This window comes from Leucoraja erinacea, chromosome 7 (genome assembly GCF_028641065.1).
Source record: "Leucoraja erinacea ecotype New England chromosome 7, Leri_hhj_1, whole genome shotgun sequence".
In the NCBI taxonomy this organism is placed as follows: domain Eukaryota; kingdom Metazoa; phylum Chordata; class Chondrichthyes; order Rajiformes; family Rajidae; genus Leucoraja; species Leucoraja erinaceus.
In genome coordinates this window covers 70,664,850-70,736,938 of record NC_073383.1, presented here as the reverse complement: position 1 = coordinate 70,736,938, position 72,089 = coordinate 70,664,850, and the positions used below count along the sequence as shown (strand labels likewise).

At 45.2% G+C, this 72,089-nt stretch overlaps 1 protein-coding gene across 3 annotated transcripts; it reads left to right on the top strand.

The window, feature by feature from the left end:
• Positions 1-14,517: 14,517 nt before the first annotated feature.
• LOC129699105 (ras-related protein M-Ras) lies at positions 14,518-70,216 on the top strand. Of its 3 annotated transcripts, none has more exons than XM_055638762.1 (6): positions 14,518-14,793; positions 33,865-34,070; positions 53,860-54,013; positions 60,385-60,484; positions 62,608-62,687; positions 66,897-70,216. In XM_055638762.1, exons 2-6 carry the CDS (start codon positions 33,878-33,880, stop codon positions 66,994-66,996), a joined length of 627 nt encoding a protein of 208 aa, XP_055494737.1. In that variant the 5' UTR covers positions 14,518-14,793; positions 33,865-33,877; the 3' UTR covers positions 66,997-70,216. The 3 variants fall into 3 exon arrangements, with proteins under 3 accessions (XP_055494737.1, XP_055494739.1, XP_055494738.1); XM_055638764.1 differs by lacking the exon at positions 14,518-14,793 and adding an exon at positions 15,984-16,107; XM_055638763.1 differs by lacking the exon at positions 14,518-14,793 and adding an exon at positions 15,994-16,145.
• Positions 70,217-72,089: the final 1,873 nt, after the last annotated feature.

Below are 72,089 nucleotides of genomic sequence, written 5' to 3'. Positions count from 1 at the left end.
AGCTATATTTTGTGTCGCAAGAATGACTTGATGACGAACCAAATTTAAAGTACAGCATGTTTTGTCACAGTTCTACGACTGTACATCACAGGCTATTGTCATCTGCTGTTTGAACTAAGTTTGATTTAATAACCATGCAGAAAATTAATCCTCTAATACATGCAAGTTTCTGAATAAAGTAATAAACTAGCTGTTCCTAGTGATATTCATAGTCATACAGCATGGAACCGAGCCCTGTGATCCAACTCGTCCAAACCAGCCAATATGTCCCAGCTACACTAGTCCCACTTGCCCACGTTTGGACCATATCTCTTCAAGCCTGTCCTATGCATGTAACTGTCTAACTATTTCTCAAACTTTGGGATAGCCCCTGCCTCAACTACCTCCACTGGCAGCTTGCTCCATATGCCCACATCCTTTTGTGTGAAAAAGTAACCCCTCAGATTCCTAATAAATATTTTCACCTTCACCTTAAACCTACGTTCTCTGGTCCTCGATTTTACCTACTCTAATATAGTGCCATGGTACAGTAAAAATGGACCCAATCTGAGCTGTGGAGTTTCTCATTATCAATATGAAAATATTTGTAAAGACAAAGTCCACACTCGCACGGTTCTGAATTCCCTCTGGTAACATGCTGGGCCAAACCACCCCAATCCTCACCAGCCAAGCTCTTTGTTCGCAATGGAACCGTCTGCAACATTAATCCCTCACAGGAAGGCCAGAACAGACCTGCCCACGAAAATGCTGTAAACTCTTTGACAAACATATAAGACGCAACATAGTTATGTGGAAAAGTTCTAAATGACCATGAATGTTTCAGTAAAAATACTATAACCTTCGAAAAACTAATAAAATTGTGAAAAGATCAAAAATTGTTTTAAAAAAAATTAAAAAATGTAAATGGTTGCAAAGAAATAAATTGACTCGAGCAATTCAAGACTGTAAATGAGCTAAGAAATTAAAAAAAATCTAAATGCTGGAAATGCAGAATCATCAGGCATCATCCATGGGAATAAATACAGTTAATGTTTTCATTCAATTACTTTTCATCGGAATCATGGTTGCTACCTTGGACAATCTTGTGTAAAACAAGAAAAATTGCACTGCTGCCACTGTATGTACATGTATATATTTTACTGTTCCATTATTCTATGTTCGCACTTTTGGGCAAGATGCTGAGTAATGTAATTTCATGATACGGCAAAACCACACCTCAGTACAAAAATGGGAACATTGGTAATATAGGCCTAACAACAGGTCATGTGGCAATTGTGCTTTATTATCAATGTACCAACGTACAATTAACTTTTTTTTGTGTGTGCAGTTCATTAAAGTATTGCCATACCCAAGCACAATCCCCAAATAGCAAAGTGTATGGAAATAGTCCACTGAGACCGCATGCAAGAGCGGCCAACTTTTGGTGTCATCTTCAAAGGCCATTCCGGTCCGCTCGCTTGGTCTCCTGGAGGGGGCACCTGGTCCAGGCGAGCCCCAGGCTGCTGCAGGGCCTCCAGTGATCACCTCCATCCGGAAGGTCCAGCGACCAGTCATTCCTCCCCTCGTCCGGGCTGCCTTCAGCCCTTGTGCCCCGGGGTCACCTCCTGCATTCGATCTTGAGGTAAGCCTCTCTAACCGGCCCTTGCATCCATCGTCGCTGGCTCTCTCCATCCTCCACTCTGGGTCCTCCGGTCCTCGTGAGACGAGCAGGGGCCAAGCTCGACGGCTTCCCTTTACAAGCAGCGGCCCACCGGTCCTTCCCATTGGAAGGTGCAATAGTGTAAACTCTGAGGTCTCCCACACATTTTACCAGTTCTGTAGATTCACAGTCAACCTCTAAATGGATAAAACAACTTCAAGAAGTTGTAACACAAATAAATAAATGGAGACCTTAACAGCCTTCAAAATGATTTTTGAAGATTATACGATCACTCATTTCTTCAAATATCAAGATGTTTTAAATGAAAAATAATGTCTGACCAACTGCATGAGGTAAAATGAAGCAACCAGATATACATTGTTTTTGAAAGACAAAATGCTCAGAGAATCTCCCTTTGGAATATTTTCTAAACAAGCCTTGCAGATTGATCAGTAAACCATTGTTTTCTTTTCCCCCAGGATTTTAATGATTTTCCCATCCTAAATGATGCCCTTCCATTTGTCATTTCCATCAATAATTTCAGTTGAATGAAGGATATACAAATTGTCAACCAATCACAGTAATTTGTATTTAAATCTATTTCGTCTTTAATGCCAGTCAAGCACTGCAAACTTTTGATGTACTGCAAAGGGACACAAAAGGTTGGAGAATCTCAGCGGGTCAGGCAGCATCTCTGGAGAAAAGGAATGGGTGATGTTTCTGGTCAAGACCCTTCTTCAGACTGCATTCTTATAGGAAGGAGAAAAACACAAAGTGCTGGTGTAACTCAGCGGGTCTAGATCGGGCAATGCTTTGGGTCGAGACATTTCTTCAGTCATTTGTCCTCAGTCTGAAAAAGGATCCTGACCCAAACTGTGCTCTGCCCATTTCCTCCACATATGCTGCCTGACCCGCTGAATTCTTCCAGCACCTTGTATTTCGCTCAAGATTCCTGCATCTGCCGTCTCTTGTGTCTCCAACCTTATAGGCGGGCGACTGACTTGCTTCGGATTTCTTCCCACCATCTATGGCAGCTGGCTGCTCGTGGCTATCACTGAAGCAGCAAACAGGAGAGTTACCAATGCAATGCATGATATTGGTAACATACATCATGCTAAGTATATGATATTACCAGTTATATTATCAATACAAATTAAAGTTAGTTTGTGAAAAATATTACATTATTATTTCTTACATTTTATATATAACATTGACCGTAAGTAGTAATAGCCTTTTTGATTTTCAGGACTTAAGGCCACTTCAAGTTGTAAGGGTTTAATGTGATTATAAAGTCATAAGGTCATAAGTGATAGGAGCAGAATTAGACCATTTAGTCCATCAAGTCTACTCCGCCATTCAATCTTGGCTGATCTATCTCTCTCTTCTAATCCCATTCTCCTGCCTTCTCCCCATAACCCCTAATCAAGAATCCATCTATCTCTGCTTTAAAAATATCGATTGACTTGGCCTCCACAGCCTTCTGTGGCAAAGAATTCCACAGATTCACCACCTTCTGACTAAAGAAATTCCTTCTTATCTCCTTCCTAAAGGAACGCCCTTTAATTTGGAGGCTATGTCCTCTAGTCCTAGATTCTCCCACTAAGGGAAACTTTCTCACTACATATACTATATTCAAGTCTTTCACTAATTGGTACGTTTCAATGAGGGTCCCCCTCATCCTTCTAAACTCCAGCGAGTACATGCCCAGTGCCGTCAAACGCTCATCGTAAGTTAACCCACTCATTCCTGGGGTAACTCCTGTAAACCTCCTCTCCAAGTCCGATTCATTAAGACTTTCCAATGCAGAAATGTACCAACATTTGTCTTAACTGTCTCGCAGCCACCCATCCCCACTGAAATGATCAGAAATGATGTTCCTACTCTAGGTCCAACCTGGTGTATATCGATCAATTCGTTTTCATATGCAAGAAAGAATCGCAGGAACTCCTGCATTCGGCAGTAGCTACTGCAGAGCATGGAGTGAAAATGCTGGCTCACAACTTTCTGGAAGTTCAGAAGTTCTGTGTTCACTGCTGCAAGCGTGTACCTACTGGCATCTTGGCAGGGATATGACAGCAATTCGCCCCAACATCAGGCCAATATGCAATTCAAATTAGATCATTTTTCAAGCTTGCAAAAGACATTGTATCATCGCCGATCAACTGGACTCTTGACAACTTGCGTTCATTTTCCAGACACACTTTATTTACCTGTGCACAAGGGAGCAGCACTGTCCCAGTTACCAGACTACATGGAAATTCTACTCGGAACGGTCATCTTTTATACAGATTTTGACCTTTGAAATGGTACGCGCATTCTCAATTCTTATCACCAATCACAATATATTCTTGAAAACTTCTTCCTCGTGTCCGGCCATCTTCTATATCACGTCTTTCTGGTCGGTCAGTGACGATTGACGGTCGGTGGTTGCAGAATTGGCTGCTTCAGTCAGTCACTGTGGTACAGTTTCTGTCGTCAGCATTGCCCGGCATGCGCCAATGGGCGGCTTCTGCTTGCATCCCAACACTGATATCTAATAAAACTACATGCTATTCAATCCTTTCTTTGTATTTTATTTTATTAAGGGTGACCATCACAAACCTTGTGCTCTCGGTTATAGCTAGCTGCATGTCAAATGATGCCTAACAACGACCTTGTGCTGTACGTCAAAGAATGTCCAAAGGTCCACGTGCTGTACAGTTAACTTAACCTTTGTCATACTGCAGTTTCCTCAATTGGTTTGGCCCCGTTTGGAGTACTAGGCTTGTGTTCACTGGAGTTTAGAAGGATGAGGGGGATATCCTGAATTTGAATTTTGAATTTTGAATTTGAATTTGAATTTGAATTTGAATTTGAATTTTGAATTTGAATTTTGAATTCCTTTATTGTCATTCAGACCCTACGGTCTGAACGAAATTTCGTGCCTGCAGTCATACATACAATAATACAATAATAAACAACAATAAACCCAAATTAACATCCACCACAGTGAGTCCTCCAAACACCTCCTCACTGTGGTGGAGGCAAAAATCTTAGGGCTGCAGTCTCTTCCCTCCTCTTCTCCCTCTGCGCTGAGGCGATTCCCCACCGGGCGATGGTACAAACAAGACAATTTTATATGTCTTATAGAAACATATAAAATTATAAAAGGACTGGACAAGCTAGATGCAGTAAAAATGTATCCAATGTTGGGCGAGTCCAGAACCAGGGGCCAGAGTCATAGAATAAAGGGAAGGTCATTTAAGACTGAGATGAGAAAAAACTTTTTCACCCAGAGAGTTGTGAATTTATGGAATTCCCTGCCACACAGGGCAGTGGAGGCCAAATCACTGGATGGATTTAAGAGAGAGTTAGATGGAGCTCTAGGGGCTAGTGGAGTCAAGGGATATGGAGAGAAGGCAGGCACGGGTTATTGATAGGGGACGATCAGCCATGATCACAATGAATGGCGGTGCAGGGCCGAAGGGCCGAATGGCCTCCTCCTGCACCTATTTTCTATGTTTCTATGTTATTGTCTTCAGTTTTGATCACAGTACTCTTGGACAGATGTCATAAAGCTGGAATGAGTGCAGAAAAGATAAACAAGGAGGTTGCCAGAACTTGAGGCCCTGAGCTTAGGGAGAGATTGAGCAGGCTAGGACTTTATTCCTTGGAGCTCGGGAAGCTGAGGGGTGATCTTATAGAGGTGTATAAAATCATGAGAGGAATAGATTGGGTGAGTGCACAGAGTATTTTACCCATGGTGGTTCCAGCACAGAGGAACTAGATTTAAGGTGAGAGGGGATATATTTTCACTCAGAGAGTGGTGGATATATGCAATAAGCTACCTTTGGAGGTTTTTGAGGCAAGTGCAATAACAATATTTAAAAGACCATTGGACAGATACATGGATAGGAAAGGTTTAGAAAGGTATGGGCCAAATGTGGGCAAACAGCACCAGCTTAGATTGGGCATCTTGGTCGGCATAGGCAAGTTGGGCTGAAAGGCCTGTGTCCATTCTCTATGACTCTGTGACTTCTCATTCCCAGCAAGAATATGTGCAGCTTAACACTACCACTGTAATCCCTCCTCTCCATGCCCCATATCACTGGAAGAAACCATCAAAACTTTACACTTACCCAGCATCTTTGATATGGCGAAAGCGTTCCACGAGACTTCACAAGGACGTAATCAAAGAGAAGATCATCATTGAGCCACAAACTGAGATATTAGTACAGGTTGTACAGGAGGAGCCTCGTCACAGAAATGTGTGCATCAGGTGTCAAAGGAGATAAGTATAAAACACAAACATTTTATGCGGCAATCGCAGAGCCTCTGGACATGGGGAGTCTGAGGCATGGCCACCAATGTTGGAATAATTAAACGCTTACACACTCGAGAGGCCAGAATTGAAGGAATGCCAAGTGGAAGGGATTAGCAAGACAGGGAGGGGTCGTTCGACCATGAAAGGATTCGAAGTACAGGATGAGAATTTTAATACAGATCAACTGCTTAAACTGGAGTCAGTGTAGCCCTTCGAGCCTGCACCGCCATTCAATATGATCATGGCTGATCATCCAACTCGGTATCCTGTACCTGCCTTCTCTCCATACCCCCTGATCCCTTTAGCCACAAGGGCCACATCTAACGCCCTCTTAAATATAGCCAATGAACTGGCCTCAACTACCTTCTGTGGCAGAGAATTCCAGAGATTCACCACTCTCTGTGTGAAAAATGTTTTTCTCATCTCGGTCCAAGATTTCCCCCTTATCCTTAAACTGTGACCCCCTGTTCTGGACTTCCCCAAAATCGGGAACAATCTTCCTGCATCTAGCCTGTCCAACCCCTTAAGAATTTTGTAAGTTTCTATAAGATCCCCCCTCAATCTTCTAAATTCTGGCGAGAATTTCTAAATACCACCAAGAAACAAGGGCAGCAGACACACTGACACACTCCTATCTGCAAGATCCCCTCCAACATGTACATGTCCTGAATTGGACCATGTTACCATTCTTTCATTGCTGAGTTGAAATTCTGAAAATTAAGTTTAGGTTTATTATTGTCACGTACTGAGGTACAGTGAAAAGCATTATTTTGCATGTTACCCAAACAGATCTGATATACCATACATACATACATACATACATACATACAATCAAGTCAAACTCAAGTAAAATGGATAGAGCAAAGGGTAAGATACAGAGTGCAGAATATAGTTCTCAGCATTATAGCACATCAGTTCCATAGTCCAATGTCTTCAAAAGGGGAGAGGTGAATTGGGGTAGAGTGCCCCAGCTTATGGAATGACCACTCAGAAGAGAGTAACAAACAGAGAGTAAGAAGCTGTTGCTGAGTCTGGTGTGCACTTTCAAGCTTCTGTCCCTTCTGCAGAACAGGAGCACGGAGACGAAGGAATGTTAAATCAGATTATGCACACAGTTGTGTGTTGGAAGGAACTACAGATGCTGGTTTACACCGAAGATAGACACAAAATACAGGAGTAACTCAGTGGGTCAGTCAGGCAGTATATCTGGAAAAAAGGAATAGGTGATGTTTCAGGTCGAGATCCTTCTTTAGACTTTCCAGTCTGAAGAAGGGTCTCGAGCCGATCGTCACCTATTCCTTTTCTCCATAGATGCTGTCTGACCCACTGAGTTACTCCTGCATTTTGTGTCTATCTTCTTGAGTTTGTAAGATGAGGATCAACATTCTCCCTGCACAATGAATACCAAGCGCAAAAATCCATGACCTGGTAACCATTTCAATATCTACATCTGTTTTCTCAGTTTCTTTAGAATATTATTACTTTGTCAAATCTTCCTATTGTTGAGTGCCACCTCAAAAGAGAATTATTTGAGTCAAGTTTCTTAACATGGGAACAATCATATTTCATGTCGACATTAACTGCCTATTAATAGAAGACCATTCTGTTGGCTGTAATGTAACAAATTGCCATGTGGTGCGTGCCGTATAAGGGAGAATACTTTAAACGTTTGACGTTACAAACCAACTGATTTCACACGACAATATCTGTTGGTTCTGAATTATGTCAGTGTGGGAGGTTACACTGTGAGGAACAATGATTTATTATTCTCGACCCTTTTTTCAAATTGCATCTATAATCTTCACTTACCTCAACTCCACTCCCACCCTGCACCTCCAATCTCCTCCATTCCTTCTTCCGAGATACCTGTCCTCCATCAATTCTGCTCTCTTCCCTAGCGAAGAACTGAAGACAGACACAAAAAGCTGGAGTAACTCAGTGGGTCAGGCAGCATCTCTGGAGGAAAGGAATAGGTGACGTTTTGGGTCGAGTCTCAAAGGACAGAAGAAGGGTCCCGACCTGAAATATTGCCTATCCAATTCCCTCCAAAGATGTTGCCTGACCTGTTGAGTTCCTCCAGCACTTTGAGTTTTTCTCTTTCCTGTAAGGATGCAGTCTGAAGACCCAATCGTCACCCAGTCCTTTTTCCCCAGTGTTGCCGCCTGGCCCGCTGAGTTATTCCAGGTTTTTGCATCTGACTTCTGCTCTTTTGATCATTCCCGAGTCGAGTTGTTCCTCTATTGGACATTGGTCCTCCAGCATGCTGCTGCTGAGCTCAGAAATTCCCTTTGTAAACCATACCAACTATTTACTTATTTTCCCTCCTTTAAAGCACTCCTTAAAACCTACCCTGCGTCAGTACAGTGATGCAGCTGGCAGAGCCACTACCTCACAGTGCCAGGCCTGAATGCTGTCTGTGCGGAGTTCTCCTTGTGACCGTGTGGGTTTCCACTGTGTGTTCCGCTTTCCTCCCACATCCCAAAGACGTGCGGCTTTGTCGGTTAAATGGCCTCCGTAAATTGCCCCTAGTGTGTAGGGAGTGGATGAGAAAGTGGGATGACGTAGAACTAGTGTGAACGGGTGATCGGTGGTCAGCGTGGACTCTGTGGGCTGAAGGGCCTGTTCCCATGCTGTACCTCTAAACTAAGCTGAACTAAAACCTAGAAAGGAAGAAGGGTCTCGACCCGAAACGTCACCCATTCCTTCTCACCAGAGATGCTGCCTGTCCCGCTGAGTTACTCCAGCATTTTGTGTCTATCTTTTCTTAAAGCAAAACCTAGCTATATGACCAGGTGTTTACGAAAGAATTCCAGATGCTGGTAAAATCGAAGGTAGACACAAAATGCTGGAGAAACAGCGGGTGAGGCAGCATCTATGGAGAGAAGGAATTGGCGACGTTTCGGGTTGAGAACCTTCCCTAGACTCACCATATGACCAGGTCTTGGTCATATGGATAGGTTTTAGTTTACAAATAATTATGTCAGTATTCTATTGAGTTTGTAAAGACCAGCAGGGGACAGTATCATTTCAAGATGCTAAATAGGTTAAGAGGACTTGCTTAACCAATGAGCAACTATTTTCCGCTGTTTGGTTTCAAGAAGAATCTACAATGATCTTAGAATTTAAACCAAGTCATTCGGGAACAAGGAGCAAGTAATTCTGCAAATCCTTTACCTCAAAATCCGGTGGATGCTATGGCAACAAGAGATCAATGCACTTAAATAGATACAATTAAAGAAAACAAGGAAATAGAGGATCAGACCCAAGGGGCCAAATACTGTTCCAAAAGGACATAAGAAGAAAATTATTTCCTGAGCGGAAATTTCTTCATCAAAATTCTTCATCAAAGTGCGGCACGGTGGCGCAGCGGTAGAGTTACTGCCTTACAGCGCCAGAGACCCGGGTTTGAACCCGACTACGGGTGCTTGTATGTACGGAATTTGTGCATTCTCCCCATGACCTGCGTGATCTTCAGAATCATCCCACACTCCAAAGACGTACAGGTTTGTAGGTTAATTGGCTTGGTTATGAATGTGAAATTATTCCCAGTGTGTGCAGGATAGTGTTAATGTGCTGGGATCGCTGGTCGGTGCGCACTCGTTGGACCGAAGGGCCTGTTTCCGCGCCGTATCTCTAAACTAAATTAAACTAAACAAACCTGCCCATATCCATACGTTTAGGAACACATAAAGATTCAAAATCTATTCATTAATAAACAAGAGATGTTGGAAGCTCAGTCAGCATCTGTTGAAGACCCTTCAACTAAGGAGTTCTTCAAGCTAAAATCCTACTTTTGCGTCATGATGGCATAGAGGTAGAGTTGCTGCCTTCATCAGCAATAGAGTACAACTGTCCTTTCCTCTCCATAGGGTCGTCTACTTGTGGGTCTGCAGATGTCTGTAGAGGCTGATCCGCGATCCACACACCTTGGTGAAACGTGGGCAGTGGACACTGGCGGTGATTGGCAGTTGTCGAGTCCCCTTCTCTCTCTTGTTACGGTGCTGTCGCTTTGTCTCTGAGACACAGCATAGCTCCATTTCATGATGTAGCTCCTTCACCCACCACTCCACCTCCAGGTCCCTCAGATCAGCCGACTTGGGGCTGCTGAATATCCCGCGGTCTTGGCATAAGCTTAGGGGCAACCGCGCCTTTGCGGTTGCAGCACCTAGACTGTGCAACAGCATCCCCTTTCCCATCAGAACTGCCCTCTCCATCGACTTAAAGGTCAAGACTAAAAACTTATCTATACTCCCAATCCTTTCCTGACGTCCACTGAGCGAGGGCTACATGTATATATGTATGTACTTTGTTTGTTTATACTATTCTTATAACAAATGTAAAGCACTTTGGCCAACGAGAGTTGTATTTTAAATGTGCTATATAAATAAATGTGACTTGACTTGACTTGTGACTTCATGCACAGATTTCCTCCAGGAGCGCCTGTCCAGTGCAATGTGCTCCTAGTTGCTCGATGTGGTGGAATTACTTCAGACTGTTCTTGATGTTGTCCTTGAAGTGTTTCTTTGGCCTGTCGGAGGCTCGCCGATCTTCCTTCAATTGAGAGTACAGGATCTGTTTAGGGAGACGTGTGTTGGACACGGGGATGACATGGCCAGTCCATCGAAGTTGGTGCTGCATTATTGTGGTGGTGATGATGGCCATGTTGGCTTCCTCCAAAACACTGATGTTGGTGCGTTTGTCCTCCCAGCTGATCCTCAGAATCTTTCGTAAGGATCTTTGATGGTATTGTTCCAGGGCTCTCAGGTGCCTGCTGTAGGTGGTCCATGACTCGGCTCCATACAACAGGGTGGAGAGGACAACGTATATCTGTACACCAGCAGGTTTGCTTGAGCCTTTAGGACTCAATCTTCAAACTCTTTTCCTGAGTCTGGCGTAGGCAATGGTTGACCTCAGTGTCAGCTTTTGAGGAAAGAATGCTGCCACGGTTGGGGAAGTGGTCAACGTTTTCAAGAGTGGTGTCGTCCACTTTCATAGTGGGCTGGGTAGATGGCTGGTTGGGTGGAGGTTGATGTAGGACCTGGGTATTCTTGATATTTAAGGCTAGGCCCATGGCTCTGTATGCCTTGGCAAAGGCATTCAGGATGCCCTGGAGGTCTTCTGCAGAGTGTTGCAATGGCGCAGTCGTCCGCGTACTGAAGCTCCATGATGGCGGTGTTACTGACTTTGCTCTTGGCCTTCAACCTATTAATGGTTGAAGAGCCCACCGTCAGTTCTGTAGAGGATTGGGATCCCCTGTGGCAGCTCTTCACCAATGAAGTGAAGCATGGCAGCAATGAAGACGACAAGCAGGGTGGGCGCGATGATGCATCCCTGTTTGACACCCGTTTCCACAGTGCCGCAGAGCACCAGAGGCCAGGGTTCGATCCTGACTACGGGTGCTGTCTGCACAGAGATTACACGTTCTCCCTGGGTTTTCTCCGGGTGATCTGGTTTCCTCCCACACTCTAAAGACGTGCAGGTTCGTAGGTTAATTGTCTTCTGGAAAAGTGTGCAGGACAGAACTAGTGTACGTGTGCTTGCTAGTCGGCACGGACTCGGCGGGCCAAGGGCCTGTTTCCACACTGTTTCTCTAAACTCTAAAGATGCTGGCTGACCCATACAGTGTGTCCAGCATGTTCTGATTATGTTTAAGATTTACAGCATCAGCATTTTTTTGAGATGCAACCTTTTCTCTGATGCAGTACACACAGTGCCCGCCTAAAATATTCCTGGGTGGAGCACCTCTTGAATTGATGATATCTTTACCCACCAGTAGATATGGAAAGTTCAACTGCTCCTCCTCTCCTTGACCTCCTCCATTCATTTGTTTCCACCATTGTGATTAATAATGTAATCTAAACAAATAAGTTACAATTATCAGGATGCATCACAGCTTGGTTTGGGAACAGCTCCATCCAAGACCACAAGAAATTGCAGCAAATTGTGGACGCAGCCCAGACCATCACACAAACCAACCTCCCTTCTATTGACTTAATTTGTACCTCACGCTGCCTCGGTAAGGTCAGCATTATAATCAAGGACGGGTCGCATCCTGGCCACTCCCTCTTCTCCCCTCTCCCATCGGGCAAAAGGTATAGAAGTGTGAAAACACACACCTCCAGATTCAGGGACAGTTTCTTCCCAGCTGTTATCAGGCAACTGAATCATCCTGTCTCAACTAGAGAGCAGTGCTGAACTACTATCTGTCACATTTCTGTCACATTTTCCCACAGCACAATAGTAAGTCATCAAGTGATATCACATGAGTTGGAAAGCTGATTGTAGTGTCCGCAAGAAATGTATGTTATTTCTTGTGATCCTCAGGCTATCCTTGATCAGACTTTGCTAGCTTTAAGGGCCTGTCCCACCAGCATGCGACTGTATGCGGCGAGCGCGACCAAACGTGGTCGCCTGAGCCATACGGCCTCGCGGGGCCGGTCCCACTTCGATCGCCGGAACCGTACGGAGTTGTGCGGGGCTGGTCCCGACATCGCGCGGGGCTCCGAAAAACTGACACTGTCCAAAAATTCCGCGTGGCTGGTCCCGACATCATACCCCCCGCAACCGCCTTGAGACCGTACGCAGCGCCTCGACCGGTGTACACACCGTCTCGACGCCGTACGCCTAGTGCATGGCATTGCGCGATTACCTCACCGCCCGGCGTGCCGTTGCGTGATGACGTAACCGCCCGACGCCGTGCGACGTCCAAATTCAGTCGGCCCGCCTCCTGCCCAGCTGATTGGTGAGTATGATGTCGGGACCAGCCCCGCACAACTCCAGACGGCTCCGCGGTTGGAAGTGGGACCGGCCCCGCGAGGCCGTACGCCTCAAGCCACCACGTTTGGTTGCGCTAATAAACGTTATGCCCTTATCATGCATCTGTACACTGTAAATGGCTCGATTGTAATCCTGTATTGTCTTTCCGCTGACTGGATAGCACGCAACAAAGACTTTTCACTGTACCTCAGTACACGTGACAATAAACTGAACTGAACTAAAAAAAAATAGTAAGATATAAAATAAAGGTATTATTAAGCTTTAAGATAGACCAAACAAATAGAGGCAGTCACCATGACCGAATCAAACCAAAAGGATCTTCCAGCTGGATTCAGAATGATTTAATTATGCGTTTGCCTTGTCGAAAGAGTGTGTAATCAATTTCTGGAATAACATACATTTCTTGCGGACACTACAATCAGCTTTCCAACTCATGTGATATCACTTGATGACTTCCTATTGTGCTGTGAGCAAATGTGACAGAAATAGAGATGTCTTTACCTAAAAATCACCACAAATTGCCGCATCATCTGCACCACTCATCATCACCCTCGCAATAGGGGTCACAGTTTAAGAATAAGGCCATTCGGGACTGAGATGAGGAAAAACTTTTTCCCCCAAAGAGTTGTGAATCTGGGGAATTCTCTGCCACAGAAGGCAGTGGAGGCCAATTCACTGGATGTTTTCAAGAGAGTTCGATTTAGCCCTTAGAGCTAAAGGAATCAAGGGACACGGGGAGAAAGCAGGAACTGGGTACTGATTTTAGATAATCAGCCCTGATCATATTAAATGGCGGTGCTGGTTCCAGGGGTCGAATGGCCTAATCCTGCAATTTTTTTTCAATGTTTATGTTTCTAATAACAATTTCAAGAAATTGCATATTTTTGGAATCAAAAATGTGAAGCTAACTTGCTGTGGAAAATAAAGTGTGTTGTTTCACAACCTAATGCGAAAGTTATGTTCCTACAATGCATTTTTTGGAGGCCCACAAAGGGAGACAATCGAAACTATGGAATATCATTCTTCCTGCTACCAAATCCTTCTTTCAGGAATAAAAATGTAGTAATGTACATTTCAATAATATCAATAATGTAGTACTGCTTTTGCTATCTACAAGTGGTAGATAGATCTGCTACCTCACAGCACCAGAGACCACGGTTCGATCCTAATCTAGGGTGCTGTCTGTCTGGAGTTTGCAATTTCTTCTTTTGAGCACGTGGGTTTCCTCAGGGAGCTCTGGTTTCCTCCCACATCCCAAAGTCCTGCTGGAGAGAGGGAGGGAGGGAGAGGAAGGGAGGGAAAGGGAGAGGGAAAGGGAGAGGAGCGAGGGAGAGAGAGGAAGGGAGGGAGGGGGAGAGGGGTAAGGGAGAGGAGCGAGGGAGGGGGAGGGAGAGGAAGGGAGGGGGGGGGAGAGGGAAGGGGAGAGGAGTAAGGGAGAGGAGCGAGGGAGGGGGAGGGGGAGGAGAGGAAGGGAGGGGGGGGAGAGGGTAGGGGAGAGGAGCGAGGGAGGGGGGGGGAGAGGGGAGACGAGAGAAGGAGGGAGGGAGAGAGAGAGAGGGAGGGAGAGAGGGAGGGAGAGAGGGGGAAGGAGAGAGGGAGGGAGAGAGGGAGGGGGGGGGGAGAGGAGAGTAGAGATAGACAGGTGAGTAGAGGGAAGGGGAGAGGATGGGAGGGGGAAGAGAGGGAGTGGGGAGGAGGGAGAAGGATGGAGGGGGAGGGGGATGGGAGAGGGGGAGGGGGAGGGGGGGAGGGAGAAGAAAGGAGGAGTGTAGAGAGAGAGGGGGAGGGAGAGAGAGAGAAAGAGAGAGAGAGAGAGAGAGTGTGAGTGCACATTTGGGTGAGAGCAGCGCATTGTGAATCAGATCACAGCAGCGTCCGTCCACACGCAGCTCTGACAGTGAAACCAGGAACTAGCGGCGGGCTGACGTCCGTGTGTGTGTGTGTGTGTGTCGGAGCCTCTTGTGTTTCGGGAGCCGGGGCGATGCCGCTGCTGCCGCCGCTTGGCTGAAACCCGAGGGAGGACGAGCAGAGGGAGAGGGAGAGGGTGAGAGCAGAGCGCCCACCGCCAGCTCTTGTGAGTCCAATGACCGCGGGAAAGACAAAGCCGCAGATCTGACGGTGTCTCCACCACCCAGACCCCGGGCTGGAGCAGCCCAGCCGCGGCGAGAAGGCGGCGCTGTCTGGCCGCAGTAACGCCGGGCAGGGGGGGGGGGAGAGAGAGGGGGAGAGAGAGGGAGAGGGAGAGGGGGAGAGGGAGAGAGGGGAGGGAGAGGGTGAGGGGAAGGAGGGGGAGAGGGGGAGAGGGAGAGAAGGGGGGAGAGGGAGAGGGAGAAGGGGATGGGGAGAAGGGGAGGAGGGAGGGGGGGGAGGGGAGAAGGGGAGGAGAGGGAGAGGAGAGGGAGAAGGGGGGGGAGAGGGAGAAGGGGAGGGAGAGGGAGAGGGGGGGGGAGAGGGGGAGAAGGGGGGGAGGAGAGGGTGAAGGGGGGGAGGGAGAAGGGGAGGGATAGAAGGAGGGGGGTGAGGAGAGAAGGGGGGTGAGGGAGAGAGGGGGAGGGAGGGGTGAAGGGGGGGAGGGAGAGAAGGGGAGGAGAGGGTGAGGGGGGGGAGGAGAGGAGAGAGAGAAGGGGGGGGGGAAGAGGGAGAAGGGGAGGGAGAGGTGAGAGGAGAGGGGGGGGGGAGGAGGAGAAGGGGGGGGAGAGAGTGGGGGAGAGAGAGAGGGAGAGGGGGAAAAGGGGAGGGAAAGAAGGAGAGGAGAGTAGGGGAGAGAGGGGGGGAGAAGGGGAAGGGGAGGAGAGAGAAGGAAGGGGGGAGAGAGGGGGAGAGAAATATAGAGACGAGAGGGGAGAGAGGGACGGGGGGGTGGGAGAAAGAAGGAGGGGAGAGAGAGAGAGGGGGGGGGAGAGAGAGAGAGAGAGAGAGGGAGAGAGGGAGAGGGAGAGGGAGGGGGAGCGAGGGGAGGAGAGTGAGAGGGAGGGAGAGGGAGAGAGAGAGGGAGGAAGAGAGGGAGATGGAGGGAGAGAAGGAGAGAGGGAGAGAGCAGAGAGAGAGGGAGAAAGAGAGAGGGGGGTGGGGGGAGAGAGAGAGGGAGTGGGAGAGAGAGAGAGGGAGAGGAGAGAGGAGGGGTGGGAGAGAGAGAAGGGGGTGGGGAGAGAGAGAGGGGGTGGGAGGAGAGAGAAGGGGTGGGAGAGAAGGGGGATGGAGAGGAGAGAGAACGGGGGGGAGGGGGAGTGCTGGCAGGGAAAGGCACTGGGTCGGTTTGCGTGCTATTTTTAAGCACCAACTGTTGGAATATAAAGCATGGATTAGAGAGTTCAGTCGGAGCAGGTTCTCTCTGGACTGACGGCGGCGGAGGAGGAGGTTTCCGGTGCATGGGAAAGAGGAAGGAGGGGTGTGTTTTGCTGTGTGGAAGGAGAGCGGAGGGTGAGGGTAAGAGGTAGGGAGGGTGAGAGGGAGGGAGGGAGAAGAAGGGACGCGGAGGGAGGGGGAGAGAGAGGGAGCCAGAGCCACAGATGGACAACACTTGTGGCCTGGACCCTCCAGGTTGGATTACAACTACTTTAAAAAACTCTGGGTGTTTTTAACCTTCCTTGTTACTTAATATTCTACGCCCTTAATTCTGTTCCAAATAGCAATAGACTATTGTATCCTAATCATAAATTGGTAGACGCTCTACGGTTTTAAGCAAGTTCCCAAAGATGAACACATATATTGCGTTTGTCTGTGACATGGTCAGATCTAATTCATCACACTTCAGCCTTTTAAAACTTTATTTCATGGTACATTTTGGCGATTTTGGAGTTGGAATGCCCTGCATTATTACGATACCACTCGCCTTACGGAGGCAGTAAGGGAAGGGGGTGTTTTAAGATTTTTAAGTACAGTAATGGTTTATTCTACCTGTTTTCGTGTCCAAGCCAGCAGTGTGAGTTATTTCACCGGGGTACAGTGAAAAGCTTTTTGTTGCGTGCTAACCAGTCAGCAGAAAGACAACACTTGATTACAATCGACCCATTTACAGTGTACAGATACATGATAAGGGAATAACGTTTAGTGCAAGGTTAAGCCAGCAAAGTCCGACCAAGGATAGTCCGAGGGTCATCAAAGACGTAGATAGTAGTTCAGCACTGCTCTCTGGTCTTGGTGAGATGATTCAGTTGCCCGATAACAGCTGGGAAGAAACTGTCCCTGAATCTGGAGGTGTGCGTTTTCACACTTCTATACTTTTTGTTGATGCAAGGTCTATACCTGAATTGCCTCCACAGATACTGCTTGACTTACTGAATTCATCCAGCAGCTTACTTTTTTTTAGATCTTATTTAAACGTCCCCTCTCAACTTAGAAACATAGAAACATAGAAATTAGGTGCAGGAGTAGGCCATTCGGCCCTTCGAGCCTGCACCGCCATTCAATATGATCATGGCTGATCATCCAACTCAGTATCCCGTACCTGCCTTCTCTCCATACTCCCTGATCCCCTTAGCCACAAGGGCTAAATTGTACTCAACTTGATGTACTCAACAATTGTACTCAACTTAAACCTGTGAGTACAATTGGAGGAACAGCACCTCATATTCCGCTTGGGGAGTCTGCATTCCTGGTGGCATGAACATTGAATTCTCCCAATTTTGTTAGCCCTTGCTGTCTCCTGCAGTTCCTTTTTAAACCTGTGGGTTCCTAGTTGAGACTCTGTTACCCTGGGGGGGGGGGTCATGAAAATCGATCCTACCTATACACCACTTACTTTTGTAAACCTCTATAAGGTCATCCCTCAGCCTCCTACGTTCCAGAGAGAATCTAATGAAAGTTACATGGGAAAGTAACTCGACATTACCATTTAAAACGGTGTTACCGCTAAAGTAAATCAATCACATTTAGTATGTGTGGTAGCTGCCATTGTTATTCACTATGGAAGATTAAAAAAAACTGTTTCTGATAATCCTGGGGTATAAAATTGATAATTCCACTATTATCATTTCACTCTCATAACTCGTATCTCATTCTAATAACAGAGCTATGGAAGGCAAATAGATCAATGATATTTTCATGTGTAGGAAGCAACTGCAAATGCTGGTTTAAACCAAAGATAGATACAGAAAGCTGCAGTGACTCAGTGGGACAGGCAGCATCTCGGGAGAGATGGAATGGGTGATATTTTGGGTCAAGAACCTTCTTCAGACCAGGGTATTCTCATTATAGGCACAAAGTGCTAGGATAATTCAGCGTGTCAGGAAGTATGTTTAAGAAGGAACTGCAGATGCTGGTTTAAACCGAAGGTAGACACAAAAGCTGGAGTAACTTAGTGGGACAGACAACAGCTCTGGAGAGAAGAAATATGTGACATTTTGGGTCTGAAGAAGGGCCTCGACTCGAAACGTCACCCATTCCTTCTCTCCAGAGATTCTGCCAGTCCCGCTGAGTTACTCCAACGTTATATGTCAGGACGTATCTCTAGAGAAAAAGGATAGGTGACGTTTTGGTTCAGGACCTTTCTTCAGACTCTAAGTATCACTCATCCTTGTACTGCAGAGATGCTGCCTGACCCGCTGAGTTACCCCAGCACTGTGTCTGTAGACAGCATAAACCAGCATCTGCAGTTCTTTGTTTCTGCAAACCTATTCCCATCCCATCTCGAAAGAGCACTCTTTGATTTGTACTAAAGTTGTGATTAATATAAAAATGATTTATAAGACAACGGCATGGTCTTGGGGTTCGGATAAAAGACCTGAGCTGTTCAGGCTTCACTTGAGTGTAGTGATCTGAGGCCATCAATTCGATTACTGTTTGGTGACTCAGTTATGGAGATATCAAGGCAAGACTGCTATTCTTCACGGCAACCAAGGGTAAATGATCAATTACCAATTTTGTTAACTTCAATCTAATGGAATTAGTCCAGCTCAAAATTAGATTGTGGAACAGTACCATATCGGTTAGATTTTGATTAAATTGTTCTGAGTGATGTGGTAGTTAATTTGCATAATGCCATATATACGATTGCCATGAGCAATTGAGGAGCTTTTTTTAGTTGATTAATATTTGCATTTGGCAATATAAATGAACACCTAATTTCCACAGATTTGCCCTTCTGTGTATCTATCATATTAAACTGAAAAATCATATAATACAACTATCATACAACTGAAAAATTTATTCTCAACTTGACCAAATGTTATCTTTTTCTAGACACAAGGAACTGCAGAAGGCGGTTTACAAATAAGAACACAATGCTAGAGTATCTAAATGGGACGGGCAGCATCTCTGCATAACATGGATAGGCAATGTTATACTGTAACTCTATAACATTATATATATTTATTTTAGAAAGAGGAAAACGCCCCTCTATGTTTTTTAACAGATGCTACCTGACCCGCTGAGTTACTCCAGCACTTTACCCATTACCATCCATTTTAAAAATAAAAATAGGTGATATTTAAAAATATTTTATTTTTATTTGTTGCTTTTTGAACAAAGAGATCCAGTGTGAAAGTATCATTTTCTCTGCAATCCATTACATTGCCCCTGATTGGGACAATATTAACTAGATCACAGAGAAAGGTTGAACAAGTTAGGGCTTTATTCTTTGGAGCGCAGAAGGTTAAGGGGGGACTTGATAGAGGTTTTTAAAATGATGAGAGGGATAGACAGAGTTGACGTGGAAAAGCTTTTCCCACTGAGAGTAGGGAAGATTCAAACAAAGGGACATGACTTGAGAATTAAGGGACTGAAATTTAGGGGTAACATGAGGGGGAACTTCTTTACTCAGAGAGTGGTGGCTGTGTGGAATGAGCTTCCAGTGAAGGTGGTGGAGGCAGGTTCGTTTTTATCATTTAAAAATAAATTGGATAGTTATATGGAAGGGAATGGAAGGTTATGGTCTGAGCGCAGGTATATGGGACTAGGGGAGAATATGTGTTCGGCACGGACTAGAAGGTTCGAGATGGCCTGTTTCCGTGCTGTAATTGTTATATGGTTATTATTGTATGGTTAGATCAGTTTAAAATTTATCAGTGTGTAAACATTCTGTTTCTTAAACAATTCAATGTGCAGTTTGATCATCTTTGTCTTTATCTTGGCTAAAATAAAAAGGTGGCTGTTCTAACAGCATTGAGGGTATGATGGTGTGCTAGTTAAATTACTGCAATAGCAGTTAGAGTTATAGACCATTGACTCAGAAACATTCAGGGTAGCACAGAGGCCAAGCTGGTCGAGCTGCTGCCTCACAGCTACAGAGACCCGGGTTCGATCCTGACCTCGGGTGCTGTCGATCCGGAATTTGTCCATTCTCCCTGTGACCATGTGGGTGGGTTTCCTCCTGACGCTCCGGTTACCGTTCTCATCCCAAAGACGCACAGCATTGTAGGTTAATTGCCCTCTATAAATTGCTGCTAACGTGCAGGGAGTGGATGAGATGGAGTTATAGAGTGATACAGTGTGGAAACGGGCCCTTCAGCCCAACTAGCCCACACTGGCTAACATGTCCCAGCTACACTAGTCCCATCTGCCTGTGTTTGGTCCATATCCCTCCAAACCTGTCCTATCCATGTACCTGTCTAACTGGGATAGTCCCAGCCTCATCTATCTCCTCTGGCAGGTTTGTAGGTTAATTGGCTTGGCGTAAATGGGAAATAATGTTCCTTGTGTGTGTGTAGGATAGTGTTAATGTGCATGGATCGCTGGTCGGTGTGGACTCGGTGGGCCAAAGGGCCTGTTTCCACGCTCTGTCACTGAATTGAAAAACTAAACAGAGGAGATTAGTTTGACCTGGCATCGTATTCAGCATGGACATAGTGGGCTGAAGGGCCTGTTCCTGTGCTTTACTGTTCTATGAGCAAAGATAGCTGAGGTTGTTGTAAAAACCCATCTGGTATAGTTCATGGAAGGAAGTTGGCCAAAGATAGACACAAAATGCTGGAGTAACTCTGTGGTACAGGCAGCATCTCTGGATAGAAGGAATGGGTGACGTTTCTGTCCGAGCCCTGAAGTTGTCTTTGTCTAGATGGGCCTATCATTGAGATTTTGCTCTTAACTTCCTCCTGAGTATGGGGGCCATTAGGGATGGGCAGTGAATGCTGCCACTGCCAGTCATACCCCCCATCGGGTGAGTGAACGCAGATCCACACCCTGAGAGCGAATGCGTGTGGAAGTGGATGCAAAGGGATTGGCTTCACCATTACTGGGCAGCCGAGGATCTGCTGTTATGTTTGGTTTCCATGTGGGGGTCCAACATTTTCTTCTCATGTTCTGAGTTATGTGGGTCTGGGCACGATTGCCGGTCAACATTGAACGCCTGGTTTGGGATTTCCAAATACAGGCCCGACGGGTTACTGCGGGGAGGGGGAACGAGAGACAAAGTGGTGGAGTAACTCAGTGGGTCAGGCAACTTCGCTGGAGACCCTTCATGGTCCCGACTGAAAATATCAGAGATCCAGCCTGGCCCTCTGAGTTACTCCAGCGCCTTGCGTTTTTCTATTTTAAACCTGCACCTGCAGTTCCTCGTACCCACGTCGGCTTTGTGAATATCTCTTTCAGATGCTAGTTTCAATTCGGCATTTAATTGGGGAAGAATTTTTTTTTAATTTCGCACAAGGAAAGCAGAGTGTGAGATCATTGGCACTCGGTTTTTATGGGGGGGGGGGAAGAAACAGGAAGCTGTCTTTTTTCCGAGAATTGTTGTAAGGAGGTTGAGGGAGGGAGTGTTACTTTGGCCCACAAGATCGACTAAAGCAGCTTTATTTCCCCCCCCCCCCCTGTAAGTTCATTTTAGGTCAATGTTTACTCTATTCTCCATGGCTCCTTTCATGTGGTTTTAATTTTATTGAAGAATGCTCAGCTGTTAAAACGGTTCTCTTTTTTTCTAAGCATGATGATGATGTGAATCATTATCAGCTCTTGAACAAAACCTCAAAACTGCTGAGTTCTCCTCAGCTGTTTTTACACCAGTTGTTATTTCTTGACCATTGTCAGCTCTCAGTGTTGAAATTGATGACTGAGCACTGAGTCATTCTCTGCCAAAATATACAGTAGGATATGTCCACAAAAACTGCTTGAAGCAATGAAATAATCACCACGGTAATTAAGAAATAATATTCTGGCAAAGATTCCAGAGCCCACAGTGTTTCTCTAACCCACGTATTCTTGATATTCTCATTAACGTGGAATGCAGATGCTTTGAAATCATCTGTCAGGATTATTCCAGAAAAGTGTCGGAGTAGCAGAGAACATGGAAAGGCGACGTTTCGGGTTGGGATCCTTCTTCAGACTCCTTCTAAATTCAATCCAGGTCCAATCACAGAGCGATACAGTGTGGAAACAGGCCCTTCGGCCCAACCTGCCCACACCGGCCAACATGTCTCAGCTACACCAGTCCCACCTGCCTGTGTTTGGTCCATATCCCTCCAAACCTGTCCTACCCATGTACCTGTCTAAATGTTGGGATTGGACCTGCCTCAACTACCTCCTCTGAAAGCTCATTCCATACACCCACCACCTTTTGTATGAAAAAGTTACCCATCAGATTCCTATTAAATCTTTTCCCCTTCACCTTGAACCTATGTCCTCTGGTCCTCGATTCACCTACACTGGGCAAGAGTGTGCATCTACCTGATCTATTCCTCTCGTGATTTTATACACCTCTGTAAGATCACTCCTCATCCTCCAAGGAATATAATCCCAGCCTACTGAACCTGTCCCTGGTTCTACTGCAGTTGGACAGGGTATTGGTGAGACCACACCTGGAGTATTGTGTACAGTTTTGGTCTCCAAATCTGAGGAAAGACATGCTTGCCTTAGAGGGAGTACAGAGAAGGTTCACCAGACTGATTCCTGGGATGTCAGGACTTTCATATGAAGAAAGACTGGCTAGACTCGGCTTGTACTCGCTAGAATTTAGAAGATTGAGGGGGGATCATAGAATCTTACAAAATTCTTAAGGGGTTAGACAGGCTAGATGCAGGATGATTGTTCCCGATGTTGGGGAAGTCCAGGACAAGGGGTCACAGTTTAAAGATAAAGGGGAAATCCTTTAGGACCAAGATGAGACAAACATTTTTCACACAGAGAGTATATTTAAGAGGAAGTTAGATGTGGCCCTTGTGGATAAAGGGATCAGGGGGTATGGAGGGAAGGCAGATACAGGATACTGAGTTGGATGATCAGCCATGATCATATTAAATGGCGGTGCTGGCTCGAAGGGCCGAATGGCCTACTCCTGCACCTATTTTCTATGTTTCTATGTCCCTATAGCTCAGACCCTCTAGTCCTGGCAACTTGTAAAACTTCCCTGTCGCTTTATACTGTCCTTATTATGCTTATATTACTTAAGTAATGAACGTGAAGACTGATCTTTTTTTCTGCTCTAGAAAGTTGATGTTGCCTGTCCCATTTTTCTTACAGTGAGTATTCAAGTGCACTTCTGTGCCAGGTCCTCTGTGTGATTTGTATTATTTTTCTGAATGTCCTTTAGCAGCAGTGTATGTATCTTTGTTTGGCTCAGTGGCCGAAAAGTAGAAACGTTTCTTTGAAAAAGTTAGACTGCCAATTTTTTGTTTGTTCGACCTATAAATGCAACACTGTAGTTTCTGAGTCAGTACAATGATCCACATTGTTATAAATGTGTTCATTTTGGATCGATGCTAACTGCAGATTTGTAATGGTGGCTTGTTCTTGGTACTTAGAATTCTGAAGTTTGCTCAGATCCACTTTTAGATACACGGACACCCCAAACGCTGAACATTATTTGCTAGCAGCTCCAAGAATACACAGATAGCTGTTTGCTTACCACGACAAATATTTAGTTACTTTGGCATTTAAAGAGAGATTTGCTTTTAGGATTTTCTGTATGCTGCGGATGGTTGTTTTAGATATTCCATTTTTTTTCTGTAGTCCGAAACCTTTGGTCACATTCTGACAAGAATTTGCTGCCTCAAAATTACTTTTCGGTGTGCCTGTTGACATGATAAATATCAATTATAAATGTTGACCTTTGGGTGCTCATAGGGTTGCCAACTCTCTCACTCCCAAATAAGGGACAAAATTCTTGGTATTGAGGGAGTATAGTGTAGGTTCACCAGGTTAATTCCCAGGATCGGGGGACTGTCATATGTTGATAGAATGGAGCTGCTGGGCTTGTATACTTTGGAATTTAGAAGAATGAGAGGGGATCTTATTGAAACGTATAAGATTATTAAGGGTTTGGACAACCGAGAGGCAGGAAACATGTTCCCGATGTTGGGCGAGTGCAGAACTAGGGGCCACAGTTTAAGAATAAGGGGTAAGCCATTTAGAACAGAGGTTAGGAAAAACTTTTTCATACAGAGGGTTGTGAGTCTGGAATTCTCTGCCTCAGAGGGCAATGGAGACTGGTTCTCTGGATACTTTCAAGAGATAACTAGACAGAGCTCTTAAAGATAGCGGAGTCAAGGGAAATGGGGAGAAGGCAGGAACAAGGTACTGATTGGGGATGATCAGCCATGATCACATTGAATAGCGGTGCTGGCTCGAAGGGCTGAATGGCCTACTCCTGCACCTATTGTCTATTGTTAAATAAGGACACAAGGTGGCGTGCCGCCACAGTGTGGGTATGAGGCTCGCTCAGGGTGAAGTGAACCGTGTTAGCCTTTCCGTGGGAGGAAGAGACAAGAGAGGGACTTGTGAGGAATTTGCAGGACATCGAACGGCAACAGATCTGATGAGCCGGTTGATAAAATCTCAGAGCTGCTACCTGTTGTGACAATTCGCCATGTGTTTGCTCTTGCGGGGGATGGCACCATATTTAAGGGGCGTCGGTGCTCAGGGAATTGGTGAGCGCTTCGACCCAAACAGGGGCGATGGTGGGAGTGGGGGTGGCCGATTGAGAGACGCCAAAGAGATTTCATGATTAAAACGTGGAAATTAAAAACACTCCCAGAGGCAGAGGATTGAAGTGGAGAAAGAGGGGGGGGGGGGGGAGAGAAACTTCAGTATTCAGTATTTACTCTAATGTCATTTTAACTGAGTACTTACATACACAGATGAAACAAAAAATTGTTTCTAAATCAGTTCCCTTCAGTGCAGTTAATAAAAACAGAATAAAGTACATATAGCTATACAAATTAAAATTACCATATCTAAAATAGGCCTAAAAACAGACATTCAGACCGAACAGTGGCTTTGCTTTGACAAGTGTCTAGCTGTCAAAGTATGGGCGAGGTTAGATGTGTTGGTGTATGATATATGGGGAGGGGACACAGTGCGTTTACCCGGAGAATGCAAATCCACAGGCGCCTGGCGGTCCAACCGTTAATACTCTGGTGATGGTAGCTTTGCTGTATTAAATGTATTTTCGACTTACGATATTTTCGATTTACGATGGGTTTATCGGAACGTAACCCCATCGTAAGTTGAGGAGCACCTGGTAGTAGCAGTCAAATATGGGACAAGGTCGGTCCCGAATGGGACAAACCCAATATACGGGATGTCCCGGCTAATATGGGACAGTTGGCAACCCTTGGTGCTCATGTAAATGAGTTTCTGACCTTTAACAGCCACCATTTTGTATTTAAGTGGTTATGGGCATCATTGGTCACAATAGAAAAAGTAATATTATGGAATTCATAAAAGTGATATTCTCCTAATTTTAGCACCGTGTACATTTTCTTGGGCACAGAAATGATAGAGATAAGATGGGAACCCACGGAGCTACTCAGCAGGCCAGGCAACGTCCACAGAGTGAGAAATCGAGTTAACAATTTGGGTTGTGTAGGAAGGAACGGCAGATGCTGGTTTAACCCGACGATAGATACAAAAAGCTGGAGTAACCCAGCGGGTCAGACAGCATCTCTGGAGAAAAAGAATGGGTCGAGAGGTCGAGAGCCTTTTTCAGACTGGGAGTCAGGGGAAAGGGAGTTTTCTACAAAGAGGCAGGCGTAGATGGGGCCCAAGCGCGTTGCCATAGATACTCCATTGATTTAGAGGATGTGAGAGCCATTGATGGAGAAGTTGTTAATAGTGAGGACCACCTCAGGTAGGCGGATGAGAGTGCTAGCAGAGGGAAATTGGCTGGTTGTGTGGTCAAAGAAGAAACAAAGGGAGATGGTGTCTGATTCGCTGAGATACTCCAGCTTTCTGTGTCTAACATTTTGGGTTCATAGCCTTTCATAGAAACATAGAAAAATAGGTGCAGGAGTAGGCCATTCAGCCCTTCGAGCCTGCACCGCCATTCGATATGATCATGGCTGATCATCGAACTCAGTATCCCATCCCTGCCTTCTCTCCATACCCCCTGATCCCTTTAGCCACAAGGGCCACATCTAACTCCCTCTTAAATATAGCCAATGAACTGGCCTCAACTACCTTCTGTGGCAGATAATTCCACAGATTCACCACTCTCTGTGTAAAAAATGATTTTCTCGTCTCGGTCCTACAAGACTCCCCTCTTATCCGCAAACTGTGACCCCTAGTTCTGGACTTCCCCAACATCGGGAATAATCTTCCTGCATCTAGCCTGTCCAACCCCTTAAGAATTTTGTAAGTTTCTATAAGATCCCCCCCCAATCTTCTAAATTCTAGCGAGTACAAGCTGAGTCTATCCAGTCTTTCTTCATATGAAAGTCCTGCCATCCCAGGAATCAGTCTGGTGAACCTTCTCTGTACTCCCTCTATGGCAAGAATGTCTTTCCTCAGATTAGGAGACCAAAACTGTACGCAATACTCCAGGTGTGGTCTCACCAAGACCCTGTACAACTGCAGTAGAACCTCCCTGCTCTTCTACTCAAGTTTCATCAGTATAGTTTAGTTTAGTTTAGAAATACAGCGTGGAAACAGGCCCTTTCGGCCCACGGGGACCGCGCCGACCAGCGATCCCCGTGCATCAACACGATCCTATACCTACTAGGGACAAATTTTACATTTATCAAGACAATTAACCTACAAACCTGTACGTCTTTGGAGTGTGGGAGGAAACCGAAGATCTCAGAGATAACCCACGCAGGTCACGGGGAGAATGGACAAACTCCGTACATACAGCGCCCGTAGTCGGGATTGAACGCAGGTCTCTGGCGCTGCATTCGCTGTAAGGCAGCAACTCTATTGCCACGCCACCGTGCCGCCCTAGAATTGATCAGATCTGTGAAAAGCTGGAAATGAAGCAAAGGACCAAAATAAACCACTGTGACAGAATGGAGGCATTTGGTGGTTTTGGCTAAAGGATTGTCGTAGAGATTTGGCTTGAGGTTATGTAAATATAAAAAGATGAATACCACATGAAACGTCAGAAGCAGAGTTAAAGAAAATAAGGGGGGGATTTTGTTGAAACCTACCCAATAATGAAAAGCATGGATAGAGTGGATGTGCAGAGGATGTTTCCAGTGATGAAGCGTCTAGGACCAGAGGGGACAGATTCAGAATAAAAGGACATACTTTTAGATAGATCGATAGATAGATAGATAGATAGATAGGTTATTATCGCATGTTTTCTTTGTATTGTCTTTGATTTGTATACCATACATAACGTATGCAAAGAGTCAAAAATGTATAATTTGATGCTGACAAAGTTTCAAAGTTACTCTCCTTTAGAATGAAGATGATGAAATTCTTTAGCCAGAGGGTGGTGAACCTGTGGAATTTGTTGCCACAGTCAGCTGCGGAGGCCAAGTCATTGGACATCTTTTAAAGCAAAGGTTGATAGGTCCTTGATGAGAGACAATAGGTGCAGGAGTAGGACATTCGGCCCTTCAAGCCAGCACCGCCATTCAATGTGATCATGGCTGATCAACCCCAATCAGTACCCCGTTCCTGCCTTCTCCCCATATCCCCTTACTCTGCCATCTTTAAGAGTCCCATTTAGCTCTCTCTTGAAAGTATCCAGAGAATGGCCTCCACCGCCCTCTGAGGCAGAGAATTCCACAGACTCACAACACTCTGAGAAAAAGTGTTTCCTCGTCTCCGTTCTAAATGGCTTACCCCTTGTTCTTGAACTGTGGCCCCTGGTTCTGGACTCCCCTAACATCAGGAACATGTTTCCTGCCTCTGTCCAAACCCTTAACAATCTTATATGTTTCAATAAGATACCCTCTCATCCTTCTAAACTCCAGAGTGTACAAGCCCACCGCTCCATTCTCTCAACATATGACAGTCCCGCCATCCCGGGAATTAACCTTGTAAACTACGCTGCACTCCCTCAATAGCAAGAATGTCCTTCCTCAAATTAGGGGACCAAAACTGCACGCAATACTTCAGGTGTGGTCTCACTAGGGCTCTGTACAAAAGCAGAAGGACCTCTTTGCTCCTATACTCGACTCCTCGTGTTATAAAGGCCAACATGCCATTCGCTTTCTTCACTGTCTGCTGTACCTGCATGCTTACTTTCATAGAATGATGAACAAGGACCCCCAGATCCCATTGTACTTCCCCTTTTCCCAACTAGACGCCATTTAGATAGTAATCTGCCTTCCTGTTTTTGATACCAAAGTGGATAACATCACATTTATCCACATTAATTCATCTGCCATGCATCTGCCCACTCTCGCAACCTGTCCAAGTCTCATAGCATCCTCCTCACAGTTCACACTGCCACCCAGCTTTGTGTCATCTGCAAATTTGCTAATGTTACTTTGAATCCCTTCATCCAAATCATTGATATATATTGTAAATAGCCGTGGACCCAGCACCGAGCCTTGCGGTACCCCACTAGTCACTGCCTGCCATTCTGAAAGGGACCCGTTAATCCCTACTCTTTGTTTCCTGTCTGCCAACCAATTTTCTACCCATGTCAGCACTCTAACCCCAATACCATGTGCCCTAATTTTGCCCACTAATCTCCTATGTGGTACCTTATCAAACCTATTCAACTCCTCTTCCATTTCCTTGTTCCCCATAATAAATTCACCTTTTTCGGCCTTCAAGGGTCCAACTTTGGTCATAACTCATTTTTTCTTCTTCACATACTTTTATTATCCTCCTTTATATTCTTGGCTAGCTTACCTTCGTTCCTCATCTTTTCTCCCCATATTGTCTTTTTAGTTCTTCTGTTGCTCTTTAAACATTACCCAATCCTCTTGGTTCCTGCTCATCTTTGCTACGTTGTACTTCTTTTTTATTTTTTTTACTTTCCCTGACGTCCTTTGTCAGCCACGGTCGCCCCTTACTCCCCTTTGAATCTTTCTTCCTCCTAGGAATGAACTGATCCTGCACCTTCTGTATTATTCCTAGAAATACCTGCCATTGTTGTTCCACTGTCATCCCTGCTAGGGTATCTTTCCAGTCAACTTTGGGCAGCTCCTCCCTCATGGCCCCATATTCCCCTTTATTCATTTGCAACACTGACACCTCCGATCTACCCTTCTCCCTCTCCAATTGTAGATTAAACCTGACCATGTTATGGTCACTGCCTCCTAATTGCTCATTAACCTCAAGTTCCTTTATCAAATCCGGTTCATTACGTAACACTAAATCCCGAATTGCCTTCTCCCTGGTAGGCTCCAATACAAGCTGCTCTAAGAATCCATCACAAAGGCACTCTACAAAGTCCCTTTCTTGGGATCCAGTACCAACCTGATTTTCCCAGTCTACCTGCATGTTGAAATCTCCCATAACAACCACAGCATTACCTTTGCTACATGCCAATTTTAACTCCTGATTCAACTTGCACCCTATGTCCAGGCTACTGTTTGGGGGGCCTGGAGATCAGTCCCACTAGGGACTTTTTACCCTTATAGTTCCTTAGTTCTGTCCATACTGACTCCACATCTCCTGTTTCAATGTTGCCCCTTGCAAGGGACTGAATTTCCTTCCTCACCAACAGAGCTACCCCACCCCCTTTGCCCACCTGTCTGTCTTTTCGATAGGAGGTATACCCTTGAATATTCAGTTGCCAGCCCTGGCCCTCTTGCAGCCATGTCTCTGTACTTCCCACAACATCATACTTGCCAGTTTCTAACTGAGCCTCAAGCTCGTCCACTTTATTTCTTATACTTCGCGCATTCATATACAACACTTTGACCTCCGTATTCACGTCCCCCCCTCGCACCGCTCACAATTTGTCCTGACCTTACTCTTTTATCCCTTCTCGAACTTTCCTTCCCATTAATTTGAGAATCTTTTGTAATGTTTCCTGTACTTGCTTCCCCTTCAACTCCATCTTTATAGTTCCAATTTGTCAATCCCCTATCTCCCTGTTCCTGTCCTCACTAGCATGAGGTACTGGAAGCAATCCAGAGATTAATAAGGGTGTCAAAGGTTACTGTTAGAAGGCAGGAGAATGGGGTTGAGAGGGAAAAATAGATCAGGTAAGATCGTATGTCAGAGCATACTAGATGGGCCGAATGGACTAATTCTTATGGTCTTAAGTGGCAGGTGAGCAGTAGAAAGTGTGTGATGGAAATGTGAAATGCAAACTGGGAAAGATTGATTCTCTGAAATTGAATTTAATGTTAATTCAGGAAAGCTGTACTCTGCTGTCAGAAGATGATGTGCTGTTCCACAAAATTGCGCTGAAGTTTATTTGATTAGTTTAGGAGGTTAAATTGGGGTAGGCTGGTGATATTTAAAGTTATGGATAGCTGGAAACTCTTGCAAGCTAAACAAAGGAATTCTGTGAAGTAGTCAAGTTGCATTTGTGCAGAAGAGACAGCATCGTGAGCACTGGCATGATATGGAAAGAGTCCAAGTGTTTCACCTGACCTGCTGAATACTTTCTGCATTATCAATTATTTCATGCTTTAGCATCTTCGGTAATTTTTCCAAAACATATTCAATGATACATTATTGTCACCTGTAACTCGGCACAGTGAAATGCTTTATTTTTCAGTTCAGTTTAGTGTATTGTCAAGTGTACCGAGGTACAGTGAAAAGCTTTTGTTGCGTGCTAACTAGTCAGTCGAAAGATAAACATGATTACCATCGATCCATTTACAGTGTGTAGATATCTGATAAGGGAATAAAGTTTAGTGCAAGGTAAAACCAGCAAAATCCAATTAAGGATAGTCCGAGGGTCACTAAAGAGGTAGATGGTAGTTCAGGATGGTATGCTCTCTGGTTGTGGTAAGGTGATTTGGTTGCTTGATAACAATTTTGCATAGAACCCTGAAAAATCATACAGTGGGCAGAACGGGTGCCACCACGTTTTGGCACGCACAAAGTTACAAAAGTTAATTGAACAGTCCTATCTACTGTACGCAAAATTGCTGGAGAAACTCAGCGGGTGCAGCAGCATCTATGGAGCGAAGGAAATAGGCGACGTTTCAGGCCGAAACCCTTCTTCAGACTGATGGGGGGTGGGGGGGGGGGAGAGAAGGAAGGAAAAGGGGAGGAGGACCCCTAGTCCTATCTACTGCCTGCCACCACAGGTGACAACAACCCCCCCTCCCTCTCCGGTCATATGTTGATAGAATGGAGCGGCTGGGCTTGTATATTCTGGAATTTAGAAGGATGAGAGGGAATCTTATTGAGACATATAAGATTATTAATGGTTTGGACACGCTAGAGGCAGGAAACATGTTCATGATGTTGGGGGAGTCCAGAACCAGGGGCCACAGTTTAAGAATAAGTGATAAGCCATTTAGAACGGAGACGAGGAAACACTTTTTCTCACAGACAGTGGTGAGTCTGTGGAATTCTCTGCCTCAGAGGGTGGTGGAGGCGGGTTCTCTGGATGCTTTCAAGAGAGAGCTAGATAGGGCTCTTAAAAATAGCGGAGTCGGGGGATATGAGGAGAAGGCAGGAATGGGGTACTGATTGGGGATGATCAGCCATGATCACATTGAATGGCGGTTCTGGCTCGAATTGCCGAATGGCCAACTCCTGCACCTAATGTCTGTTGTCTATTGAGTCAAAACAGATTGTGTGGCACGGTGGATCGGCAGTGGTTTTGATGCCTTACAGCGACAGAGACCCGGGTTCGATCCTGACTATGGGTGCTGTCTGTATGTAGTTTGTATGTTCTCCCCTTGACCTGCATGGGTTTTCCCCGGGTGCTCCAATTTCCTCCCACACCCCAAGGACATACAGGTTTATAGGTCAATCGGCTTGGTACAATTGTAAACTCCCCAAGTGGGTAGGATATTGAGTGTGTGTCAGCGTGGACTCAGTGGGCTGAAGGGCCTGTGTCCGTGCTGTATCTCTAAACTGATCCAAATTAAGTTCTGAGTAATTATTAGCAGGAAAGTTGTGGTCTAAGAAGTGTTGCAGCCTAGATACTTCTATGTAACTACTTTTGGACGCAAGCATTTCATTATTCGAAGATAAAGGGGTGAACATTACTGAGAAAGTCAGACCATTTGACTATTAAGTGACTGGGATAGAAGACCCAAATACCCACAGGGACCCAAGGAGTGCTGGAGGAGGGGAGTGGTGGATGCTGGAGAAACTCAGCGGGTGAGGCAGCATCGATGGAGCAAAGGAAATAGGCAACGTTTCGGGCTGAAACCCTTCTTCAGAATAAGGGGGTAAGCCATTGAGAACGGAGATGAGGAAAAACATTTTTCACACAGAGTTGTGAGCCTGTGGAATTCTCTGCCTCAGGGGGCGGTGGAGGCTGGCTCTCTGGATGCTTTCAAGAGAGAGCTAGACAAAGATCTTAAAGAAAGGGATATGGGGAGAAGGCAGGAACAGGGTACTGATTGTGGATGATCAGCCAAGATCACATTGAATGGCGGCGCTGGCTCGAAGGGCCGAATGACCAACTCCTGCACCTATTGTCTATTGCCGGTTCTCCTTTGTTCTCGTTGTCCCCCCCTCCCTCCCCCATTAGTTCTTGGTGCCTCTCTTTGTTCTCGGTGGTCCTCTCTCTCCAATGGCCCTACGCGCTCTCCGATGACCTTCCGCGCGCTCCCTCTGTTCTCAGAAGGCTCCCCTAGATTACTAATGCCTTCTCAGTACCTGGTCTCCTGAAGTTGAATTTTAATATCCTTTATAATGCTATTGAGCACTATTTGGCTCTGCTGATTAGTTTCAAATCTTTCCTACATTAATCGCTCCCAAAAGGTCTCGAGTAATTTCCTCTTTAAGGGATTAACTCGCACTGCCCTACATCTGCTTGTGTAATTGTTTGGCCCAGGTGTGTAACGATGGAATGTGTCACCTGCAATGAGAAGGAGTAGCCAAAGATTTAATGAGCACTAAATTTCAGGAGGAGGAAGGGGAGTAAGATGTGATTTCTTTATTGGGATGGGATTCTACGTTCAAGAATAAGCTAGATGTGCCATCAAAGGAGAGGGACAGACAAATGGCTGAAATGCCATCAAAGTAGAAGTACTGGAGCTAATAAGTTGTGGTTCTGGAGAAAGTGTGGGTGGGATGAACAGAATTGGAAACAGCGGTGACACGATGGAGCAGCAGTAGAGTTGCTGCCGTTACAGCGCCAAGACCCGGCATCGATCCTGATCGCAGGTGCTGTCTGTACAGAGTCTATACGTATGTAGGTTAATTGGCTTGGTGTGTGTGTAAACTTGTCCCTTGTGTAGTGTGTGTAAGATAGTGTTAATGTGCGGGATGTGCTGGTCGGCATGGACCCGGTGGGCCGAAGGGCATGTTTCCGCACTGTCTCTCTAAAACTAAACTAAAAACTAAAAGTAAGTTTGTACGTTCTCCCTGTGACCTGCATGGCTTTTCCCCGGGTTGCTCCGGCTTCCTCCCACACTCGAAAGACGTACAGGTTTGTAGGTTAACTGGCATCGGTAAAATTGTAAATTGTTCCAAAGTCAGGCTCGAACCCGGGTCTCTTGTGCTGTAATGCAGCAACTCTACCACTGTTGCCACTGTGCCACCACAACAGTTTTACTGTTGGTTTACAAAAAAATTATGTTGGTTTACCCAAAAAAAAGACATTGAGTGCCGGAGTAACTCAGCGGGTCAGGCGGTATCTCTGGAGAAAGTGAGGGAGTTTGAGGAAAGGTCAAGATCTAAAGGAATGTGCAGAAAGGTTTGGAGGGATATGGACCAAACTCAGGCAGGTGGGATTAGTGTAGCTGGGACATGTTGATTGGTGTGGGCAAGTTGGGCCGAGGGGCCTGTTTCCACACTGTATCACTCTATGACTCTATTAAGAGTCCCGACCCAAAAGCTCACGCATCCATGTTCTCCAGAGGTGCTGGCTGATCCCCTGAGTTACTTCAGCATTTTGTGTCATTTTGGTACCGGTTTTAATGTTGTGTTGTCTCTTCTTTTCTTTCAACAGGTGAAATTGTGCGATGGCAGCGAGTGCATTACCAAGTGACAATCTCCCCACGTACAAACTTGTGGTGGTCGGGGACGGTGGTGTTGGGAAAAGCGCGCTCACCATCCAGTTCTTCCAGAAGATTTTTGTGCCGGATTATGACCCAACAATTGAAGACTCTTACTTGAAACATACAGAAATCGACGGCCAATGGGCAATTCTAGATGGTAAGTTCGACATTTGACCAATTGCCACACCATTATCTTTTCCATCTAAGGCGTGAAAGTCGCAGAAAGAGCATAGATGTGTTGTAACATTTCATGGAAAGCAAAAGCTTTTTAAAAGCAAGAGTGCATGTTCTAGATATAACGGCAACGTTTAATCCATAGTTGGCATAAAATGCTGGAGTAACTCAGCGGGACAGGCATGGGTGACGTTTCGGGTCGAGACCTTTCTTCGGACTGAGAGTCAGGTGGGAGGGAAACTAGAGATACTCCAGCAATTTTGTGTCTACCTTCAATGTAAAGCAGCATCTGCAGTTCCTTCCTACACATCTGTAGTATGTTGTTTCCAATTCTGCAAGGCTATAGGTGTTGAATCATAGAAATCTACAGCCCTGGTTAGTGACGTTTTCACACAGAGGGTGGTGGGTATATGGAATGACCACCCAGAGGAGATAGATGAGGCAGATACTTTCACAATATTTAAAAGACATTTGGACAGGTACATGGATAGTTCATAAGTTGTAGGAGCAGAAATGAGCCATTCAGCCCATCGTCCACTCCGCCATTAAATCATGGCTGATCTATATTTCTATCTATTGACTTGGCTTCTGCAGTCTTCTGTGGAAAGGAAAGGTTTAGATGCTATGAGCCAAACATGGGCTGGAAAGATGAAAGGGTTTCAAATGCTATGAAGGTGCTGGTCGCAGTCAATGTAGAGTTAATGCTGAAGGACCTAAAATTGTTTTTATTCTACAAATCGGTACCAGATAGATACAAACTTGGGTTTGATCCCTTTGCAAACTGTACCTATTCTTTTCAACAGTCACACAGAGGATTTTTGTTGCCATTGTTTTATCTTCATTCCTTAGGGTGAGGATCAATCTCAACTGCATAGGCAATTTAATAATGGCCACAAAGCACAGAGATGCTGCCTGACCCGCTGAGTTACCCCTGCAATTTGTGTCTATCTCCGGAATATACCAGCATCTACCATCCCTTTCAGGACATGGATTGAGAATTGGTTAACAAACAGAAAAATTGGTTGCCTTGGGATTGGGAGGTTGTGACCATGAAGTGACGCAGGGACTCCAGCTGTAGTTTTTTTTACGGCTCCAGGACATGGGCCAAATGGTGTCTGTCCAAGGCTCTGAATTTCAATGATCCCACACCCTATTCCTTGCAGAACCAGCGATTTTAGATGAGGGTTCCTGAGGGGGCTCCAGGATTAAGAGTATCAGGGTCATGTACACCAATGTAAAAGCAATAGTTTCACCAGATCAGCATGTCCAAGCTTGAAGGTTCATAAACATTTTAGAGTTGCTGCCTTTGCAATCTCTAGACTGGTACTGAGTTTGTATGTTCTCTCCCCGTGGGTATTGTGTGTTATGTGCGGGCATGTCTGGTCGGTGCGGTGTCGGTGGCCCTGTTTCTCTGCTGCATTTCTAAAGTCCCTAGCATTCTCTTACTTTCCTTCCCCCTTTTTGAAAGAAGCTATTCAGCTTTATTGGTTCCAAGGTTGGTTTGAGCACCTAAAACGCTGCGCCCAATTACCACAAATCGACAAAACTGTTGCCACAGGAATTGGGGAAGGCAAACATTTCAACCTGTCTATTTTGTTTGCACTGGTGACTCAAGTCTGCCTATTTTTATCATTGAATTCTTGAGGCACAGGCTCAGTATTCCTGCTGCACCACTATGGTTTACCTGGTGACTCTCCAGTATAATTCACCTATACATGGATTGACAGGGCTTATATTCACTGGAATTTAGAATGATGAGAGAGGATCTTATAGAAACATATAAAATCCTTAAGGGATTGGACAGGCTTGATGAAAAAAAAATGTTCCCGATGTTGGGGGAGTCCAGATCCAGGGGTTACAGTTTAAGAATAATGGGCAGGCAACTTAGGACTGAGTTGAGGAAAAAATGTTTTCATCCAGAGAGTTGTGAATCTGTGGAATTCTCTGCCGCAAAGGCAGTGGAGGCCAATTCACTGGATGTAATCAAGAAAGAGTTAGATATAGCTCTTAGGGCTAATGGAATCAAGGGATAATGGGGAAAAAAAACAGGAACAGGGAACTGATTCTGGATGATCGGCGATGATCATATTTGAATGGAGGTGTTGGCTCGAAGGGCCGAATGGCCTACTCCTGCATCCACTTTCTATGTTCCTACGGGTAGGCTGAGCTCTTTACACTACACGCAACTCCCTCTGTCCAAAAAATACACCATGCGCTAGAGCATCTCTGGAGAACAGGGATAGGTGACATTTTGGGTTGGGATCATTCTTCAGGGGGTGGGAAAGAAAGCTGGAAGAGAAGAGGGACAGGACAAAGCCTTGTGGGTAATGACACCCCTTTTAGACAATGTCAGGACTGGAATTACCTAAACTAACTTCTGAAAGTTGAAACCATTCTATTTCTTAAAATTATAGAATTGCTACAGAACAGAGCTGAGGTAGATCTTGAGGGTGGTGCAGTGATATCTTATGACAGTTCCAATTAAAAAGGGATATGGACCAAAGAACAACAGCATGCACATGATGAATGCAACAAAGCTCAGTAGTTGAATAATAAACTCTTATTATGATACTACATTTAGTTTTTTAAGTTTAGTTTAGAGAGGCAGCATGGAAACAGACCCATCGAGCCCACACCAACCATTCATGCTAGTTCTATGTTGTCGCATTTTTGCATTCATTCGCTACGCACTAGGGGCAATTTATAGAAGCTAATTAATTTGCAAGTCTGGGATGTGGGAGGAAACCGGAGCACCTGGAGGAAACCCACGCGGTCACAGGGAGAGCGTGCAAACTTCACACAGACAGCACCCGAGGTCATGATTGAACCTGGGACTCTGGTGCTGTGAGGCAGCAGCTCTACTCGCTGTGCCACTGTGATATCCATGCCTGGAGTCACATGGTCATAAGGAATAAGTGGAATTAGGCCATTCGGACCACCAAGTATACTCCGCCATTCAATCATGGCTGATCTATCTCTCCCTCCTAACCCCATTCTCCTGCCTTCTTCCCATAACCTCTGACACCTATACTAATCAAGAATCTATCTATCTCTGCCCTAAAAATATCTACTGATTTGGCTTCCATTGCCTTCTGTGGCAAATAATTCCACAGATTCACCACCTTCTGACTAAAGAAATGTCACCTCATCTCCTTCCTAAAAGAAAGTCCTTTAATCCTGAGGCTATGACCTCTAGACCTAGACTCTCCCACTAGTGGAAACATCCTCTCCACATCCACTCTATCCACAAGCCATTCTCTATTCTGTGTGTTTCAATGAGTTTGTCCCCCTCATTCTTCTAAACTCCACCGAATACAGGCCCAGTGACCACAATTGGTCATCATAGGTTAACCTACTCATTCCTGGGATCATTTTACACTTCAGTTTAGTTTAGTTGCATCACGGAAACAGGCCCTTCAAAGATGAGAGCATCCAGAAGAAAAACCTGCACCGTAACAGGGAATACATTGGAACTCAGCACGGACAACACCAGAGTCCAGACTTGAACTCTGATCACTGGAGTTTGAGGAAGCTGCTCCATCAGTTGTACCACTGTTCTGCCCTGAGACCTCTGTTTGCAGTCGTTTTAACGGAAAAATATCTGTCTTGCCAAGTGGGCAATCTGCAATCCATTTATTACATTAAAGAGCGGCTTGCGGACTTGTTACATTTCTCTGTCCAATATTAACCAGTATTAACTCGTGTAAAATAAATAGGCAGCTGGCTCATTAAACCGTTTAATGAGCCATGAATTAAAGTTTGTAATTCAGATTTTTATTTACCATATGGTTAGGCACTTTGCTTTGAAATGTTTGGCTGTATGTGCTGGGGAAGAATGCAACGATTTACTTTATAAAAATGACATTCAATTTTGTGTTCCATTGCAGTTAGTTTTACATGAGGATTCCTTTGTCAAAGCCACAAGTCTGGGCACTTGGTTGAATCAGCCAGGGACCTTTATAGGGCAGCACGGTGGCATAGTGGTAGAGTTGCTGCCTTACAGCACCAGAGACCCAGGCTCGATCCTAACTAAACGGGTGCTATCTGCACGGAGTTTGTACGTTCTCCCCGTGACCCACGTGGGTTTTCTCCAGGATTTCCCATTTCCTCCGACACTCCAAAGACGTACAGGTTTGTAGGTTAATTGGCCAGGTATAAATGTAAATTTTCCCTGGAGTGTGTAGGATAGCATTAGTGCGCGGGGATCGCTGGTCGGCATGGTCTCAGTGGGCCGCAGGGCTTGTTTCCGTGCTATGTCTCTAAACTAAACTAAACTGAAGTGTAACATTTCAGTATGACTCAAGATATAACCAGAACAGGGCTGCAGCAATTTGCTTGGTTGCAAGCCTTCAACTATAATGCTTGTGCAGCCACGCACTGATATGTGGGGGCAGTTGTTCCAGGAAAAAAACCAAGCTGACATTTCTACCAGGAAACAATTTTGTTTTTTAGTTTAGAGATACAGTGCTGAAACAGGTCTGAGTCCGCCCACCAAGTCCGCACTGACCAGCGATCCCCACACATTAACACTACCCTACACACACTGGGGACAATTTAACATGTATACATTTATATCAAGCTAATTAGCCTATAAACCTGTAGTCTTTGGAGCGTGGGAGGTAACCGAAGATCTCGGAGAAAACTCACGCAGGTCACGGGGAGACCGTACAAACTCCGTACAGACAAGCACCCGTCGTCAGGATCGAACCCTGGTCTCTGACGCTGTAAGGCAGTAGATCTACCACTACGCCACCGTGCCACCCACTTGCTGCCCAAATCTTGTTTGTGTTTAATAGAAACATAGAAAATAGGTGCAGGAGTAGGCCATTCGGCCCTTCGAGCATGCACCGCCATTCAATATGATCATGGCTGATCATCCAACTCAGTATCCTGTACCTGCCTTCTCTCCCTACCCCCTGATCCCTTTAGCCACAAGGGCCACATCTAACTCCCTCTTAAATATAGCCAATGAACTGGCCTCAACTACCTTCTGTGGCAGAGAATTCCAGAGATTTCACTGTGTGAAAAATGTTTTTCTCATCTCGGTCCTAAAAGATTTCCCCCTTATCCTTAAACTGTGGCCCCCTTGTTCTGGACTTCCCCAACATCGGGAACAATCTTCCTGCATCTAACATGTCGAACCCCTTAAGAATTTTGTAAGTTTCTATAAGATCCCCCCCTCAATCTTCTAAATTCTAGCGACTAATGTAGAATAGAGTTAAGCCTTCTTTATTTTGGCTTGCAGTTGGCACAGGGAGGTTTTGCCTCTGTGCCCATGCGTATCCCGTAGTCTGAACATTCTTTTAGAGCATCGTACAATTCCTTGTGTGTAATATACAGGAGAAAACTCTGTGACGTATTCCTGCTCTCTGTTTTACATCCTAATCAGAGCTGAAGGTCATCCAGCCGTGAATCGAAGCCATTTCAAAAGTGCTCCTGTTAATGAAAATAAATAATGTTATGCAGTTCTGATGCAGTTGTGTCGTTCTGGTGACTGCATGGTAGGAACAATGCCATTCATCTGGAAAGTCCAGACAAGGATGTTGCTGGGTCTGGAAGGCTTAAGTTATAAGGAGAGATCGGTTTAGTCTGACACTGTTTTCCCCGGAGCAAAGGAGGCTAAGGGATGAGTGCATATAATCATGAGAGGAATGGATTGTGTAGATGCAGAGTCTCTTGCCCAGAGTAGGTGAATCGAGGACCAGAGGACACAGGTTTAAGGTGAAGGGGAAAAGATTTAATAGGAATATGAGGGGGTAACCTTTTCCACACAGAGGGTGGTGGATGTATGGGACGAGCTGCTAGATGAGGTAGTTGAGGCTGGGACTATCCCAATGTTTAAGAAACAGTTAATCAGGTACATGGATAGGACAGAAGATAGGCATAAAAAGCTGGAGTAACACAACATAAGGCAGCATCTCTGGAGAGAAGGAATGGGTGATGTTTCAGGTTGAGACCCTTCCTCAGACTTCTTCATTCCTACACATGGATAGGACAGTTTTGGACAGATATGGGCAACATGCGGGCAGGAGGGATTAGTTTAGCTGGGATGGGATGTGTTGGCCGAAGGGGCCGAAGGGCCTTTTTCCACGCTGCATCACTCGGACACTATGACTATGGTCTTGCAGAGGTTCATACAATCATGAGGGGCATAGATAAGGTAGGTTGTTATAGTCTTTTTCTAATAGAAAAACATAGAAATTAGGTGCAGGCGTAGGCCATTCGGCCCTTCGAGCCTGCACCGCCATTCAATATGATCGTGGCTGATCATCCAACTCAGTATCCCGTACCTGCCTTCTCTCCATACCCTCTGATCCCCTTAGCCACAAGGGCCACATCTAACTCCCTCTTAAATAGAGCCAATGAACTGGCCTCAACTACCCTCTGTGGCAGAGAGTGATAGGAGAGTCTAAAATGATAGGAGAGTCTAAAACTAAACATAAACTAGTTCAGGAAGGCATGGACGAGTTAGTCAGAAGGGCCTGTTTCCATGCTGTATAACTGATTCTATAAGGAGAAAATTATCGGTGACATTTATTCTTTCTATCTATTTCACATCCTAATCAGAACCGAGTGTTTTCCAGCCAGGAATTGAAGACATTTGAAAAATACTCCTGCTTTAAAAAGGACCAGCACATTAGCACAGCGGTAGAGTTGTTGCCTTACAGCGCCAGAGACCCGGGTTCGATTGTGCCTACGGGTGCTGTCTGTACAGAGTTTGCATGTTCTCCCCGTGACTGCATGGGTTTTCTCCGGGTGCTCTGGTTTCCTCCCACATTCCAAAGACGTACAGGTTTATAGGTTAATGGCTTTGTAATTTGCACCTTGTGTTTAGGATGAGGAAGTGGGATAACATAGAACTAGTGTGAACAGGTGGCGACTCAGTGGGCCAAAGGGCCTATTTCCACACTATATCTCGAAACTAAACTATTCATTATTGCTCTGCCCTCCCCTCTCCCCACTCACCTCCAATTCTTTCTTTTCCACGCATGAAAATCTTCACTTCTGTGGCCCATCAATGTTTTTTTCCCTCTGGAACCCTAGCATTCCCATTCCCAGCATATAGTTACACTTGCTTTGCGTTAGTGCAGATATTTTATCAATACGAGAATTGAGTTTAAAAAGGACTTCAGCTAAGAGCATGATATTTGGTTCTTTTGTCTTTTAATTATTCTAAAAAACAACAGGAAAGATAATTTGGATTTAAATGTTTAGGAAGCAAAATTGCTTTGCATAACTCGACTCTGTATGGGATGAGATCTCAAAGATGGATTCTTAAAGTAGAAGGAATGATCCAAGATGGCGCCCAGCACAGGCGACTATTTGTGTGCGTGTCAGAGAGGTGGATCTGCAATCACAAGTTACAATTGCTCCACACCATATAACCATATAACAATTACAGCATGGAAACAGGCCATCTCGACCCTTCTAGTCCGTGCCGAACACATATTCTCCCCTAGTCCCATATACCTGCGCTCAGACCATAACCTTCCATTCCCTTCCCGTCCATATAACTATCCAATTTATTTTTAAATGATAAAAACGAACCTGCCTCCACCACCTTCACTGGAAGCTCATTCCACACAGCCACCACTCTCTGAGTAAAGAAGTTCCCCCTCATGTTACCCCTAAACTTCAGTCCCTTAATTCTCATGTCATGTCCCCTTGTTTGAATCTTCCCTACTCTCAGTGGGAAAAGCTTTTCCATGTCAACTCTGTCTATACCTCTCATCATTTTAAAAACCTCTATCAAGTCCCCCCTTAACCTTCTGCGCTCCAAAGAATAAAGCCCTAACTTGTTCAACCTTTCTCTGTAACTTAGTTGCTGAAACCCAGGCAACATTCTAGTAAATCTCCTCTGTTCTCTCTCTATTTTGTTGACATCCTTCCTATAATTAGGCGACCAAAATTGTACACCATACTCCAGAATTGGCCTCACCAATGCCTTGTACAATTTGAACATTACATCCCAACTTCTATACTCAATGCTCTGATTTATAAAGGCCAGCACACCAAAAGCTTTTAAACCTATTCCCTTATCATGTATCTATACACTGTAAATGGCTCGATTGTAATCAGTGGTGGACTGGCCAGGGTGTCAGCTTGCCCGATGGCAAGTGGGCCCCTGATGAAGTGATAGCAAGTGATGGCAAGTGGGCCTCTGTTAAATGATAGCATTGTAGTTGTGGGTGGGCCCCCTTTGTCTCCTGGCAACCAATATTTTGAGACCCAGTCCGCCACTGATTGTAATCATGTATTGTCTTTCCGCTGACTGGTTAGCACGCAACAAAAGCTTTTCACAGCACCTTGGTACACGTGATAATAAACTAAACTGAACTGAATTGCTTGGGTTATGTAAACTCTGGCCTCTGTCCTGCAGGTTAAATGATAGCATTTTGCAGATGGCGGGGGAGGGTGGTGCATGCTTCCAAACATAATGCAATGTCTCAATAAGAGCCATATTTGAGACCCAGTGGCCACTGATTGTAAAACATGTATTGTCTTCCGCTGTGTGGGGTTAGCACGCAACAAAAGCTTTTCACAGCACCTTGGTACACGTGATAATAAACTAAACTGAACTGAATTGCTTGGTGTTATGTAAACTCTGCATAATCTGTCCTGCAGGTTAAAGCTGAGGGTGGTTTGCAGATGGCTGGGAGGGAGTGGTGCATGCTTCTCCTTCAAACATAATGCGACTTAATTGCCTGGTTCGAATAAGAGCCATATGTTGCGAGATCATCATGGGAACCTTGGGAACGTCGGCCTTACTTAAAACAAGAGTCCCATTTCATGAAGGAGTGCGGGGCAGAGAAGGGTTCTGTGACCATTTCTTCACCTTTAATCACCATGTGGTGGGGGAAGAATGTGACATTGCAACCGCATGTAAATTGTCTTTCAATGCTGCAGCAAGTTACTCTGGAAATGTCATTCAGCAGCAAAGTGTACTCAGCTGTTGGGTTGGGGAGAAACATTTAGTTTAGTTCACAGACACAGCATGGAAACGGGCCCTTCAGCCAACTGAGTCAACACCCACCTTCGATCACCCGTTCACACTAGTTCTATGTTATTCCAATTTCACATGAAGAACATGTAAACTCCATACAGATAGTACCCGAGGTCAGTCCAGATCTCTACACCAGCTGCACTACTGTGCCACTCTTCATGACCTTGAGGAGAATACAATGACCCAATGGATAGTGCAGTGGTAGAGTAAGAAGAGTTGCGCCTATGTTCCCCAGCAGCACTGGGTTTAATCCTGACCTATAGTGAAATTTGCACGTTCTTCCTGTGACCCTGGGCTTCCTCCCACATCCCAATGACCCACTGGTTGGTGGGTTAGCCGAAGAAGGGCCCCAACCCAAAATGTCACCTATCCATGTTCCCCAGAGCTGCTGCCTGTCCCGTTGAGTAAAGGGCCTGTCCCATGAGCATGCGACTCCATGCGGCAAGCGCGACCTAAAGGGCCGGTCCCACCAGCATGCGCCTGCATGCGGCAAGCGCGACCTAACGTGGTCGCTTGAGCTGTACGGCCTCGCGGGGCCGGTCCCACTTCAATCGCCAGAGCCGTATGGAGTTGTGCGGAGCTGGTCCCGACATCGCGCGGGGCTCCGAAAAACTGACCGTGTTCAAAAATTCTGTGCGGCGCCGGCCCGCAGCCGCCTTGACACCGTACGTCACGCGCGAACTTCCCGCGGACTTTGCTCGAACTTCATGTCACTCACTCGACCTCGCGCGGCCCCTGCTTCTGGTTTGGTCATGCTTGCCGCATGCTGGTGGGACCGGCCCTTTAGTTCGCGCTTGCCGCATGGAGTCGCATGCTCGTGGGACAGGCCCTTTACTCCAGCACTTTGTGTCCTGTTATATAAACCAGCATCTGCAGTTCCTTGTTCTTGCAGTAGGTTGGTGCTCTGTTTTTGGGGGCTCCTTGTGGAGTCTTGCAGCAGAACACACCCACTGGTTTGAAGGGTCTCGACCTGAAACGTCGACTGACTATATTTCCCCTCTCGGATGCTGCCTGACCCGCTGAGTTCCTTCTTCTGCTTCTGTAACACCGACAGATTAACCGGCTGGAATCTGTCAGCGAGTTTTGGACATCTCTGTGTCAAAGATCCCATGACTGAACTACTATTATTTACCAGCACAATTCACAGGCCAGGCACAGAGCTTCAGTTTGAGGAAGCACTGAGTTTGAAATGAGTTTAGTTTATTGTCACTTGCACCGAGGCACAGTGAACATCTTTTGTTGCGTGCTAATCAGTCAGTGGAAATACAATACATGATTACATTCAAGCCACCCACAATGTACAGATACATGATAAAGGGAATAACGTGACTAATGTTTAGTGCAAGATAAAGTCCGTTCATAGATAGTCCAAAGGCACCATGATGTAGATAGTAGCTCAGGATTGATATCCACCCCATTTGATGTCTTGACATTTTCCTTGATCTCCATCCCCTTTGATGTCTTATTTTCACACCTTACACTTCCTTTCCTCTGAATCTCGCCCTCCTCTGACTCTCAGTCTGAAGAAGGGTCTCGACCCGAAACGTCACCCATTCCTTCCCACCAGAGATGCTCCCTGGCCCGCTGAGTAACTCCAGCATTTTGTGTTTATTTTTGGTCTTCCAAAGCCTTCCAAATCCATGAGGAAAGCACAAACAAGTAAGATGCACGTCTGAGTGTCCAGCAAATGGCTCAATGGCTCTTTACCGTCACTTGCACGTTGTCACGTGAACAGCAGCAGTTCACTAGTTAGCTGTGAGCTGCAATAGTTCTTGCTCAGTGATGCATTGAATAGTTGGCCCTTTACCACATCGTTGACCTTCTCCAGCTGAAAGGTTGAGAGAACGTTGCTTATTGCCTGATCACTAATTCCTGTAGAACTGCATGGTTCCCAACATGACCTTCTCTGAACCCTGTCTACATTCATTTGTTGGGCAGTGCGCCGTTTACATGTAATTGATTTTTTTTTTTTCAAACTTAATCACTGGTTCAAGGATTGGGCAGTGAAGTTGTTTATTTGTCGCCCGCTTATCCAAATCCCAAAACATTTAGAGAATTTAAGGTTAATCCTTGGTCTCCTGGCTTGTCAGTGCTTGGGCTGTGTTTTAGAAATTGATTGCCGAGCAGTAGCACATAATAATCACTGCTTTTCAGTTAAATGTGAACGCATTGTTCTTTTTTACTGCCTGAAAAAGATACAAAGTGCTGGTGTTACTCAGCAGGCCAGGAACATCTCTGGAGAACATCGATTGGCATCATTTCTGGTCGTGTCCCAACCCAAAACGACACCTATCCATGTTTTCCAGAGATGCCGGCTGAAATGCTGAGTTGTTCAAATACTTTGTGTCGTTTTATTGTAAACCAGCATCATTCTATTGTCCAATTCTCTTTTAGTTTTTAGTTTTTTCCGTTTTAGAGATTCAGCGCAAAACCAGGCCCTTCGACCCCACCGAGACCAGGCCGACCAGCGATCACCCCGTACACTAACACTAGCCTACACACTAGGGACAATTTATAATTTATATCAAACCAATTAACCTACAGTACCTAAAATGCTGGAGAAACTCAGCGGGTGCAGCAGCATCTATGAAGCGAAGGAAATAGGTGACGTTTCGGGCCGAAATCCTTCTTCAGACTGATAGGGGGTGGGGGGGGGGGGAGATGGAAGGAAAAAGGGAGGAGGAGGAGGAGCCCGAGGGCGGGGGGATGGGAGGAGACAGCTCGAGGGTTAAGGAAGGGGAGGAGACAGCAAGGGCTAGCAAAATTGGGAGAATTCAATGTTCATGCCCGCCGGACGCAGGCTACCCAGGCGGAATATGAGGTGCTGTTCCTCCAATTTCCGGTGTTGCTCACTCTGGCAATGGAGGAGACCCAGGACAGAGAGGTCGGATTGGGAATGGGAGGGGGAGTTGAAGTGCTGAGCCACTGGGAGTTCAGGTAGGTTCTTGCGGACTGAGCGGAGGTGTTCGGCGAAACGATCGCCCAACCTCCGCTTAGTCTCACCGATGTAAATCAGCTGGCATCTAGAGCAGCGGATGCAGTAGATGAGGTTGGAGGAGATACAGGTGAACCTTTGTCGCACCTGGAACGACTGCTTGGGTCCTTGAATGGAGTCGAGGGGGGAGGTAAAGGGACAGGTGTTGCATTTCTTGCGGTTGCAACGGAAAGTGCCCGGGGATGGGGTGGTACGGAAGGGAAGGGAAGAATTGACCTACAGTAAAACCTACAGTACCTGTTCGGTTTTGGAGTGTGAGAGGAAACCAGAGCACCTGTTAAAAACCCATTCGGTCACAGGGAGAAGGTACAACACCCATGGCCAGGATCGAACCCTTGTCCTTGGCGCTGTAAGGCAGCAACTCTATTGCTGCGTCGCTGTGCCACCTCTTTTCTATTAACACTGTTGCAGAACGAATGGAACTTGTGATTTTTCTTGGTTGTTTTTTTTTCAAAATTAAACTTCCAACAAGTAAATATTAATTTTACAGCAAATCTACACGTTCTGTTTCCTTTAGTTTGGAAATGCTGCATGAAATCATGCCCTTCGACCCACTATGTCCATGCCGACCATTCATCACCCGTTCACACTAGTTCTATGTTATACTACTTTCCCTACACATTTGGGACGTATTACAGAGGCCAACTAACCTACGGACCTGCGCATCTTTGGAATGTGGTTAGGAAACCGGAGCACCCATAGAAAACCCTCATGGTCACAGGGAGAACGTGCAAACTCCGCACAGACAGTACCAAAGGTCAGAATTGAATGCGGGTCACTGGTGCTGTGAGGCAACGGCTCTATCAGTTGCACATCTGTGCCTCCAAGTTTTGATTCTGGTAGTAAATTGAAACTAACTCAGAGTAATCTTGTCAGAGTAATTTTAATCAATGCTACCATAGTCACAGGTCGGCAATCCATTCTCGGGTAGTCTGTTTATCCTAGTTTATAGAAATGATGCCTCTGTTTGATCCTGACATCTGTGCAAAGGCATGATGCCCAATCACTGGCAATGTGGATCTGAACCTTTGCTTTAAGCTGTAAACCTGCATGTGAGGCTTCCACTCTCTGTTCTGCCAATGCTCTTTACTAACTTTTGAAATTAAGCACCAGGGAGTTAATTTAACTCCAAAACAAAAAAACCTTTCAATTTCCATTCCTCTCAGCATAACTTATCCAGAGCAGTTGCGATTGCCGATGTTAAAATGCCTTCTTCAAATAGCCACCTGCACTTCTTCTATTTTCTGTTGCATTAGTCCGTGGCTTCAAAACTCCAGGAAGTTCTATTGTCAAATATATAGCAGCTCCTACTCAAGTTTCTGTAGAGCTGTGTTGCAGTGTAAAAGCATCAAGAAGTTGCTTCAGTTTAATTTAGTTTAGTTTAGAGATACCTGTACAACATGGAAACGGGTCCTTCGGCCCACTGAGTCAACTCCGACCAGCGATCCCCGCACATTGGCACCTTCCTACACACACTAGGGACAATTTACAATTATACCAACCTACAGAACCTGTATGTCTTTGGAGTTTGGGAGGAAATTGGAGAAAACCCATGCAGGTTATGGGGACAACATATCAACTCTGTACAGACAGCACCCATAGTCCGGGGGTCTCTGGCGCATTAAGGCAGCAACTCTACCAAAGTGCCACCATGCTGCTCCTAAAAGTGGCAATTTTTTAAAAACGTAATTGAGGCAGTGTTTAAGGAACATTTATACAGGCACATGGATAGGACAGGTTTGGAGGGATATGGGCCAAAAGCATGCAGGTGGGACTGGTGTAGATGGGACATGTTGGTCGGTGTGAGCAAGTTGGGCCAAAGGGCCTGTTTCCATACTGTATCACTCGATGACTCTAAGCAAAGTTGTGAACTGAGCTGGGTAAATGGTTTGCTGGGAATCTCCATTTAAAACTCAGAAATTGATTTCACTCTGTAAAGCACATTTAGAGAAGTTGTTCGCACAAGTGATATAGAAACATAGAAAATAGGTGCAGGAGTAGGCCATTCGACCCTTAGAGCCTGCACCGCCATTCAATATGATCATGGCTGATCATCCAACTCAGTATCCTGTACCTGCCTTCTCTTCATACCCCCTGATCCCTTTAGCCACAAGGGCCACATCTAACTCCCTCTTAAATATAGCCAACGAACTGGCTTCAACTACCTTCTGTGGCAGAGAATTCCAGAGATTCACCACTCTCTGTGTGAAAAATGTTTTCCTCATCTCAGCCCTAAAAGATTTCCCCCTTATCCTTAAACTGTGACCCTTTGTTCTGGACTTCCCCATCATCGGGAGCAATCTTCCTGCATCTAGCCTGTCCAACCCCTTAAGAATTTTGTAAGTTTCTATAAGATCCCCCCTCACTCTTCTAAATTCTAGAGAGTACAAACCGAGTCTATCCACTTTCTTCATATGAAAGTCCTGACATCCCAGGAATCAGTCTGGTGAACCTTCTCTGTACTCCCTATGGCAAGAATGTCTTTCCTCAGATTAGGAGACCAAAAACTGTACGCAATACTCCAGGTGTGGTCTCACCAAGACCCTGTACAACTGCAGTAGAACCTCCCTGCTCCTATACTCAAATCCTTTTGTTATGAATGCTAACACACCATTCGCCTTCTTCACTGCCTGCTGCACCTGCATGCCTACTTTTAATGACTGGTGTACCATGACACCCAGGTCTCGTTTCATCTCCCCCTTTCCTAATCGGCCACCATTCAGATAATAGTCTACTTTCTGTTTTTGCCACCAAAGTGGATAACCTCGCATTTATCCACATTATACTGCATCTGCCATGCATTTGCCCACTCACCCAGCCTATCCAAGTCACCTTGCAGCCTCCTAGCATCCTCCTCACAGCTAACGCTGCCCCCCAGCTTCGTGTCATCCGCAAACTTGGAGATGTTGCATTCAATTCCCTCGTCCAAATCATTAATATATATCGTAAATAACTGGGGTCCCAGCACTGAGCCTTGCGGTACCCCACTAGTCACTGCTTGCCATTGTGAAAATGACCCGTTTACTCCCACTCTTTGCTTCCTGTCTGCCAGCCAGTTCTCTATCGACATCAATACTGAACCCCCAATACCGTGTGCTTTAAGTTTGTATACTAATCTCTTATGTGGGACCTTGTCGAAAGACTTCTGAAAGTCCAGATATAACACATCCACTGGTTCTCCCTTATCCACTCTACTAGTTACATCCTAGAAAAATTCTATAAGATTCGTCAGACATGATTTACCTTTCATAAATCCATGCTGACTTTGTCCAATGATTTCACCACTTTCCAAATGTGCTGCTATCCCATCTTTAATAACTGATTCTAGCAGTTTCCCCACTACCGATGTTAGACTAACTGGTCTGTATTTCCCCGTTTTCTCTCTCCCTCCCTTTTTAAAAAGTGGGGTTACATTAGCTACCCTCCAATCCTCGGGAACTACTCCAGAATCTAAAGAGTTTTGAAAAATTATCACTAATGCATCCACTATTTCTGGGGCTACTTCCTTAAGTACTTTGGGATGCAGCCCATCTGGCCCTGGGGATTTATCGGCCTTTAATCCATTCAATTTACCTAACACCACTTCACGGCTAACCTGGATTTCACTCAGTTCCTCCATCTCATTTGACCCCCGGTCCCCTGCTATTTCCGGCAGATTATTTATGTCTTCCTTAGTGAAGACAGAACCAAAGTAGTTATTCAATTGGTCTGCCATGTCCTTGTTCCCCATGATCAATTCACCTGTTTCTGACTGCGAGGGACCTACATTTGTTTTAACTAATCTTTTTCTCTTCACATAGCTATAAAAGCTTTTGCAGTCAGTTTTTATGTTCCCTGCCAGTTTTCTTTCATAATCTATTTTCCCTTTCCTAATTAAGCCCTTTGTCCTCCTCTGCTGGACTCTGAATTTCTCCCAGTCCTCTTGTAGGCTGCTTTTTCTGGCTAATTTGTACACTTCATCTTTTGTTTTGATACTATCCCTGATTTCCCTTGTTATCCATGGATGCACTACCTTCCCTGATTTATTTTTTTGCCAAACTGGGATGAACAATTGTTGTAGTTCATCCATGCAGTCATTAAATGCCTTCCATTGCATATCCACCGTCAACACATTAAGAATCAATTGACAGTCTATCTTGGCCAATTCACGTCTCATACCCTCAAAGTTACCTTTCTTTAAGTTCAGGACCCTTGATATGAAACCAAAATCTCTCATATAGACAATAGGTGCAGGAGTAGGCCATTTGGCCCTTCGAGCCAGCACCGCCATTCAATATGAAAATATCCAAAGAACCGGCCTCCACCGAGGCAGAGAATTCCACAGACTCACAACTCTCTGTGTGAAAAAGATTCTCATTGGGATTATTTTTCAACAGAAGTGTTTAAACAGCAGTCCCGAACTACTATCTACTTCGATGGTGACCCTCGGACTATCCTTGTTCGGACATTGCTGGCTTTACCTTGCACTAAACGTTATTCCCTTATCATGTATCTATACGCTGGAAATGGCTCGTTTGTAATCATGTAATGTCTTTCCGCTGACTGTATAGCACGCAACAAAGGTTTTTCACTGCACCTCGTTACATGTGGCAATAAACTAAACTGAACTGAAACTACAAGTTTCAAATGCTACACCTGAGGAAATGGTTGAAGTTCCTGTTAAAATAACACCGGAAGCAGAGAATGCAACTTTTTTGAATGGGGTTTCACTTGACTTGAGCATCTTCTGATCAGGGGCAGCATTGATTATTAAATCGGCAGAACATTAGACGCGATGGCCTCCTCTTTCCTCTTTGAGTCCCTACCAAGGTTAGAAGAGATTACGGAATGTTTGGCTTGTATGTTCCAAGATTACTGAGTGGAGGAAAATTTGAACATGATGATAGGACTACACTCATCAATTGCTCTAATGTTCGTCACGTTATCTTTTAATCACTTAATTAAAAAAATGTTTTTTATCAGTTTTAGATGAGCAGTTACCTGAAATGTGCTTTGCAGTTTAAATATCAAGGACTTTGTATCAGGCACATTGACAATCAGATGGCATTCTTGTGCTTGCATGAATTATCCTGCCTACAGCAGTTTTAAGCAAAAGCACAAATGACTCAAGTAAAATGCGTGGATAGGGGGAGGATTGCAGCCTGCAAGTGACGTTCGTTGGAGAGACTGCACTATTTTTGACAGCAGTGTAACATGTTGTGCACTGTAAAGGGTAATCGGTGTCTTTAAAATGTCACAATATCAAAACCTCCGACTTCCATGGGAGCTACAAGTGTCGTGAAAAATCATCACCGTTACATTGGCGGCACGGTGGCGCAGCTGTAGAGTTGCTGACTTACAGCGCCAGAGACCAGGGTTCCATCCTGACTACGGGTGTTTGTCTGTACATTATACAGAATCGGTACACGATGACAATGATAAAACTAAACCTGGATCTGTATTTGTATCTTGACGTGTAATCACCATCACTGGTTGTCGCTTACATTAGGAGGGTCATGTGCAAAGTCGCAATTAAATATTAAAGTGGGCCTTAGAGGTCAGCGACTTAATATCGATTGTTTCCGACTTGGCCTTGAAGGTCGTGACGTCGGGTGCAGTGTGAATGTCATGGTGGAGATGATTCCATTTGCGAATTGTCTTTGGGTACAGCCTGATGTAACATCAAGTCAAGTTTATTTGTCACATACACATACGAGATGTGCAGTGAAATGAAAGTGGCAATGCTCGCGGACTTTTGTGCAAAAGACAAACAACAAAACACCAAACAAATTATAAACACAATCATAACACACATGACACACACATAACACACATATTTGATGTAACATATAATTCATCTTCCCAAAAGAACATTGAAAATATTGATTATTGGGGTTATTGATAGGGGACGATCAGTCATGATCACATTGAATGGCGGTGCTGGCTCGAAGGGCCGAATGGGTTCCCCCTGCACCTATTTTCAATGTTTCTATGAAAATCTGGATTAATCTTCATTAAAGGCAGAAAAGTCTGGAAATACCGGTAGCATCTGTGGAAAGAGAAAAACAGAGCGGACTATTCGTCAAAAATCTTTCATCATAACAGAGAGGGAGAAAAAATAAGCTAACTGAGATGGTGGGGTAGGGTGTGTCTCCAATGAGATAAACCGGGGTGACTGGATCTATACTGTACTTTCTGTAGCCCCATCAGTCGACTGATGGTTGAAAAAGTGGCATTTGTTATTTCAAAACTGAGACTGATCATTAGAAAATGCAGGAAGGAACTGCAGATGCTAGTTTACACTGAAGATAGATACAAAAAGCTGGACTAAATCACCGGGTCAGGCAGCATCTCTGGAGAAAAAGGATAGGTGACGTTCGGGGCAAGAGGGTCTGAAGAAGGGTCTCGACCTGAATAAGTTACCTATTCTTTTTCCTATTCCTTTTCTCCAGAGATGTTGTGTGATCCGCTGAATTACTCCAGCTTTTTGTATCTATCTTCTGATCAATAGAAAGTTGCTAAGTTAGATGGAGATCCATCATGGCAGAACAATTTTAAGAGATTGAGTAGCCTGCTCCTGTTCCCGGCCAAGCAATTTGCCATCCATCCACTTGGGAGCAACTGTGATTAACTTTGGTTGGTCTCTGAAGAAAAAGAAAATCCTTAATGTTTCACAAAACAACTGAGACCACATTGTACTGGGTGCTTGCAAATGTACTCAGGAAGGCCGACAGCATCCATAAAGACTCCTCACACCCTTGTAATGGACTGTTCGAACTACTTCCCTCCGGCAGACGTTACAAGGCCTTCTACGCCCGAACCTCCAGACTCAGAAACAGCTTGATTCCCAGAGCTATAGCAGCTCTGAACCAGCCCTGCTGAGTGCCCCCCATCCCACCTGGACTGTCTCCCTCGGATGGTCACGTCGCACAGACAAATCTGCACTTTAGTCTGTTTGAACTGTTTTGACTATTTTACTGTTGTAATGTTCTTTTTACAAACCATGTTCTCGGGGTATCTAAATCTAAATTTTATTAGTTATTAAGTTATGACATCGGATGGAAGCTGCATACCAAATCTCGTTGCGCTTATGTGCAATGACAATACAATAAAATATTATTATTATTATTATTATTATTACTTTATATGGAACTGGGCAATTAGTTTAATCTAGTGATTTATGGGGTTTTTTGCTGTGTCTGTTCCTCGAAATATTTTCCTGTTTTACCTTTTTTTATTTTTGCTTTTAAACATTGTAGACATGCCCAGGGCCACCAAGACCATGTAAGGGTCTTGCTCTGTGCAACTATGTTAGCAAGTTCACAGGTGAGTTTTGTTTTCAACAGTCTACTTTGGAAGCATTGGAATAGTGGATTGGATATATGAAAAGTCCAAAGGTTTAGCTTGCATATTGTTGGAACTAAATTTGCAATGAACCAGGTGGGAATGGCACAGTGGGGCAGCGGTAGAGTTGCTGCCTTACAGCGCCAGGGACCCGGGTTCGATCCTGATTACGGGTGCTGTCTTTACGGAGTTTGTACGTTCTCCCTGTGACCATGTGGGTTTTCTCTAGGTGCTCCGGTTTCCTCCCACACGACAAAGACGTACAGGTTTGTAGGTTAATTGGCTTCTGTAAATTGTAAATTGGCCCTAGTGTGTAGGGTAGTGCTAGTGAAGGTGGTGATCGCTGGTCAGTGTGGACTCGGTGGGCCAAAGGACCTCTTTCCGCGCTGTATTTCTAAAATCTAAAGAACAATTTCTATCTCAATAATCTTTTTTTTTGTCTCCTCATAGTGCTGGACACCGCTGGTCAAGAGGAATTCAGTGCGATGAGAGAGCAATACATGAGGACAGGAGATGGGTTTCTCATAGTCTATTCAGTCACGGACAAGGCCAGCTTTGAACATGTGGACAGGTTTCACCAGCTCATCCTTCGAGTCAAAGACAGGTACGTCTCTGTAATGTTGCGCGAGTCCTGCTTCCTTGAACTCCATGGCCTCGTCTTAAATTGTCAGCATATGGACTTTTTAATGTAACAATTTAATCTTTCTTTAGTCTGCTGCTTCAAATATATCCATTCAAACGTTTCCACGCATCTCACTGGATGTTTCAAAGATCTTATCAATTTATGATATGTATATAATACATAAGACATTGAGGCAGAATTAGGCCATTCGGCCCATCTAGTCTACTGTCATTTAATCATGGCTGCTCAATGTTTCCCTCCCAACCCCATTCCCGTGCCTTCTCCCTGTAACCCTTGACACCCTTACTAATCAAGAATCTATCCATCTCTGCTTTATGAATCCCCAATGCCCAGGCCTTCACAGTCATCTGCAGCAATTAATTCCACGGATTCACCACCCTCTGGCTTAAGAAATTCCTCCTCATGTCCATTCTAAGAAATTCCTCCATATCTCACTCAGAATCTTATTGTAATGGTGGAACGGCAGCAGTAGAATTGTCCACTGCAGGCTCCCACACAGCAGTGTAAGAGTGAAGGTGGACAAAAGTGCCGGAGAAACTCAGTGGGTGAGGCAGCATGTATGGAGCGAAGGAATAGGCTTCCTGTCCTGGGCAGATCAGTCCGCAAACCAGATTGTGATGCTGCCGGATAAGATGCTTTCTACGGCCCCAGAGTAGAAGCACTGAAGGATCCTCAGAGAGACTCTGAATTTCCTCAGCTGCCTGTGGTAAAGGCGCTTGCCTTGCCTTACTCACCAGTGCGGCAGTGTGTGTTGTCCATGTCAGATCCTCTGTGGTGTGGACTCCATCGGGCGACAGATAGCACAATGGGCTAAGAGTTCGGCTGGCGACCGGAAGGTAGCCGGTTCAAATCCCGCTTGGAGTGCATACTGTCGTTGTGTCCTTGGGCAAGACACTTCACCCACCTTTGCCTGTAATGGAATGTAATTACGGCGGCAGGCGCGGGCACACCGCGACGCCCTGTGTCTCCCTTTCAAGGGAGATGCTAAAAATGCATTTCGTTGTCTCTGTACTGTACACTGACAATGACAATAAATTGAATCATTTCATTTTTTTTTTTTTTCATTTCATTTCATTTCATTCCCAGGTATTTAAAGCAGTTCGCCCTATACAGAGTGGTCCCATTTATCTCCAGTGGCTTGTACGTCCTCGGATGTTGTGCCCTTCTAAAGTCCGCAATCAGCTCCTTAGTTTTTTGTGACAATCAAGAGGAGGCTGTTGGCCTGATACCAGAGTGCTGGATCAGCCACCTCCTCACGGTAGGCCCTCCCATCGTTATCAGAGATCAGGCTTGGCGTCAATGGCGGCACGCTGGCGCCGCGACGGAGTTGCTGCATTTCAGCACATACAGCGCCAGAGACCCGCATTCAGTCCTGGCTTAGGGTGCTTGTCTTATGGAGTTTGTCCGTTCTCCCCCTGACTTGTGTGGGTTTTCTCCGAGAGCTTCGATTTCCTCCCACACTGAACTAAACTCTGAAGAAGGGGTATCGACCCGAAACGTCCCCATTCCTTCCCTCCAGAGATGCTGCCTGTGCCTCTGAGTTACTCCAGCCTTTTGTGTCTAACTTCAGAGAGAAAACAAGTTAGTTAAAAGTAGCAGCGAAGATGGAGGAGGGTTAGTTAGAATGAAGGGAATATATTAGATATAGGGAGGCCACATGAATAAATGTAGCAGTTGGAAGCACATTATGCTTCTTTGTGTGGGCGATGTATTCCTTAAAACAAAGCTGTGAACTTGTCTGACAGGCTGGATGTGCAGATAGTAAGGTAAAAATATTGTGCCAAAACTGACGATAGGCATATATAGCGAGTCCTTGCCCTGGGTCTGTACTCACTGGAGTTTAGAAGGTTGAGGGAGAACCTCATTGAAACTTACCGAATAGTGAAAAGCCTGGATAGCGTGGATATGGAGAGGATGTTTCCACTAGTGGCCAGAGGTCATACTCAGAATAAAAGGACGTACCTATAGAAAGGAGATGAGGAGGGATTTGTTTACTCAAAGGATGATGAATCTGTGGAATTCATTGCTACTGATGGCAGTGGAGGTCAAGTCAATAGATATCTTTAAGGCAGAGATTGATAGATTCTTGATTAGTGTGAATGTCAGGGGTTATGGGGAGAAGGCAGGAGAATGGAGTTGAGAGGGAACGATAGATCAGCCATGATTAAATGGTGGAGTAGACTTGAGGGGCCGAATGGCCGAATTCTGCTGCTATTACTTATAAATGAGGTCACCCGGCTGATTAAACTCACACCCTCCAAAGAAAAGCTTTCCAGACCCATCTCAACATAGTGGTAGTGTGGCGCATAGTGGCACAGTGGCGGAGTGGTAGAGCTGTGGCCTCACAGCGCCAGAGACCCGGTGCGATCCCGACCTTGTGTACTTTCTGTGTGGAGTTTCCCTGTGACTTCCTGGGTTTCCTTAAGGGCCTGTCCCACGAGCATGCGACCTGCATGCGGCAAGCACGACCAAACCGGAAGCGGGGGCCGCGCGGAGGTCGAGTGAGTGACGTGAAGTTCGAGCGAAATCCGCGGGAAGTTCACGTGTGACCTACGGCGTCAAGACGGTGCGCATGCCCGTCGAGGCGGTGCGCACGGTGTCAGGCGGCTGCGGGCCGGCAGGCCGTTGCCGCGCGGAATTTTTGAACATCTCTAAACTAAACCGACATTGGACAATTATCCTACCAGCGCATCCTTGGGATGGGGATGGAAACTGGCACATTCGGAGGAAGCCGACATGCTCACAGGGGAAATGTATAAATTGCACACCGACAGCACCCGAGGTCGGGATTAAACTTGGTTTGAGGCAGCTATGAGGCAGCAGCACAAACTAATGTGTCCCCATACCGCTCATTGACTTACTATTCCAAAGAAAAAGAACCTTGGATTTTACCATCATTTCTATGCCAATCTTGACAAGATTAGAGTTCCCCATGGCTTCACTTTCCATCCTATTCAATGGATCATCAATCACACATTTATGTGAGCTCCATCATCAGTCACATATTCCTCTCCTCAGGGATTGCTCCCTTCTCCCTCCCTGCAGCCTCCTGATTTATCTTTCCCTCTCAATCCCATTCTCCTGCTTCCTCCCCATAACTTCTGACACCCGTATTAATCAAGAAAGTACTCTATTTATGCCAACTATTGATATGAATTTATGATAAGGAAGTTCAGTTGAGGCCTCTGAGTCAGAAAGTCATTGGGGCTTATAATAGAAGTGGTTTTCCAAGTTAAAGCAAAAAGTACACAAAATTTATTATTGCATGCGCAGGCTTAAAGTTGGAGAGCCTTATGGGCCTGTCCCACTTAGGCGACTGCCAGAGACTAGTTTTAATGGAATTCACCTACGACACCTGGCGACAACCTACGACAACACCTATGTCAACCTATGACAACATACAACAGGAAAAATTGTCGCCACTGTCGCTGAAAAATGTTCAACATGTTGAAAATTTTGTGGCAGTCGCCTGTAGTCGTCCAAAAAATCACCGGTGGGACCAGGCCCATTATTCTTTGTTTGGCTTTGACTGGAAACATTGTTTGGCTGAAAGAAGGCCAAGACTGACAGAAATCTATACTTGCCAACATAATGGATTATATCTTACACAGTTAAGCATCTGATTTATTTTAATGCAGTATGATTTGACCACAAACTAGCTAAATTGCTTTGATAATTTGGGAGCTCTGTGAAAGATTTGAGTGCCTTTTATAATTGTGCCATCAGCTTTCAATGACCCAATCCTGACAGCAGGCTATGATAACAGTCGAGTACGGCCATTCCTGGATATCGCCAATAAAACCGCTCAGTGCAGTATAACTTAATAATGTTCAAATGGTTCATTGTATATGGTTATCATTAAAAAAGAAAGACCCAAATTTACAATGTGCATTTTACATCCCTGACAGAATGTTTCAGAATGTTTCAATTCAGTACCTTTGAAGTGTAGTCACAGGGTCCGCCCTGATTCGACGAATGCAATCAACCTGGCATGCACAATCAAATAAGATCAAATAGAACAAGTTGTCCGACTACTTTAGGCTGTGCACGCCAAACGCAAGAAGAAGTGTAGTCACTATAATAAACCAGCCAATTTATATACAGCAATCTCCCACAAACAACAATGAGATAATGTGCTAACAGTCTGTTTTAAATGTTGATTCAAGGATAAATATTGGCCAGTGATAACACCCCGACTTCTACAGAATAGTAGAAAAGGATATTTTATTACATCCATCCAAGAGAGCAGACTGGGTATTGATTTAATGGCTGAACCAAAACTAAGCACCTTTGACAAAGCAGCCCTCCTTCAGCACTGCACCATGGACATTTTTCCGTGCTCATATCTTAGAAGTGGGAGTTGAACCAAGAATCAGAGGAATCTCAGCAGAGAGGATGCTACCAACTGACTTACTGCCATCATCTGTTTAAGAAGGAACTGCAGATGCTGGAAAATCGAAGGTAGACAAAAATGCTGGAGAAACTCAGCGGGTGAGGCAGCATCTATGGAGCGAAGGAAATAGGCGGCGTTTCGGGTCGAGACCCTTCTTCAGACTGATGTGAGGATGGGGGGGGGGGCGGGCGGGAAGAAGAAAGGAAGAGGCGGAGACAGTGGGCTGTGGGAGAGCTCGTTTTCGTTGCATTTATAGCATTTCGTTGTCTCTGTACTGTACACTGACAATGACAATTAAAATTGAATCTGAATCTGAATCTGAGCTGCCCTTGTTACGAGTGGGGGATGGGGAGTGAGATCAGAGTTACGGCGTATAGAAGAGACCCTGGTGAGAGCCTCATCTATAGTGGAAGAGGGGAACCCCTGTTCCCTAAAGAATGAGGACATCTCCGATGCCCTGGTTTGGAACACCATATCCTGGATGCAGATGCGGCGTAAACGGAGGAATTGGGAGTAGGGGATAGAGCCCTTAAAGGAAGCAGGGTGGGAAGAAGTGTAGTCCAGATAGCCATGGGAGTCGGTGGGTTTATAGTAGATGTGGGTCAGTAGTCTATCACCTGCGATGGAGAGAGTGGGGTCTAGAAACAGTAGGGAGAGGTTGGAAATGGTCCAGGTGTATTTCAGTGCCGGATGGAAGTTAGTGGTGAAATGGATGGCCAGTGAGTTGTGTATGGGTGTAGGAGGTGGCACCAATGCAGTTGTCGCTGTAGCGGAGGTAGAGTTCAGGAATAGGGCCATGGTACGCCTCGAACAAAGATCTACAAAGTGGCAGGCATAGCTTGGGCCCATAGCTACGCCTTGGGCTTCTTTCCACTCCCCTTCCCAGCTCTCCCACAGCCCACTGTCTCCAGCTCTTCCTTTCTTCTTCCTGTCCCCGCCGCCCTCCCCACCCTCACAGTCTGAAGAAGGGCCTCGACCCGAAACGTCACCTATTTCCTTCAAGCTCCATAGATGCTGCCTCATCCGCTGAGTTTCTGCAAAAGACAAACAACCAACCAAACAAATTATTTGCCACTCGTGTTTCTGGTTGTATCATTAACTAATAGAACGATTAACAGCATTTGTTATCCACTCAGTAGATGGTACCAGCAATTGTACCAGCCTGCACTGCAGAGTAACACAATAGGCCTTTCCATTAATCTGCAACTGTGAAACCACTGAACAAACACAAAATGCTGGAGTAACTCTGCAGGACACGCAGCATCTCTGGAGAGAAGGAATGGGTGACGTTGCAGGTCGAGACCCTTCTTCACGAGTGATTTTTCAGTCTGAAGAAGGGTCTCAATCCGAAATGTCACCCATTCCTTCTCCCCAGAGATGCTGCCGGTCTCGCTGAATTCATAGAAACATAGAAAATAGGTGCAGGAGTAGGCCATTCGGCCTTTCGAGCCTGTACCGGCAATCAATATGATCATGGCTGATCATCCAACTCAGTATCCTGTACCTGCCTTCTCTCCATACCCCCTGATCCTTTAGCCACAAGGGCCACAACTCCCTCTTAAATATAGCCAATGAACTGGCCTCAACTACCTTCTGTGGCAGAGAGTTCCACAGATTCACCACTCTGTGTGAATTCATTCAGCATTTTGTGTCTATCTTCGATTTAAACCAGCATCTGCTGTTCCTTCCCACACATTTTGTCTGAATTGTTGAACTTGTTTGATTGAATTATGAAGTTAAATATATTTTTGCTGATGCAGAAGACATTCAAATCCACTTCCAATCTTTTCGAGAAGGCATTTGAGATGTTTTTTTACGTGTAACATGTTCTGTAAACTTTGACAAACTATTTGACTTTATGAATGAGGAAGGTGGTCAGTGGTTTGACTTGTATTGTTGAACGTAATGTTTAATGTTGGTCCCTGTCCAACTATTGCAGGGAGTCTTTCCCCATGATCCTGGTGGCCAACAAGGTTGACTTAATGCACTTGCAGAAGGTCACAAGCGACCAAGGAAGAGAGATGGCAGCCAAATACAATGTAAGTATTGTCAAAGGAAACTTTGTTCAGCATTTTCTGTGTTAGATAGGACTGCAGAAGCTATCCTTTTATTAATAAGTAACATTACCTTGCCCTGTGTAAGAGGTGTTCTTCAATAGGAAACCCAGATACTGCCATGATTTATTTGTCTTCACCTTTGTTCTGGCCATGTTGTTTAATAAGGATGAACTTTTGGCACCTTGCAAGATGACTGAGGGCAAATTGGAAGGCCAGTCCTTCAGGGATCTTCTTCAGTATATTAACAGTTGATGAGATTGTTGTAGTTTAATTTGTATCAGGCCTAACTGTAAAACAAGCACTGCATCAGGACACACACTAGGTGCATACACATTCTCCTCTGCATCTTCGGAACTCTTCTCTGCCTCTCCTCAGTTTCTACCAATCTGTTATGTGCCCAGCTTATCTTTTAGTTTAGATAGACACAAAATGCTGGAATAACTCAGCGGGCCAGGCAACATCTCTGGGGAGAAGGAATGGGTAACGTTTCGGGTCGAGGCCCTTCTTCAGAGTTTAGTTTAGATTAGAGATACAGTGCGGAAACAGGCCCTTTGGCCCACGGACTCCATGTCGACCAGCGATCCCCGCACATGAACACCATCCTACACACCCCAGGGATAATTTTACCAGCCAATTAACTACAAACTTTTACATCTTTAGAGTTTGTGTGGAAACCGGAGCACCCGGAGAAAACCCACGTAGGTCTCAGGGAGAACGTACAAACTCCCTACAGATTGCACTCATAGTCGGGATCGAACCCGGGTCTCTGGCGCTGTAAGACAGTAACTCTACTGCTGCGCCACCGTGCCGCCCTTGTTAAAACTGATTTCTTTCTTAGATCCCATGTGTTGGGCATTTCTCTATGGAATTCCCAATTTTGTCACTAATCACGTTTTCCCACATACATCCACACTTGGGGTGATGGCCGCCTGTATCAAGGAAGTGGCAGTAACTTTTTGCCATTTCCATTAATGTTGATTACAAAAGTACTGGATGCAACGTGGTGGCTAATTTTTGTGACTCTTACCCCATTCCTGATGGCTGAGGCAATGTTACATAGTTCAGAACTTGCATTTCACATAGATGAACAGCCCAGTGGCGCAGCTGTAGAGTTGCGGCCTTACTGCACCAGAGACCCGGGTTCGATCCTGACTACAGGTACTGTCTGTACAGAGTTTATACGTTCTCCCCATGACTGCTTGGGTTTTCTCCAGGTGCTCCAGTTTCATCCTACACTCCAAAGATGTACAGGGTTGTAGGTTAATTGGCTTCGGTAAAATTGTAAATTGTTCCTTGTGTGCAGGATAGTGCTAGTGTATGGGGTGATCGCTGGTTGGTGCGGACTTGGTTGACTGATGGGCCTGTTTGCGTGCTGTATCTATAAACTAAACTTAACTAAACTTATGGTAGACAAAAATGCTAGAGAAACTCAGCGGGTGCGGCAGCATCTATGGAGCGATGGAAATAGGCAACATTTCGGGCCGAAACCCTTCTTCAGACTGAAGCGGGGGAGGGGCGAGAAGAAGAAAGGAAGAGGAGGAGCCTGAGGATTGAGGGAGAGCTGAGAAGGGAGGAGACAGCAAAGGTTACCGGAAATTGGAGAAGACAATGTTCAAGCCACTGGGGTGCAGACTTCCCAAGCGGAAAATGAGGTGCTGCTCCTCCGATTTCCGGTGGTGCTCACTCTGGCCATGGAGGAGGCCCAAGACAGAAAGGTCGGATTCGGAATGGGAGGGGGAGTTGAAGTGCTGAGCCACAGGGAGATCAGGTTGGTTAATGCGGACCGAGCGGAGGTGTTCGGCGAAACGATCACCAAGCCTACGCTTGGTCTCACCGATGTAGATCAGCTGGCATCTAGAGCAGCGGATGCAATAGATGAGGTTGGAGGAGATGCAGGTAAACCTCTGTCGCACCTGGAACGACTGCTTGGTCCTTGAATGGAGTCGAGGGGGGAGGTAAAGCGACACGTGTAGCATCTCATGCGGCTGCAAGGGAGAGTGCCCGGGGAGGGGGTGGTGCGGGTGGGAATCTTAAATAAGCTTATCATGTTTTACCATTCTGTGTCTCATTGTTAGAAATCAACAAATCTTTTTCTTTTGCCCAAGATACCTTACATCGAGACTAGTGCTAAGGATCCACCTCTGAATGTCGACAAAGCTTTTCATGATCTTGTCAGAGTCATAAGGTGGGTGCCTTCAACTTGATCATACTCCAGTGGTATCGTTCACTTTGTGTGTTCTGCATGAACTGTCAGAACCTTTCTGAAGCAAGGATAGTGCAATGAAAGGATGGTACTTATTCTCTGAGAACTTGTGGATGTTGTCACCAGTTTCGGGCGGCACAGTGGCGTGGCAGTAGGGTTGCTGCCTTACTGTAACAGACACCCGTGTTCAATCCTGACTACGGGTACTGCCTATACGGAGTTTGTACGTTCTCCCTTTGACTGTGTGGTGTTCCTCCGGGTTATCCGGTTTCCTCCCACATTCCAAAGACGTGCAGGTTTCTAGGTTAACGCGCCCCTATAAAATAAATGACCTCTAGTGTATGGGTGGTTGTTGGTTGGCATGGCCAAAGGGCCTGTTTCCATGCTGTATCTCTAAACTAAACTCAACGGAAAAATATTTCAAGGAATGTTTCTGCTAAGTTCAGACTTGTGAACAGTCCCTCATCGGCTAAAAGCGGGAATGGAAAATCAAATTTTTATTTTCCTTATTTTAATTTTTAAGCCTTGCACACATTGCAAGATAATCCCAGCCATTCAATTTTGACAGAATGTCCCATGAAGAACTTCCAACCGAGCTGTGTTTTGCTGTGACAGTGCCTCCTTCCTTGATTCAGCATTGAGAAAGACTATAATATATAAACAGGAATGCTGGAGAAACTCAGCGGGTGAAGTAACATCTAGGAGCGAAGGAATAGGCGACGTTTCGGGTCGAGACCCTTCTTCAGCAATGCTGCCTCACCCGCTGAGTTTCTCCAGCATTTTTGTCTACCTTCGATTTTTCCAGCATCTGCAGTTCTTTCTTAAACAAAATATATAAATGAGTTAATTCACTGAACAAATTTGGGTGTTACCATTATTTTTCATAATGGCTGCTTTTGACACATCTCCAAACGACATCATTATCTACACTCTGGGATTCCCTCCCCAACTTCCCCTATCCACCATTCTCCTTATAACAAAAAACAAACTGTCAAAACCTGCTCCTAAATATGTGACTTGGTATCAAATATTATCAGGGAGTGGCACAGCGGCACACCAGTAGAGTTGCTGCTTTACAGCGCCACAGACCCTGACTACAGAGACTGTCTTTACGGAGTTTGTACGTTCTCCCCGCAAACCAATGGGTTTTCTCCGGGTGCTCAGGTTTCCTCCTGCACTCCAAAGATGTACAGGTTTGTAGATTAATTAGGTACGGTAAAATTGTAAATTGTCCCTAGTGCGTAGGATAGTGTAATTATGCCCCTGTCCCACTTAGGAAACTTGAACGGAAACCTCTGGAGACTTTGCGTCCCACCCAAGGTTTCACTGCGGTTCCCGGAGGTTGCAGGTGGTTGCCGGAGGTTGCAGGTAGTGGAAGCACTACCCGGGGGTTTTTGTCAGTCACCCTACCTGCTTCCACTACCTGCAACCTCCAGCAACCACCTGCAACCTCCGGGAACCGCCCGGAAACCTTGGGTGGGGCGCAAAGTCTCCGGAGGTTTCCTTTCAGGTTTCCTAAGTGGGACAGGGGCATTAGTCTGCGGGGATCTCTGGTCGGCATGGACTCGGTGGGCAGTCTCTCTAAAACTAAAACTAAAGAGAATGCAGCTTATTATTGACTGCGTCTATCAGTATCAATTAACGGAGGTAGCTATTCTTTCCATATAAATAAAAAAAACAATCATTTATATAACGCCCTGGGTCAGAAATAGTTTTCAGCCCATAAAGTACATCTGGAGTGTAAATACTGTTGTTCCAGGCAGATGAGATATCAGTTTGTGGACAGCAACTCCCACAGACCTCAATGGCTCATAAGATTTTGTTTTTATTGGCTAAAGAAGAATATTGGCAAGGGCCCCAAGAAAACAGCCAGCTCATTTTCTCAATAACATATTGCGATTTTTTTTATTAGATGGATGGAGCATGAAATTTGTACCACCGTGCAAGTTAATAGTAATGCTTCAGGGAATGACATGTTCGTCCTTAAACTGTTAGGCACTGGACAATGTGACAGCTTAGATAGCAGTCATAGTCTCTTACAGCACTGAAACGTAGAAAATAGGTGCAGGAGTAGGCCATTCAGCCCTTCGAGTCAGCACCGCCATCCAGTATGATCATGGCTGATCATCCAAAATCAGTACCCTGTTCCTGCTTTTTCCCCATATCCCTTGATTCCGTTAGCCCTAAGAGCTATACCTACTCTCTCTTGAATGCATCCAGTGAATTGGTGCCCACTTCCTTCTGTGGCAGAGAATTGCACAGATTCACAACTCTTTGGGTAAAAAAGGGTGAAACCGGCCCCTATGCACAGCTTGCCCATGTCGTTCATTATAGGGGTCAAAAGGACCTCAAATTGTTTAATGATATTTCAGGTTTTGTCTTTGCAATATTATTTCCATCAATATTTGGTCAATGATTAAGCCGAGCACCACCAATCTTAATCAGAGTAACCTCAAGATTTGATGGACAAGGGAAACGTTAAATTTGAAATACTGGTAGACTGCTAAAGTGGGAGTTTTAGTTTATTTTGTTTTTACCATTACCCATGCCTACTGATCACCTTGCTAGAGTGCCCATTTTAGCGTTCATTAACGCCACCCTGGATGAGGGTTCAAATAATTAGTAAGTTCGTACCTCAGTGAAGATAGTTATCTTAAATAGCAGAGGATCTTGATCATTTCAGGTTTTGGGCTTGTGAATGGTAGTGGTCTTGCGGGTAGATCAAACCAGGACAGGACCTACACAGTGAATGGTAGGGTCTTTGGGAGTATTGTAGAGTGGAGGGATCCGAGAGTACAGGTACATTGTTCGCTGAAAGTGAGCAGCTAAAGAGCATGTTAAAGAAGGTTTTTGATACATTGGCCTTCATCAGTCATGGCATTGAATATTGAAGTTGGGACATTATGTTAGAGTTGCAGAAGTCGTTGGTGAGGCCACATTTGGAGTATTGAGTTCAGTTTTGGTCACCCTACCAGAGGAAGGATATCATTAAGCTGGAATGAGTGTAGAGAAGATTAATGAGTATGTTGCCAGGACTCGTGGGCCTGAACTAATGGGAAAAGTTGTGCAGGCTAAGATGTTATATCTTGGAGCACAAGGTGGCTGAAGGGTGATCGTAGAGAGGTGTACAAAAGCATGAAGGGAATAGATTGGGTGAATGCACAGAGTCTTTTACCCAAGGTAGGGGAATCAAGAACCAGAGGATATAGCTTTAAGATGAGGGGGTAAGATTTTAGATGAACGGCGTCTCTTGCCCAGAGTATGTAAATTGAGGAGAAGGGGAAAAGGAAAAGATTTAATAGGAGTCTGAGGGGTAACATTTTCACATAAGGCATGGTGGGTGTAAGGAACAAGCTGCCAGAGATAGTTGAGGCAGGGACTAACTATCCCAAAGTTTAAGAAACAGTTAGACAGGTACATGGATCAGACAGGTTTGGAGGGATATGGACCAAATGTGGGCAGGTGGGACCAGTGTAGCTGGAACATGTTGACAGGTGTGGGCAAGTTGGGCCGAAGGGCCTGTTTCCATGCTGTATCACTCTATGACTCTATGAAAAACCTGAGGGGCAACCTTTTCACTCAGAGTCTTGGGGATATATGGAATGAGCTGCCAGTGGAGGTAGTTGAGGCAAGGTACATTAGCAGCATTTTAAAAAGACATGGACAGATACATGGATAGGAATGGTGATGGGCCAAATGCATGCAGATGGGACTAGCTTAGATGCGGCATCTTGGTTGGCATGGACAAGTTGGGCTGAATGGCCTGTTTCTTAAGGGGTTGGACAGGCTAGATGCAGGAAGATTGTTTCCGATGTTGGGGAAGTCCAGAACAAGGGGTCACAGTTTAAGGATAAGGGGGAAATCCTTTAGGACCGAGATGAGGAAAACATTTTTCACACAGAGAGTGGTGAATCTCTGGAATCCTCTGCAACAGAAGGTAGTTGAGGCCAGTTTGTTGGCTATATTTAAGAGGGAGTTAGATGTGGCCCTTGTGGCTAAAGGGATCAGGGGGTATGGAGAGAAGGCAGGTACGGGACACTGAGTTGGATGATCAGCCATGATCATATTGAATGGCGGTGCAGGCTCGAAGGGCCGAATGGCCTACTCCTGCACCTATTTTCTATGTTTCTATGTTTCATGCTATTTGACTATAACATTATATTATATGACGTGCCGTTTCTTTCCAAATAGGCAACAAATACCGGAGAAGAGCCAGAAAAAGAAAAAGAAAACAAAATGGCGTGGGGACAGAACAGCTGGTTCAAACAAACTGCAGTGCTCAGTCATGTGAGCAGCCTCTCGCCTACTTGAAAGCTGCTATTGTTCGACCTGAAAGCACATCGCAACCAGTGCTAAGTTATGTACCGCCTGTCTGTGTCACAAGGACATTTGAGCCTGTGCACAGTCGCCAGTGTTATTTATAGTATGAGAGAGCATTCTTCCCTCCGGAGCAGATTTGCACACTTGATTACAGCGACCAATCTTGTGAAATGCAAAGTCCCTGTTCAGCACCTCACCGGACTCCAGTGGAACTGAACTTGGAAGCAAAGCCACTTTGAAGAAAAGACTTGTTTTGTTTTTGTGTTGTTTTGTTTCCTTTCACTTTCGAGCCATGTATCGGACTAAGTAGCTCCACCAGGCTGAGTTACTGTGCATCTATGCTCGTGAGCAGTGTGCGGCACCTTGACTTCTTTAACTGAGACACGGGGCAGTGTCGTGGAAACGAGGAGTAAGGGGAGACTGGGATGTGAATGAGAGAATTAAATCCATTGTTAGCTGCCTCCTGGAGATTGCATCCAAATCGACGTGAAACAACTTTGTTGGCCACAAAATGAACGACTGTAGTTCCTTTTATATATACACACACATACATGCACACTTGAATGTATAAAGACGGCATTGTAAAGAGTTTGGCCACACAAGGGTCCACTGTCTTCAACCAGCTACACCTGGGGGAGACCCTCAAAGAGGTGGAATAAAAGTGGCTTTTCCTTTTAGCAATGGTTACATTATCTGCACTTTTGTTAGGGTTTCATACCTATTTTATATGTGCGTTCTCTGTTAAACCTGTACTGCAACTGTGTTTTTTTTTTAAGTCAGTGTTTGGGTAAATGGCACCTTCTTTTTCTTGTACCATGCATGCAAAAAGAGACGTTTCTAACTGATCAGAAAAGGAAATTCTCTCCCCCTTCCCAGTGCAGGAAATAAAAATCGTCGTTGTCATGTCAGGCTCAGCAAGCCATTGCCCTGTCCATGATGAACAAAGTCAAACTAAGTTTGAGAATAGGCAAGGTGGATGTGGCTCTACTCATTAGAGCACAGCATGACTGGAGTACACTTCCAATTGTTTGAGTTCAACTTTCAGTTCTGCCTTTTCTTTGCATTGCAAATATTGGGAACTTGATCGTTCTTAACGTCAGCAGGGGATGTCCTGTTGGATTGATGGCAGGAAATGCGCATTGAACCAGCTACCCAGCTAACTCTCTCTTTATATGACGTTTGTAATCGCTGATTAAACCTTTGGCTGTTTTCCTTCCGGAGTTCACATTCCAATCAGATCCTTTTGGATTGATCATTTTATGCAGTGAATGTTTGCTGATCTTTTTTCTATTACCATTGGAAGTGACTCCAGGGTCTTGTCCGGGTTAGTAACAACATGCGATGTCTTGTGAGAAGAGCTGTATCAGTTTTTTCCCTGGGGCTGGAAACATTCCAGAGATGCCCAACCTTTTTACCCTTGAAGCCATTGATTGTGAAGCCATGTAATTGCGATTGAACTGCTACAGGCAGGAATAGAATCACAAGCAAAGTGTGTAGGAGGGAACTGCAGGTGCTGGTTTACACCAAAGATGGACAAATGTTGGAGTAACTCAGGCATCTCTGGAGAGAAGGAATGGGTGACGTTTCAGATGGAGACCCTTCATGTTCCGTCACTGGGGCCCAGTTACAAAACAGCCTTGAAGCCAAGGGTTCTACCGCTCGAATGCTGGGAGCATTAACATTGCTGTTGACTAACTCTGGGTGAATTGATTTCAGCTGAGGAATGTTTTCTGTGTCTTGCACGGTAGCTGTTAGATGATTGACTGTCATTGCGTGCCCATTAAGGAACAAACACTAGTGAGTGATAAAGACATTGCAGGAGTGTTTCTGCCAGTGAAGCACTTTAAGTGTAGTTATTGTGGTGATGTAGATTAAGCCAGAGGTCAGTTTATGCATGGTGACTTCCTTAAACTGAAATAAAGATCTCATCAATCCATTGGTTGGTAATGATGAAGGAAAATGACATTTATTTGAACAGTGTAAGGTATCATTTATTTTTCACTAAAAAGGGCTATCTTTGTTTACTATCAAAATGGTGGCAACTCTGGCCTTCACTATACAGGGTTGTTACCTTAGATGATGTGCTCAGGCCAGTGGAGCAGTGTTCTAAGCAGTGACCATTTGACTGAGGTGGGAGTGAAGTCTAACCAAGGTAGGTACCTCGATGAAACTTCAATGACTGGAGACACAACTCAAATCCGGCCTAGATTGATGAGGTAACTTTCATCTGCCCATTGACGGGAGTGGGAGGTTCTGACTGAAGTGAAGATAAACTGCCTCAAACCCTCTCCATAAGTGTCAGCATAAAATGGTCCCTAACTAAGCAGCTTTGCTCTGCACGATGATGTGATTTGGGGCGAGCATAGCTGTAAACTTTTTTTTTTCTGACATCAAAGTTGGAGCAGTTTGACTTGGTCCCAGTAACAAAGGTTGGGAACCAATCACTCAGTCGGTAAGAACCTGTACAGTTGCCACATATTCTGTGGCCAAACTGGTTCAAGGCTTGTGACATTGACACCTGTGTGGGTCAACGTTTTGCCTGCATCAGAAAAAATTGTCTACAGATGTTATGTATACAACCAAGCATTCTTTGCATTTTCAAAAGCCCACATGGTTAATCAGCTGACTTGAACTAATGGCACCACCCAGTCATTTGCTGCAGTATTTTAATGTAAGTCAGTATGTGATGCAAAACATCTTCAGAATGCCAACACAGCGCAATTTGGCAAATGCGTTTATGCATTGGTTGCAAAATAGTTCAAAGGGAATTCATGGGCAAATTCACAAAAATAAATATTTCTGGTTGAAATTCAGGACGTAGAGTTTAGCCACTTCAATATGTGGTACCAGAGAAGTTAAGGACTTGTCATTTTGGAATATATTTTAATTATACGATTACCATCTTGATGGTAGAGTCTGCAGAAGATCAGAATTTTCTTCCTTTGCCCCCCACTACCACGTTCGTTTCTCACAGCAGACTGGTTTGGTGAAAATTGGTGACATTTCTGAGTTTACCACAGAACCACGTGAAGGGCAATGTACAGTGAATTCAAATGATTTCCAGGTTAACTGCTGTACTTAATATTAAACTGAACCTTGGATTTCTTGTGTGTTAATTTGTATAATGTGACCTTGATTGCAGCAAAAAAAAAAAGTTTTAAACAAGTTTTAATAAAATTCTAAGTGGAAAACTGTCATTTGCAATATTGCTTTGAGAACGATATGCATGTGGAGAAATAGTTTGTGTGGATAAACTCTACGTCTTGAATTACGACCAAAATTATTAATATTTGTGAATTTACCCATAATATCAAGTTTACAGTCTGAAATGCCATTGACTGGATTTTCACTGTTCAGTATGAGAAGGGAGTGAGTTCAGCAACTTAAGGCAACTGGCTTTCACTTTTTGTACCAGGACTGACAATTTCTGGTGTCGCTAATCCACCTGTAACACTGGCTGCGTTTCCTGCCTCCACAAGACCAGGCCCCTCCTACCATTCTGCATTTTTCACAGCTTTTACATGTCCACTTATTCCTGTTCTTTCTTTCAAACCCATCAATTAGTCATTAGTTTATCACCAGAACAACCCCAGCTTCGTATTATCGAAAGGATTCCCCTTTGTTCGATCTATCCCTTCCCCCCTCTCTCGGTGCACCTTGAAATTTCTCACCGTTTCCATTGTGGGAGCAAAAATGCAAAAGGCCAAGCGGGAATTGGTGTTCGAAGTTACGGATGAGTATTTCCTAAGTATTTCTTAAAACTGGTGAGCACCAGGAGGCCAGCCAATGCTGATATCCTGAGCACGACTTTGGCACAGCTTTTATATTCTCGGATGACAAGATTACACAGACACTTGATTAAGAGTAAAACGAGGTCTAGATTACAGAATGGAGCTCAGTTGATAAGATTACACTAAAAGCACGATTAAAGGCCTGTCCCACGAGCATGCGACCTGTATGCGGCAAGCGCGACCTAAAGGGCCGGACCCAGCAGCATGCGCCTGCATGCGGCAAGCGCGACCAAACCAGAAGTGGGGGCCGTGCGGAGGTCGAGTGGGTGAAATGAAGTTGGAGCAAAGTCCGCTCGATGTCGGGACCAGCTCCGCACAACTCCATACGGCTCTGGCGATTTAAGTGGGACCAGCACGGCGGGGCCGTACGGCTCAAGCGACCACGTTAGGTCGCGCTTGCCGCATGGAGTCACACAGGCCCTTGCCACTAAAACAAAAGGTCTTGATTACAGAATGGAGCTTACAGAAAGTCTTAATTAGGTAACAAATCGAATAAAATGATTATGTAACTTTGTTGACAGTAGGTCTAATTGTCAGTTACAATGATTGGTGCACGCTCTAACATAATCAATGAGGTTCCTGAAACTTGAGTGTCGTCATTGCTGCATTCCATGCCTCTACTTGTAAACTTTGTCTGCGGTTCCCCGTCACCACATTAGTACAATCCACATCCCTATTTACTAATTATTAGCCCTCACTATTTTTTCCACTGTTCTACAACATCCAACATGTTAAAGATATTGTGACCTGAAACACAAAACGGCTTCAACAGATGCTGACTGATCTTTTGAATGTTTTCAGCAATTTTTGAAAAATATATTTAATTGAGAATTATTGTCTGTGCAGTACAGGGCCAATGCTAACAAAAATCAGGATGTGGTGCAGCAGACTATAAACACCGACAAAGAAAGACACAAAGTGCTGGAGTAACTCAGTGGGTCAGACTGCATCTCTTCAGAATGTAGAGGGGTGATGTTTCAAGTCTGGACCCTGCTTCAAATTCTACAGAGATGCTGCCTGACCCATTGAGTTACTCTGCCATTTTGTGTCTCTCTTTGGGAAACCAGCATCTGCCGTTCATTGTTATTACATATGAATACAGACACTTGCTTAATTCTATCAGAGTTTTTAAAACAATCATACTAAACAGAAATGGGCTCTTTGGCCCACCCTATCCATGCTGACCATCAAGAACCCGTCTATATTAATCCCATTTATCTGCACTTGGTCTGTGGGCCTCCTATGTGTTGGCAATTCAAGTGCTAGATACTTA

Coding starts and splice junctions, on each gene's coding strand:
- LOC129699105 (XM_055638762.1), top strand. CDS start 33,878: ATGGCAGCGAGTGCATTACCAAGTGACAATCTCCCCACGTACAAACTT. Junction 34,071..53,859: donor CCAATGGGCAATTCTAGATG/GTAAGTTCGACA, acceptor GTCTCCTCATAG/TGCTGGACACCGCTGGTCAA. Junction 54,014..60,384: donor ATCCTTCGAGTCAAAGACAG/GTACGTCTCTGT, acceptor CAACTATTGCAG/GGAGTCTTTCCCCATGATCC.